The sequence below is a fragment of the Strongylocentrotus purpuratus genome, unplaced genomic scaffold (assembly GCF_000002235.5).
Source record: "Strongylocentrotus purpuratus isolate Spur 01 unplaced genomic scaffold, Spur_5.0 spur5_scaffold_11, whole genome shotgun sequence".
NCBI classification, from domain to species: Eukaryota; Metazoa; Echinodermata; class Echinoidea; order Camarodonta; family Strongylocentrotidae; genus Strongylocentrotus; species Strongylocentrotus purpuratus.
This window is the reverse complement of record NW_022145596.1, coordinates 14851038-14923126: the sequence shown is the minus strand read 5'-3', so window position 1 is coordinate 14923126 and position 72089 is coordinate 14851038. Positions and strand designations below refer to the sequence as shown.

The following is a 72089-nucleotide window of genomic DNA, read 5'->3' as shown; positions in this document are numbered from 1 at the left end:
ATTATTTCATAGGGAGAGTAAGCTAGATAGAGATAGAGAGACAGAACTTAGAATGACAGTGACAGAAGCGAATACAAAAAAAAAGAGGTAGGGATACAAATACAATGTATGGAGAAGGGAGTAGAGATCGAAAGAAATATAAGAATGAGAGGGGGGAAAGAGAGGGGAAAGAGGGGTGAAGGGAAATAGATGTATTGTGCAAAATATGAGTGCACAGAGGATGAAACATAATTAAGACATGGTGATATGTTTATGAATTTATGAATTTATGAATACACGAAAAAACTATGGTGTGACCTATCGGGGAACTTTGTCACAGTCATGCATGACTCAACATCCGAGCTCATGTGCTGCTCTCTAACGGGACCAGCTTCGGTCGTTAAGGTTGATCTCCCGATCTTAAGGGAAAGTTCATGCACCTGTGTCCACTGAATTAAGTCAGTGAGCCGAGGAAAGGCGAGAAGATGTCGGTCAAATTGAATCATGAAACCACCTTGCCTCCCATCAGATGAGACTCGTAGAGGAGCCTAAGAGGGAGTTTGGGTTACGCGTCTAACCGGCTAAGTGCCTATTTGAACAGGCCATTTCGTCTCATCCAATTCGCTTGGTAAAAACGTGAGCGATGGGTATTAATAGTGACGAGGTCGAGGTCGTTTCACACATCAAAGTTAAGACCATCATTTTTTAGAGTGACGATTAAGAGAGCCATAGATTTGAGAAGGTGTTGATAAAGCTTGATAAATGTTGCAATATTATACTGCATATTTTCATTCACCCTTCGTTCCAGAATATTAGAGTGTCTTAAATTAAAAATACTTTTAAAAAAAGGTTGATTTTTATAGCAGGTCTATTTAGAATCTATCGAAACTGATGAAAAATGAATAAACACGAAGAATTTTCAGTAGCCTTGTCCAAATACCTTTTAAAATCTGTGAACAATACAATTACATATAACGTAACAGAACTTGATTTATATTGGCAATGCTATAGGGCATTGACATTTTCCTTAAGTGTATTTCTTGAAAGTCTTTGTGATCGAATTTGCAGAGGAAGTGCGATGGCTTAGTGGTAGAGCAGTGGTCTTATAACTGGGAGGTCTTGGGTTCGAAACCAAGTCGATGCGCTATAGTCCCGTTTGATAAGGCATTAATCCTCATTACCAAGTCCCTCGGAGGTAAATTAAAGCCGTCGGCCCCCTGGTTGCTACATACGAGCATACACCTTTTTTTTTTAAATTAGCAGTCAAGTCAACAACAACAAACACAAAACAAACAAAAAACAAATTCAAACAAAATTTAAACAAATTTAAGTAAAGAGTCAGAAATAGCTATAGTTACCAGTCAGTACCGATGTGAAAGGACCCTAATTCGTGGAGTAACCGAGCGAGGATCAAGCAAGCGCTAAAGGCTTGAGGTCTCGCAATCAATGAATGAACGACATGATACATCAACACTACACGACCAATTGATTAGACCCCTCTTCTCATACACCCTTCCTCCTTCCTCATCGTCATCTCCTCCATCTCAATGGCCCCCTGACCTCCGTCTTATAGGAAGCGCATCCCAAATCAGAAGGAATGGAGGTACTTATATAGATACCACCTCATCGATTGGGGCGTCCATTTCTGAAATTGAAATAGCTTGTAAAGGAACACCATTCCGAATCGATCGGAAAGACATCTTCATATAAACTTTTTGATAAGATTTTCAAGGCTGCTGTTTATAAACCGTTTTCTTACATTTCATTCAAAGGTTGTTTCATGAGAAGTCCATGCCAGTGATGAAGTAAACGACGTCGTTTTTAAAAGAGTGTCCGTTAAGAATATTATCGGGTTTGATTTTAGAGCTACGCTTTTTCCTCTCACTTTCCTGTCATTAATTACACTCATAGCAATAGGACTATATATATATCATTTATTACTCACTTTCTAATTTATTTTCAAGTATTTTGCAAAGCTACCAAGCACCTGTAAGTATTGTGTATTACATCAGACGGATTCTAAGTACAATTGGAGAGATAAATGGGTAGTTTTTAAACACATTACTAAGAGGTACTTGTAATAAAATTAATGAGCGATAAATTAAGGTTCTCTTATTTCATAGGGGAGGAATGATTTTCGATGGTATATAGCTCATGTATAGTTCATATATTATTATGTGAAGAAAACTGTTCTTACCTCATGTTCAGAGATGTGCAAATGAAATGATGAATGATGTAGGAAGTGAATCCTATTCAATCTCCCAAATAGCTCGTCCTATATGACCAGGACAGATCAAACACTAGCAAGAGCTTGAGGGGCTCCCGTTCACTGCTTGCTTTTCTGGTCACGGATTGTATCCACTGCACTGGTTAAATATCCCCCAGAAAGGCCTGAAAACTTCATCCGGCTTTTAGGTCACTCTCAATTTGCTGATCATTTTGTAGGATATGTATTCTGGATCCGTTTTTTTCTTCTTCCGAAAATGAGAGTGTGTTGTTTTCTCCTACTCTTCCTTTCTAATCGTGGCAAGATTTTACCAATACAATTCCGAAAGAGAGATATTTTGTAATTTTGTTCGTGATCTGTGATGCATGCAGCAAGATTCACTTCATTATTTACCAAAGCTTCCATATCTCTACCCTTCTGCGCCCTCACTTCTACCTGTCGTTGCCCCCCCCCCCCCGTTTTTTCTTCTCTCTCTCTCTCTCTCTCTCTCTCTCTCTCTCTCTCTTCTCGCTCCCTCCTCTCTCCCTCATACATGTAATACGACGTAACTGCCCAATTCTATCAACGCGTAAATCGTTTTTTTGAAGAAGACTGACTGATAAAATTGATGTATCGCCTGATCAATAAAACCAGACGTCAAGGACAGCTGATTGCATCAATAAGTGGACAATATACATGGACAGTATACATCAAGTGGGCTCAATACCAATACAGACAAAAATAAGAAAACGGGGGCTCGCCAAAATCAGTAGCCGAGAAAAAGGGGGTTGGGACACTTTCAGATAGGTGTTCCATTTTTCAACTTATATGATAAATAAATTCACTGTCTCTCATGCCTAGTTTTGCAATCGTTTCCCTATCGCAGTGATTTTTCTTATAGTTTCCATATTATGAGCTATAGAGTTTTTTTTCTCCATCCTTTCTTCCCTCCCATTTTCCACTGATCACTTCCTTTATCAAGTTACTTCGAAGCCCTTAATAACTCTGTCAGCTGTCTTTTAAAGAATACTTTCACTGCCCTGCCCTTTTCTCTTATTTCTCTCCTCTCTCTCTCTCTCTCTCTCTCTCTCTCTTTCTCTTAATGTCAGGAATAACAAGAGGAAATATCATGAAGGGGTCCTCGAGAAGAAGAAGAGGAAGAAGAAGAAGAAGAAGAAGAAGAAGAAGAAGAAGAAGAAGAAGAAGAAGAAAAAGAAGAAGGAGAAGAAGAATTAAAAAAAGAAGAACAAGCAGAAGAAGAAATATATCCTGTAATAGATTGATATTTGAGTATCTGGGTCACCCAAGATGCCGTAGACCCACTAAAAACTTTGTTTTTTTGGACGGGGGGGGGGGAATCAGAAAGTAAGAATAACAACAAGTAATGGAAATTAGCTTGAAACTCAGTATCTTGAAATTTCTTGGTAAAAATAAAACGAAACGAATCCAATAAAAAAAAAGTAAGGCATATCCTCTATAGTCTATACAGTACGTTGCATACTGCAAAAAATTGAGAATATACTAAATGAACGAGGTCAGATTTTAAGTGAGAGTGGCAGAGTGAAAGTGAGAGAGAGAGAGAGAGAGAGAGAGAACGCTTATGAAAGTCGCCCCAATATACAATATACAGATAGCCAGCAGAGCAAAACAGGAAAACTGAAATAGATAGGATGCGTTGCCATGGAAACCGATTTTACTCGCTTACGAAAGCTCCATGCCAAACGGAAAGATTTTTTGTTTCCTGTTGGCATGCACGGTTAGAGGGCATTTCGAACACATCTTTCCTTTAAAAGATATGGCTTAATGAAAATGAATTGGCGTTCAATATCTGATTGCGCCCAATGATTTTTCCAAGAAAATTGGAATTAAGGTATCCAGGCCACCTGATCATTGCCGCTATGTTAATGTTAAATTACAATGCCACAAGGTGAAACGTCTTGAACTTTTTTTTTTTCTCTCTCTCTCTCTCTCTCTCTCTCTATATATATATATAAAAGTGCGAGAATTCTCAACTCTGACATGACAACTGGTGTTCCAGAATACGCCTATATATATAGGCGTATTCTGGAACACCAGTTATATATATATATATATATATATATATATATATATATATATATATATATATATCCCCTCCCCCTTCACTCTCCCCTCTCTCTCTCCCTCTCTTCCCCTCCCTCTCCCTGATGAAAGAATGAAGAACGAATCCAAACACGACAACGTTACACCATAACCAAAGCGGTAATTTACCAGTAGAGAAGAAGTTGATAAAAACAAACAGAGTCTTACATTAATTTATGTCTAAATATCATGGCAGGTCGTAAGTCAAAGACAAAGTTTCTTTAAGAGTCTCAGTAGTGATATCAAGAGGGGGTGTGGGGAAATAGCTCCCCCCCCCAAAAAAAAAACAAAAACAAAAACAAAACAAAACAAAACAAAAACAACAAAAAATCCAAACAAATTATTTTTTTAAATCCAAAAAAATCAAGCCGCCCCAAAAAATGTTGATTATAGTATAAACTCTAAATATATTTAAGCTAGGAACAAGACAAAAATTGAATTCAAGAACACCCCCCCCCCCCCCCCCCCCACTGAAAGTTCCCTGCCCATATCCAAAAACAAAACTATTCTAGCATCCTGCCTGATGAGTCTCGGCAAAAACTAGTGGATAGTAATTATGATTAGGAATTAATGAAGCATATAGGCGATAACGCGGGAAGATTATTACCTTTTAATGAAGCATAATACGAGAAGTGACAAATCTTGCCAACTTGTGTCATAGTGCACGCGGCTTAGGTTTAAAGCACTTTCCATACACTATTCTCTGCATGTGGGCATCATTGCGAGAACAAAAATCACCATCAGGGCCTAAAATAATATTTTCTATTATGTTTTGGAATCGTTTAGCAGCTCTTGTCTTAATACGACGCCTGTTATAAAAATCACATTTCATAGACTAAACAAATTAATGTGCTAATTAATTAAATGGAGAAAAAAATGACACTATTCTAACATCAATTACTCAAAAACAATTTTGGGTAATTAAAAGCTGATTATCATGTAGAGCGTTAAGTCAAGAGAAAGAGAATCTCCTTTCCGCCTTCCTCCTTTTATACCTGTTTTGTAAAATGAATTAAAACAACATGCGGATACAATATTCCACAAATGGTCATAAAAGGGGGGGGGAGGGACTCCATTTCGTGCTTTTCTTTCGGTCATTACGCTTTGATATTTTGTATGCATTAAAGGAAATACCAATGACACTCATACAACAGACACAAGTTTGTATTATTCAACTTTATTTGAATACGATTTCTTCACTATATGACAATGCAATTATAAACAGTGGGTTCATAATCGAGGTATAAAAACAGGAGATATAGCTTTTTCCTGTCTTATAAAATTTATGTTTGTATTCGTTGGTTGTGAGATGTTGATGCAAAAGTTAATCAAATATGAGCTTCAATCGAATCCACGCCTTCGGTGCATCACCTGTTTATGAATATAATCATCTCATGATACGTCCTTGACCTTATTTGAGGATTATTATCACACAATAATCAGCTTACCTATATATCTCACCACCAAACTGATCAATTTATTTTCATCCTCTCTAGTCGCGAATAGGAAGGAGTTATGTTTTATAGTATAATAACCGTTATTCTCTCGGGTATGTAATTTGCACCCCTCCCCACACCCCCCCCCCCCCCCTCTACTCACCTCGTCGACGAAGAAAGGGAGCGACAGAATATTTGCAAAACATGGGGGGTTTAGGAAAGCACAAGAAATTGAGAATAAAATGGGGCCAAATAATATGATATTAAAATAAGATCCTTATAATTGTGAGTTCTTTAAAGCTTACTCTTCGAAGCCCCTCCCCACTCCTACCCACCTTCCCTTCTCTCTCTCTCTCTCTCTCTCTCTCTCTCCTCTCTCTCTCTCTCTCTCTCTCTGTCACACTCACACATACACACACGCACACACACATTTTTAATTCTCAAGATTCAAGATTCAAGTTTCAGTTTTCGTTCTAAACGTATTTCAAACATGGTACCATGTATTGAGAGCCAGAGGGGCATTGAATCTTTTGTTCATCAAAGTATTCATAATTATTAATCTTTACCATCATTTTTCTCCGAATGGCGCCATTTTCTAGGTCAGTCCTGCGCATAATATGCTGCTTTTCCGCCAGTTCAGCATAACAAACAAAAATCATGCCGCCTTCATCTCTCTCACTCGATCATCCCTCTCTTACCCAAGCATGAGCGACGGTCCCTGAAATACTGGCCCAAAATAAATGGAAAAACGCTTATCACTAACAACTTGGTCACACGCTAAAAAAAAAATAGCCACTTGGGAAATGAAAACTGCATGGTTAGACAGCATCACCATTCGATATGATGGTGGAACCAGTACGTAAACAGCTGTGATGGCTGTCTTCTCATCATAATTTGAATGTATGATGAGTGTTTTTTACGAGCAGGCGAGGAAAATTATACACACCATGGCGTGTCAACATCTTCAGTTGGTAGAGTCTTTAACTATCTGTTTGACACAATCTTATTTTTCTCAGTTTCGTCGGTTTTAATCTATTATTGTAGAGCCGTTAACCCTTTTGTTACATTTTGTTCCTTATATTTGTTTTGGTAATTATCTCCCATTTCATCTGCGTTCTACTGGTCTGATTATTATCGTCATAATTTTCTTCTTCTTCTTCTTCTTCTTCTTCTTCTTCTTCTCCTTCTCCTTCTCCTCCTCCTCCTCCTCCTTCTCCTCTTTCTTCTTCTTCTTCTTCTACTTCTTCTTCTACTTCTTCTACTTCTTCTTCTTCTTCTTCTTCTTCTTCTTCTTCTTCTTCTTCTTCTTCTTCTTCTTCTTTTTCTTCTTCTTTTACTTCTTCTTCTTTTCCTTCTTCTTCTTCTCCTCCTCCTCCTCCTCCTTTTTCTTTTTCTTCTTCTTCTACTTCTTCTTCTCCTTCATCTTCATCTTCTTCTCCTTCTCCTTCATCTTCATCTTCATCTTGTTCTACTTCATCTCACCCTCCTCCTTCCCCTCCTGCGTGTTCGTGTACAAGTACACCGCTCTCTTGAAATTCTCATGTTGTCATGAGCTTCAAACTTTTCTTTCACTCGTTCCTCTTCTTGTTTTATTTGCAATATCATCATACAAACATTTATCTTAAAAACTCAACCACGCATTTCACATAAGCTTAAATATTGGGCAAAATCGAAACAATATCCTAGTTGATACACATGCAGACAAATTAGGCTATCGGTATGAGATGTGAACATAGCAACGAAGGAGATAGTGCCAGCCTACTTGTAATTATTTACACATCTCAGGCTTTTCATTTCCTCAGTTGGGTCAATTTTACGAGCAATTAGGAGCAAAGCTGATCCTGTGAGTTACTAATCTTACTCAGTAAGTTGATTTAAAGCGATTATTTACGCTGTGACACCAAATATCTGAGCATTGGTACAGATGCTGGGGGCCCACGGATGCGCTTGCTCCCCAACGAATCGCCCAAAAAACAAAAAAACAACAAGGAAAGAAATTTCAAAAATGAGAGGGGAGAGGATCAAATAAAAATGATGCGACCCCTTCCATATATTCTATCCACAGTCGATGTCCTTGTTCTCTTCCAATTTCACCCACCACCCCTGGTGCCCCTTACTTTTTAGACGGCCCCATTCATAGTCCCCGCTGTCTTTATCCAAAGTCGGGTATAAACTGAGAATGCTTACTTACACCGGCGCCACCCTCCTCTAAAACGGATTTAAACGGGAAAAGCCCTAATTTATTATTGAAGGGAGCGACGATCTTGCCTATTCATGAATGGTCCTTAAAGTTAACATAAATGTCACATAATCTAGACATAATCCTACGTAAATAGCAAAAGTGTACTTGATCACTAATGTGTATAGAATACTGCAACATTCTGTCTTCTTTGTCTTCACGTTAGTTATCAGCAACATTTTGCTAAAGACTATAGCTATTTGGGGGAGATGTATTATTTATAATTACTGAAGACGGTTAAAATAAGGATCATCGATTCTGTGTAGAATGTTTGAAAGAGAAAACGAAGACAATCATGTAAAAACAAAAGAAAAGTTATGTGAAGGGATTGATAGACAACCTGAAAACTGTTCGACCTTCGTTTAAACCTCTAAGGGGCCTGATCGTAGATTTAAAAGTAATTTTCAGTTAACGGCTAGCCCCTGGCGCTGCCTTCAATATTATATTAAGTTCATTATGGTGCAATTTTACCCTTTTCCACATCCGTGCCTTTAAAATCCATAGAAAAGATAATTAGCATATATAAAAACCGTTGCAATCTTACCGCCGACAGGTGCGATTGTAATTATGCGATTGTATTATCAACGCATACCTCTGAACCAAAGGATTGCAAATAGCGCATACAGTTTCAGTTTCAGTTTCAGTTTCAGTTTATTTTCATATTTCTCACATGTTGTATAGTACATCATTACATATAGCATGTTACATTTTGAACTCATTTTAGGATGCGTTTATACAAACAACAAAAAAGAATGATACATAAGACTAAGTTGAATAAGGGAAGAAATATGATGGAGCCTAAAGAGAAAGCAATGCTTGTAGGTCATAGGCTCCGAAAGTTACAACAATGACATAGTCTTGTGTATATTAAAAAAAAACGTAATTTGATTAAGTTGAAACTTATTATGAAGAAAAATAAACAATATTCATACACTTAGCAATATTTGTATAACATTTTCACTACCCGTACGCAATGGCAATTCACAGGGTAACAACAGCAAACTAAAAGAAACATTCAGTTTGAACATCGACAGTAATTATTAAAAGTAACATCAAGCTTCTTCTACCATTAAAGCGTAATTGCTTAGGAGATGACATTTCAGCTTGCGCTTGAACGAATATAGTGAGGTTGATTCTGTGAATTCAATGGGGAGGTCATTCCAAAGTTTAGGGCCCGTAAAAGTGATATTTTTTTGAGCAAACAAAGTTCGTGTAAGGGGAAGGTGAAATAGGTTACGTTGACGAGTGGAATAAGAATGGATTGTATTATTTCGTACGAAGAGTGCACAAATAACAGCAGGTAACTCATTTATAGTTAATTGATACATAAACACTCCTACGCTGTACACATACACATCACCAATTCGGAGAACTTTGTTATTAAAAAACAGTTGACTAGTATGGGAAAGGAATCCCGCATGATTTATGTTTCTTATTGCCCGTTTTTGAATAATGAGAAGTTTTTCAAGTTGGGCTTTGGTCCCGTTTCCCCAGGCAAGAATACCGTAGTTAAGGTAAAGTAAAATTAAGGTGTTATACAGAGATAACAAAATATGGGTTGGGAACTCGTGTTTTAGTTTATTTAAAATACCTGTGTTTCTAGAAATCAGCTTGCACAAATAGTTAACGTAACGTACAGTAAAACATAAAGCGAACAAAATGACCACGCTCTATCCGCTGGTTTAGTTAAAATTAATATTTTGTTCCCATTATCATTATAACCAGTATCAAGAGTATTAACATTTTTCATGTCCTCTTCCGTATGGTTGGGGAAGGACATGTTGTTCTCAAACAAGTCATGTACACCTGTCACAAAGATTCTGTTTCATAGTTTGTTGCCTGATATTAATCTTTTTCTTAGATCTTCTCGGTCTATGTATTCTTCACCTATACTCACACACACAAAAACAACAAAATCCTTCGCCTACATACAAAAAGTGTGATCAATTCGAAACGAATAACGTAAAAACAAAGTACAGATGTAGTATAAAAAAGAGACATCTCATGAGGTGTCCTCCTTTTTTTCCAATAAAAACAAAAATTGGAGATGAACGAAGAAAAAAACACAAGCGGACAAGGTAAAGTGGTGATCCGGAATCAAACGAGATCGAAAATTGGTACGTCAAAGTTGATAACAATACACTCCATATCATTTTTATAGATACACCTATGTGTTTATTTTTACCTCGCGTAGAAAGTACATTCATTAAAAACTCATCAGGAAGCAACGTCTACTTTCATACCCTTTTTTTTTCTTCTTTCTTTTACCTTTTTTATAAATGGCAAAATTACATCTATCGCTCAAGATAAACATTTTAAAAAAGAAAGAGGCGTCGTAATCTAGCGGTTTAAACATTTGAGATGAGACGAGAGGAAAACCACGTTTAACTATCAACTATTAGATATTTTTTTTAACCCTAATGCACTTCTAATGGAATTTTTCTATGGAGTTAAACGGGTGTATAATTGCACTGAATAAGTGGAGAGTACACCAATAGCAAGTAAACCGCAATGGATCAACATCACTTTATTAAGATTAGACGGTTGATATACTGTATATCGCTGTTGACTGGAGTTGAAAAAGAGGATCATTACGTTTCAAATATTTTCCAGCTTATTAAGCAAGACTGGTGTGATTATTATACCAGACACAAGTTATCGCAAAAAACATGAATACACACACATTATCCACGCACCTCAATCCACACACACAACACAATGTCAGTGTATTATGAATGGTATTGTGTTACGCTTTCATCAGTGGATACGACACAATGGCAAAGAAGGGGTAATTTGAAGAGAAAGAAGAAGGAAATGAGCGAGATGGAAGCAAGAAGTCTCCCGGAAAAACCAAGATATTGCTGCAATTAAAACCTTTTTGACGTGCTTCGATCTTTCATGAATAATAAGGCAATACGAATACAATCTCGCAAGCAGGTATCAACAAGAATCGGAGATGGCATTTGGAATAATCTTGTGAGATATAATACATTCTCTAATCGTGTCTTTTGAGAAAGCATGTAAAGCATTGAATTATTCGACACGTTCTTGCTAAAAATTTGCCGGACAATGGATATTGGCTGAGGGGGAGCGGATTGAGAAGAATAAAGGCATCGGATTGATAAAATTCATCGTCCCTTTTATCTTGATTTTAGGGGCTCTCATGATTATGGTCTATCGAGTTTTGCAAGAGACAACTTTATGTTTACTGACCGAAAAGGCTAGACTTCATCTCCACAACTATGACCTCTAAAATGTATTTAGGATAGGTATTTAAACCTGGTTTATTAATTTATTTCAGACACGTACACCTTTTCCCCTCTCACTCTAACAATAACATCATTATCTCGCTCACACATACACACCCGCACACACCCACACATACTCTACCACCCATCGCGTATATCTTTTCTCTTTTCTCTTTCTCATTTTCTCTCCCCATCAGTCCCCTTTTTTTGTGTTCACTCTATCTCTCTCTTTTGGTGCGTTTAAGCTTAAATTTTGAAGGCAGAATGAGCGATTTGTAACGCTCATCGTAAACGCTCGTCGTAATCGCAGTTCCATGGTGTACTGTTTATGCTCACTTCTCAGGCTCCTCCAGGCAATTCTCCCTGTGTGGCCTTAATAGGTCTTCCAGCTGGATTCGCAAACCTTCACTGTGCATGCTACGTAAACCCACTAGAGGTCAGTGCGTTGACCCCATTTAAACGCGTTTACAAATTGTAAACGCATCTTTTTGTGAGTTTACGATCGGCTATCGTGATCGCCGTTTTTCGGTGATTCTACAAAAGTGAGCATGGACGCAACCGTGTTTTAAACTAAACGCGTAACAGATGCCTGATTCTGGCCAGAAAAAGTTGAGCATAAACACGCCCTATGTCCCTACATTTCTCACCTCCTTTTTTCTTCTCTATGCAACATCATTCCTCAATAAGCGATTTCTGAAGCTGATCATGCCGTATAGTTCCACTTTCCAACATTGATACGGTATGACATTTCATATATTTCCAAGGAACTATATGTCTGCCTGTATTATAGAGATAGAGGTATAAATATAATTTCGTATTCTCTGAGGCCTTTTGATGATGACCCGGTTCTGTCACTGTACTCCATCAAAAAAAGTCACGATCCTATTAAAAAATTGCATGCATGCAATTTAGATGATGCGCCCACAAGCACATAGTCATTCAGTCTGATACATTATGAGGTAATGTGTTATGGTTTTCCCGCGCGATGCACATTATTTTGCCACTAACCGTTCGATTATTTTTGTAAATGTCATGATTCTCAATCACCTGATTAACGCTTTGAAGTTTAATTAAGTAATTGTATTAGCCTATGATGAAGCTTGATATTTCTTTCGTATACGGCCAAACCAACACTTAATATTTTGGTTTTTTTCTTTTATTTTCTAACTCCCTGTCTATCTACCTCATCTATCTATCTATCTACTTTTTTTTTGTTATGTATCTATCTATCCATCTGTATAGCTATTTAGTTATCTATCTACCTATTCGTCTATCTATCTATCTATCCATCTATCTATCTACATATTTATTTATCTGTCTATCCATCAGTCTACCTATTTATTTTTCTATCTAGATCTATTTATCTATCTATATATATCCTCATTTAGCTCTTTCTCTTCCATTATTCATAAGTTTTCAGTTTCTCTATTTTACCCTTTTCCACTATTTTCAATTTGTATTACCTTCCTCTCTTTTGTTTTCTCTTTGTCTCTCCCTCTATTTCTTTCTCTCTCTCTCATTTTTTCTTCTCTCTCTCCCTCTCTCTCTCTCTCTCTCTGTTCTTTCTCCCATTCCCTCATACCCCTCCCTTCCCCCTTTCCCTTTTCATACGCATCATTCATAACGTAATAATACAGAGTGCGATTTGATTGTTCCACTGCATGTTCTTATCCTCTCGTTTTCCAGTTTGAAAGCGATCATGAGACCTTGATTGGTTTTTGTTACCCCTATTCTAGAACCCTCCAATATTACTTGGCTCCCAGTCTTCCCCTTGTAATAAGGACTTTTAGATTTTCCGAACGACAACGTGGATTGCTGCGATCGCCGTCCTTTTAATGCACTGCCTTGAATGGACGTCACACGTATCAGTCCACGCAAATCTAAAAGTCCCTAATACCCCAGTCACACCAACGAGACCGACACCAGGGACCCGTTTCACAAAGCCTTTTTTCAATGACAAATGACACAAACCAGTGACAAATCTCCTGATAACCAATCAGAAGCAAGGATTTCGGTAGCTTATAAAAAACTGTCATCTGTCACTGATGACCAGTTTTGTGAATCGGGTCCCAGGGCGCTGTTTCACGAGACCGTCCTAAGTACAAGTTCTCCAAAATCCCATTGAATGGCGTGTCAATTTGTTTATAAATACACGTGGTTATGATTTGATGTCCGCGAACTTGTACTTACGGCGGTTTTGTGAAACGATGCCCAGAACAAGACACTGCACAGAAAAAAGACGTGACACCGAATGGCCGAAAAGACGGTCATTTTTTAGGCGATTTGGGGGTCAGTGTAGCTGTGTGGCTGAGGAATAGCGGATAAAGTGCATGTCCCTATAGGTCAGAATACTTTTGAAGAGTGTGAAATCCACGATATTCTACCTCGTTTGGCTTGTTTTAAATTGAATTTCAGCTGGCAGATGAGATATTCTAGGAGCAGTGTCATAGCACAGTGAACATTCATCTACATTTACGCCGTATATTGGATTTCAAAACTGGCATGGATTTCGAGTTCCTTGACAATTTAGGACAACTGTTAGAATGTAAATAAGAGTCTAAATCAATTATGGGGAACCGAAGTTTAACAGGGAGGAAGATATTGCTTGATTGAAGTAAACTTTGATACGGAAGACGGATTATAGGTGAATTGGGCAATCAATTTCGAATTTTATGTGGAAGAGATGTCACTTAACAGATATATTCATTACATGCTTCTTCTTTTTTTTTCGAGGGGGGGGGGGGGGGGGGGGGGGAGGGCAGCCTCAGTAGATATGAAAATGCACTCACGTTGCAAATGTTCAAGATAAAATCCAAGCCATATATAGATAGATGGAGATATGGAGAAGGGTCAGACGGAGAGGGAAGAAAGGGGAAATATAGAATAAGCCATTCTCGAAATTCAACCAAATTAATGCATATGCCTTTGCGAAGCGCCTCGATACGCATTATTTAATTCCCCTGTTACGAATAAATGTATATCCATTGTCAGAATTCAAACTGCACACCTTAGCTGTTGCTAGGTAGAAAATGGCCTTTCGGAGAGGTTTTTTAGCAATTCATTAAGGCTATTCACCCATAGCCTACTGAAACTATGTGAAGCCTGTACTAAGCCTATGGCAATGAGAGCATTCAACAGTCAGTGGGTTAACTTGATGAAATGCAATGATCAGCCCTACTCGAATCTGAGTTTATGGGCCCGTATAAAGTATGGGACAAATAGCACGAACCTGCCCGTGCATAAACACAAATACCACATTACATTCACTCAAGGTTGCATAAAGTAATATAAAAAAAAACCCGCATATCTATACAGTGATAATCAATGTGGGTGAATCAATCGTCCCAGGTGTATTATCTAGATGATGACGATATGACTTGATACATGCTTGTAAAGATCACGACACGTTTCTATTTAACCTCTCACCCGCGGGCTCTATACTACGTGATCTCCACACCTCGAAGACGTGAGAAGGTGACATTTTGTTTAAACATGAAACATTAAGGCCCGAATTCACAAAGGAGGTTTGTCGAAAAGCGTCATAATGACGCACGAAAACCAAGGTTTGTCGACAAACCTCCTTTGTGAATTCGGGCCTAAAGGTATGACAAATAGTACAAGTGTAAAGGTAAGGTTTAATCCTGGTAAAGGCGAAAAATAATTTTGCAAGCATTCTCATTCTTTAAAACATGTCATTCTGTAGGAATATCCCAGTAGAAATGTTCTTTGATAAGCTCGCTCTTAAAATGCCATCATATTCGGAAAATGACGAGATATAGCAGAAAAGTTTCGATATGAATGCATGGGCATAAATGAAGCCAGACTTGCGTAGAGATTTATGTAAATACTATGCCCATCTTTCAGCAAATATAATAATTGTTGAGGTACATTTCAAATTTCGAATCCTGCAAGCTTCTGATATAATACAGTGGGTGGTATTCTCATAAGTTAAGCCGGGACTAAGTCCAGACTAAACAAGAATTTTAGTTCACACTTCTATGGAATGCTTGGTTTTATATTTCTCCTTCAATATTCATGACAAAGATAATCTATCAAAGACTTTGTTGAAATTCAGTTCATACTCATAATATCTTTTTCTTCCCATTTTATTGCAAAATTAATTTTTTGGACACTTTTCATTGCAGGATTAAAATAATCTGTACAGGGTAAATGAATTGGCAACTGGCACTCCATAAAAGTGTGAACTAACTTAGTGCGCGCTAACGTAGTACGCGCTACCGGAATACCACCCAGTGTGTTTACATTCCACGTGACTATTATTGCAAAAGCCAGAAGCATGCATTGGATAGAACGATGTATCCGCCCCCTCCCCATAAAAAAGAGTTGACGCCCCTGGTGATACATGTGGTGCATACAGTATGACATACACGAGTTACAGTGTGATATCAGATGTTCAGATGAGTGATATAAAATATCACAACGAGGAGGTTAAAATATACCGGTGGTTGTTTCAGGGTCGTGCATTGAATCCATTCATCATACTTTGACATAAACAAGTCGATCTATTCATTCTTTTTATGTTCAATTAATGATCTTTTAGATCGAAATATGAGCTATCAGATTTATCATTTGAGATACTCACTGTAAAATCCACCTTTATTTTAAATGAGTATTATGAAAATATCAATAAAACATTTTGATTACATTTTATGTCGTTAGAAAAATAGAAAAAATAATGAGGATCTTGGTTATTTTATATATTAACATTGCAGTTAGGGAACAGGTGGGATTAAACAATCTTCTTGGAAGAAAACCTTGGATTCGCTGTGTTTCTACGCACACCAACACCGGGACCACAGCGTGGTGTTTCTATATTAATTTCTAATTAAATGGATCCAGAGACGGGTATAAAGTACCACGCTGCTACCCCTCCATCACCACCACCTGTCTCTCAATATTGTGGTAGTCAGCTACAAACATCCAATTCTCTTGATATGAGATGTTTTAAGTCATTAAATTTGCATCTTTATGTTATACCTGAATTGAATGGTTTATCGGGACTACTGAAAATGGCAGCCCGAATGCTGAATTTTATTCAGTTTACAATATACAATTATATACCAGTCTTCTTCTTGTTCTTCAGTACGTGTTGACCGACTTGCCAGCCAAAGGCTGCTTTTAATGGTTAGGTGGTTACGGTTGAGTATTTTCCTTTAAATACGAAAAAGAGGGGTATACAATTACGATAAAACTTTATCTTGCTTTATCACATAATACCAACTTTGTTTCCATAAAAGCAACGTGGACTTCCTGTCCATTCCTGTGCATTCTTGGTATATAATAAAAACAGTTTAAATAAATAAAGATTGAATCTCAATTCATAATGCTACTTGAATATTCTATTGAACAAAACATCTCTTCAAGATCATCTGTATATGAAGTGCAAATGAATGTCTCCTTCTTCTGCTTAAGTACGTGTCGACAGACTTGCCAGTCCATGTGGAAACTGGAGTGGAACAAAGTCCGGCATGATAATATTGCGCTTCATTAATATGCGATCACCAGAGATAATCCTCTGTGTACGTGGACAATCATGCCATGTTGTAAATTCACATAAGTTAGGAATTGTGACTATCCATTGGTATCACAGATACACCTGTGAAATAAAAGGCCTATATAGATCATCATAATGAGTTCTCTATACTTGACCGCAACCCATGTAATCTGAATTCCATGCACGTGTTATGACACCGCTCTATGATAACATACTGTGTGTATATCATGTGAGAGGAGAGAGGTGATAGATGATAATCAAGCGTTATGACAAATATTGACGTGATCTTTTAAAACACAACGCCGATAAATCATTATGCCCGAAGTGCTTCATGATTAAAACACCTGAAGTGCGTGTAAGGTACCCGTGATTACAAAAAACCGCGACAAGATTATGATTGGAAGGCTGACACATAGTAACTGTTTCAGAACTTTTTTGGGTGGAGGGGGAGGGGATGGGGGAGGGGGGAGGGGGCCTTAATATCGCTCCCTTAAAAAGGCTAATGTAAAAAATGAACGGAACAGAATCCCAAATCTAAAGCCCCCAGCTATTCTTCTAGCCACTCCTGCTGACCCATGTGTAAGTGTTTTGGCTGGTGATGGCATTATCTAAAAATAACAGTTTGTTTGTTTGTTACAAGCCAATGTCGAATTAAGGATTAAACATGAAATAGACGTATTAATGAGGGGTGAAATTTCATAACTTTATGCTAACACAATTAATGTAAAAAAGATTACATGAAATCTATATCAACATGGTTCCACCCGTTTCTCCTAAAATTCAGCAAATCACTAAGTCCTCCGTTCAAAATGGATGAGGAAGGAAATTAATTTTTAATCAGATATTCATGATCAGCTTCCGAACACAACGAAACCCAAACCGGATTGATTTTTCTTTAAATTAACAAGATATTCTTTTTCTAAAAATATCCCGTGCTCCACGATTTGAACAGAAGGAAGGCATGCTGCCAGGAAGGATTCTGAATAAACATGACCCATTTTTGCTCCTATCATCTTCATCCTCAAGTCTCAGACCATCGCTAGGAGAACCTTACAAGGAAACAATATACCCCGTTACCATGGATACTACAGATCGATAATCATAATTCGATCGATATTACATGAGGGTTTAAGCATCGTCTGATTTGTATACGTACATCAATCATGAGGAGTATTGAAATGATTTTTCAATTTCCCAACAATCTCGACTCCATATTTTAATTATTTTGTCACAGGTACCAGTAAGACCCAGCGAGAATTCTGAGAAATGTTATGTTAGAAACAGAAATAAAATTGAATAAAATTGAATTAAAATGACCTTGAATTGCGTCGTTCATGATGCTATACAAGTCATATTCATATCAACAATTTTTTTTGGAAATCAGAAGCCAAGTCAAATTAATACGAAAACGTGGATGATCTAATGACAAAAAAAAAGATCATGGACCCACGAACAGATAAAGATTATATTGACTGCTCAGACGTAACTAATTAAAATGGATCGTTCAGTGTCTGTAAATATCCAATTCAAACATGATATATAAGTTTTATAAAAGAAATGTTCAACCTAGTGATTGTATAAAGCTTCATTGATAACGGAATATACATCACTTTCTGTTATATTTTCGGATGGTATTCCCATGTGAAATTAAAAATCTGCTTCGATTAAAGTGATTTAACTGTTCAAATCGCCAAAATGCGCACAGGATGTGTATACAAGTGTCGAATTTTGTAGGATATAGAGATTATTATTTTTATTTTTTTAAAGAACTGTAAACAAATTTGCTTTAAATAGTTTCAGGGCATGTCACGTATAGATATTTGATGACTTCTTTCTCACAGTATCAGTGCTGTTTATTCCTCCTATACATTTATTGTCACTACATATTTTTGATCGTTTTCCCCCTTTTTTTTTAGACATTAACTTTCTAAATTGAATAACAATTTTTTTTTAGCATTAGATACATTTTCATTTCCCTCATTTCCGTTGTAAAAATTGGCATGGTTTTACCGGATGTTTGTTTTTGATTTTTTTTCCCAATCACTTTTACTTTCTAGAATGATGACGCAATAGTCACTGGCATTGATAACTGCATGTGTAGGCTATGTAAGATGTGCTAATTAGAATGTTGTTTATTATACCGATCCTTGACATATTTTGTAAAAAGGAACTGATACCAAGATATTCTACAGCTATTCAATATTAAAGCAAATAAATGGTTGCTACTTCAAAAATTCAGCTGACAGCAAGAAAGATGTGAGAGTTGTGTATATTGTCATATCAGGACAATTACCCCCTCCCCGGAAAATAACCCACCAGAAAAATACCACCCCCCAGGACAATTACCCCCGAGGACAGTTACCCCCAGCAAATTAAACCTGTGGACAATTATTCCACGAGGACAATTATACCTCCACCCCTGAAATGAACCCCTAGGACAATTAGCCCCCCCCCCCCCCATGACAACCAAGGACAACCACCCCGCTAACCTGAATGGAATGCAAATCGATTGGCAGACCATTTTAGGGTGGTGGAAAAAGGGTCATCTTTTTTCTCATCACCATACCCCCTCCCCCTCTCTCTCCCTCTCTCTTTTCTTTTTCTTTTTTGTTTTAGAATTATGACCCTATTCATGTTATTACCCTTTTTTAATGCAGGGACCCCGAATTCTGACTTGCGACCATCCCCGCACGCACCCCTTACACAATCATAACAATTATATCTAACCTAATATGATTTCATTTAATATCATTGCTTTAATTACAGCAGCTGTATGTTGGCCAGATGGATGAATAATTTCATTATACTTGCCAAGAAGTATAATTATACTGAGAGAGTCTGATCCACAGTCATAATGACAATCAACAATATATTCCACGAGTGATAATCATAATCCTTGAATAAATGAACATTGGATTCATCCATGAATCATGTAGGAGTCAATGCCCTCTGCACGAGCTGTCAAATTACATTACATGATTATCCCAATAATCTATTTAATCCACTCTTAATCCACACTTATCAAGGTTGATTTATGACTACGACTGCGTTATTAGTATTTGTTGTTCTAGAGAGTGCATGTCATACGCCAAAACTCGATGTGACTGTTATTCAGATAGAATACGAATTACTGATAGTTACCAATAAATCAGTGCATTTGAGTTTATCTTTATCATGTTTGAGGGCACATGTTATTAGCACTAATCCATCAGTGAATGTCATATTGATAACATTTTTTTTTTGGTGGAAATCTCCATGTTGACTTAGTTCTAAGTGCAGCCTTTATAAAAAAAAAATTATCACTGATGAGACCAATAAAACATAAAAAAAGACAGAAAGTGTTTAAGTAAGTGATGTTTAAACACTTTAACATAAACACCAGTCACATCATGAAATTATTTTTTGGCCTGCGTTTAAAAAAAGGAGACGCAATTGTCTGATTGCAATCTTTAATCGGCATGGATGATAAAATATACTGAAAATTATGTTACGATTACAGAGGTTCATCTCGTCTTTTGTTGATGCTTTCGGATAGAGATAAAATATTAATCATTTTTGCATATTATATTGATATAAACTGAATGTTCAATTCATTTGGGTGTAAAGTCAATTGATATAAAACAGGTTGATTGATCGTTGTGCCGTTGTTAATGCGAAACTGAAACTAAGAATCCATTTAAAAGACAATTGACTCGATGCATTGGCTGAATGCAAATAGCTGTAGGATCACAAGCCTGTACATGTGGCTGAGTTGGCATATTATCACAGCGTAATGGTTCAGTATATCTAACAATTTATTTGGTTGTGAATTAAATTAATATAAAACAGGTATATTGATATTTCTGCCGTTGTTATTGCGAAACTAAAACTAACAATCCATTTAAAAGACAATAATATTTATTCGATGCAGTAGCTGAATGCAAATAGTTGTACGATCATAAGCCAATACAGTTATGTGAGTTGGCATATCACAGCGTATATGGTTCAGGAAATCTATCATATAAATTATCCATGCCAAGAAAAGGCGCAAAAAAGCGATAAAACTACAGCACAAAATACCGTTGCTCACAATAGTCACTCGAACAGTATATTTCTGTTAGAAATTGTCTTTATAAATGAAGAACGGTTACATGATTATGCTAAACTGTAACAGCATGGTTGCTTTGAAGCCTTTGATGTCTCGTTGGAAACATTAACGCAGAACTGGATTCAAATAATATTTTTAATTGATACAAGAATGTGATAACAAAATAATTTCAGAAAAAACGAGGAATCCATGAAATCAATAACTAACCCAAGAAGTTAACAACATCTTTGAGCATGTGTTTGTTGTACAGAAGAAAGAAAGGAATATGAGTAAAAAATAACAAGAAGAAGGCAATGGAAAAGGGGAAAGAGAAGACTCGACGTATGAATAAAGAGAGAAATAAATCACTTACGAAAGCATCCAGGAAACGAGACGTGGAAGCCACCTCCAATTCATTTAAAATTGTCTTCCCTTTCTGAAAACTCGATCCCCTGGCAAATCTTCCACCGGTAGGCACCGTTACGATATCCAATGGTTACATGCGAACAAGACACTTCTACCCTTGGCAATGTACAGAGCACAAAACGATGCCACCATGCATCTAACTATAGTATTGTGAAATGACAGGCATCCGTTCGCGTTTGGCTGGTGGTTGAGGAGCGCGCGAAGAGTCGAGAAAAGCACTGCGTTTCGAGGCACGGTGTGTGGCACGCCGTGTTAAAGCCCCACTGCACTACTTATAGCTACTTGTGCCCTCTATGTATAGCAAACGATGCCTAATCGGTGGCCATTGGTCCCCCATGATCCTCTTTTTCTTATGTTAATTGAGAGCTGATTTGACGAGATAACCACCTGTCAGTGACCATGCAGGGAGGTCTAATCCCTCCTGGCCAAACTAGTGCAGTGGGGCTTTAATGAGCACTGCATTTATAACCTTGTTTCTAAATATGTATGGATAGCTGTGGTATTCTAATACAGCATGACGATAATTTTTAATGTAATACATTAATCGTGCTTATTCTTGAAAAATGGGTGATTTTTGTTGGTGTATCAAGGAAACAAACGGATAAAGTGAAAGCAACTCTCTAAAATTAGGAACTTATCATGCGAATGTTATTTTAAAATTCGTTGAAAAGTATTGGGGACTGGGGACTCCTAATATAGTTCTCGGCTAAAATAAACGCACTTTTCTTTGACACTGTAATGAGTAGTATGATATCGATTTTTTAATTCCATGAGCCTTTTTTTTCTGACATGAATACATATTTTGGAACTCCAATTTTTGTTTATTAGAATCATTGTATAAAATATGTGTTATGTCATCGGCTGATGTTTGGATACCATCTTTCTCAAATCTCAAGATCTGATGGGGATCTATCTTTTCTATGGTTGTTGTTTGCCATTCAATCAGGAAGGGGGCACGCCCTCATGCCCCCCCCCCCCCTCCCTCCTCCTCCGCACTACGCCATCCATCATCTGCACTTGAAACTGAGCTACACCCATGGCGGTTTGATTGCGGTGTCACCGTGTGTATGCACAGACGTGGAGAGCTGACCACACATTTGCGTGGTACTGATATTCTTACCACAAAGCTTTGCATAAAACAGAGATCAACCTTATATTCTACTCCATCGTGATAATAGACAGACAGAAAGCAAAGAGAAAGCGTCTTTAGTGATATCCATCTGTTTTTACCAACTTGTCTCATTAAACAATTGTTGACACAAGACGTGTATAGGGTACATTTTGTATTGAAGCGCAAATACTTATATTATTTCAAAAGTGATTTTTGTTCATATATGAAAAGGGTAAATTGCGTCTTTATTTTTTCAACATCTGTTACTCTGCGTTTGCAAACAATGCGAAGAAAAGTTATCTCCGAACTGAGTCATAACCTTATCCAGGAGTGCAGTATACAATTATTGCATGCAAGATGAAATTCACATTTAATGAAAAAGATTATTCTATTCTATTTAATACCTATTTGACAAATTTCATTTGTACAGACCTTCAATGTGTCGTACTAATTTAACCGAAGTGTCAAATGTGGAAAATTAACCGAGGATGATCATACAGATGACAGTCTATATTGTGGCGTAATCAGCGATGTTCCTGCAGGTTAAAAAAAAACTTTAAAAACACCTTCAAAATGTTTGCGTTGGTGGGGTGATGGGGTTGGCATAGCAACCAAGCATAATTTTATCTGCCTAGACAGTACGTAATATTTCATGAAAAGTTGTTGAAAGCTAGGGAAGCATTTTGAAGGGAAGCAGGGTGATAATGTCCCAAAGAGGAGATGATGAGCGTTTGGTGTATATACACCAAGAAATAAGGGTCCAATTGGCGTGCGGAAAATCGATTTCACTTTTCATAATATAATTATACAAAAAAGCAATGAGCTCAATATCATTTGAAACAAATTTAAGTCAGTACATCTTCTATACAGACTATTAATCGCTCTCAATGAGCGGACTGCCTCTTTTTTTAAAGTTAGACTAACTATAAGAGCTTTCACCAACCCATCCCTGGCTCAATGGGTAAGGTCATCGTACGATAATCCTACAATAGTGGGTTCGAACCCTAGTAATTAATCCTTCCTATGTTTGCCTTTATAAATAGCGAGGCAAAGCGAAATATAGTCAAATTCTAATTGGTTGTGACCTCTTTCCAAGCCGCTTCGATTAATTAATAGGATGGCTCACCTAGGTTGAAAAAATCGCAAGCGGTCTCACCGTCTACACCGAAAGAAAGCACGTCTGCTCCCTCGGGGGGGGGGGGGGGGGGGGGGGGGGGGGGGGGGGGGGCAAGTTTGCACCCCAGGTAGGGTGCAGAATTGCCCCCCTCCCCAATAGAATTGCACCCAAATAGAATTGACCGTAGGGGTGCTGCTATTGTAGAAAATGTCTGCACCCCTAAGGGTAAACTTTAACACTTTATAGGGTTAAACTTTGCACCCTATAGGGTCTGCACCTCTAAGGGTGCAAATTGGTACCGTTATGTCTTAGTGTGTAGTAATTATTTCACGATTCACCGACGATAATGGTCTGACGGGGGCGTAAATGGTTTTCAAGATTGGGGTTTCATGGACGCGTATCACATACGTTTTCAACAAAAAATCTAATATGTGAAATGCTCCACCCCCTGGGGGGGGGGGGGGCGAGGGTTGGGGTACTCACATATTAAGAGTGTGCAGCTCTAATGGGTCACTTTTTCGCACAAAAAATCCCTGAACATGGGTCCTATTTTTAAGAAAAATATCCCTAAGCATGTGTCCGTTTTTTTAATTTAAAATTTCACCCGAAAATTGTAAAAAAAAAAAAAAAAGGGCTTTACTTCGAGAAAAATTCCCCCAAATAACCCTTAAAAATGGGAAGGGGTTTCGACGAGGCTAAAGCGGCACACCCCCGTCCAAACCAAATCTGAGTACCTCCTCCCTCCGGGAGTGCTCCTAGCATCGTTGTAGATACAGTACAATAGAGAGGACATAACATTAAACAAGATGTAATCAACTTCCGTCCGTATGAATATAATTATAAGTATAATTATAGATCTACTTGGAGATAAAAATCATCAATCATGTGTGTTATTTATATTATTGTTGTTTGATTTTCTCATAAGTAAGTTATATGATTATGTAAAATTACCTTTGATTGCATTCTAACCGGGATTATATTGTAGACAAAGGCAATGACACATTCCAATTAGAGCCTGACTGGAAGCGAAAAGCATGTTCAAGTGAGAAATAGGAGTTGGCAAACTATCAAATGGGCATTACATGGCGTGGGTCCAGCCATTGAGGGGGAACCGGTGTCATTAACCCTATTTTAACTGGGCTATTTCAGACCAGGTTTTTACTGGGGGGGGGGGGGGGGTCAATTTGACCCCCCCCCCTAAGATCTCGGCCGTTTCACCGCCGATCGCCGCGAAAATTTGCATGCATGTCAAGTGAAGTGTATAGAATAATATGGTAATTTCAAATTTTTGAAAAATTCACTCATTTGCATATTTATGGTAATTTATGCAAATAAGGTCATACAATTCACATTTCTGCCCATAAATCATAGATTATTCATATCTAAGTATTCTTTTTCACTACATATATTTATTAGACCATTTGGAATAATAATACAACACAAACAATTGGAAGAGCCAGGTTATTCCTTATGTTATCTCTTGGTTTTATAATTTCTTATGTATTTCATTGTTTTTTTAACTTATGTATTTTATTGTTTTTGTTGTTTTATTTCATTTATAACTACAATTCAACTATTTTGACTCCTAAACAAACATCTGAACTTTAAACAAGACTGAATAACCAATGTTTTATCTATTTTTAGGAAAAATGACTTTTACATATGTTTTGTACACAAATCACGAAAATGAGCGATTTTCGGGCTGACATGCAAAGACAAAAGGTCTCATGACCTTGTAACCGTAGGTCCGATTTTCGAAAAAATTGTTTTAAAAGATGCGTAAGACTCGAAAGTAAAAAGTCATGAAAGGAAAATTCTATATCTGCCGCGGTTTTGGAGTAGTCGCGAAATTTCTACAGGGGGGGGGGTCAAATTGACCCCCCCCCCCAGTTAACATAGGGTTAAAGGGGAGGGGGCACCGGAAATATTAGGTGATGAAATTCTTCTTCTCCTTCCTCTTCTCCTTTCTTTCCCCCTTCTTTTTTTTTCTCGTTGTCTTCTTCTTCTTCCTTTCCTCTTCCTCCTCCTTCTAATTTCCTTTCACCTTTCTCTCCTTATTTTCTGTTGTGGGGGATATGCCTCTTTTCGCTGGAAGAGACCAGATACCTTCTCACATTCTCTTTCTCTTTATATACGCCATTCCACTGGGGGGGGGGGGGGTGATATCGTATTACTCTTCACGTTACCACCCCTCCCCCACTATCTCTCTTTCAAGATTCAAGATTTCAAATTTATTCTTTACGCCATTCGATTAGAAGGGGAGGGGGGGGGCACGTGACCCCATATCCTAGTAGCTACACCACTGAAAACAGGATAACATACATTTTGTTTAATGCCATAATTATGTTTTCGTATATTCCAGGAATTCCCAAAAGTAGGGGAACGAGAAGGCTTATAGCATTGAAATGTTGGATCGGAAATTGATACAAAAACAAGGAATTCCCACTTCCTCCCTAACCCATTGCTAGTCCCAAACATTTATATTTAGGAATGACGACAATCCTCTCAAAGTTGCAGTCCTGCTAAACTAATATTGATGGGAACTTATCTATCTCTGCAGATCCTACCTTGCATAGAGGTGCCATGTACAGAGAAACCTGTCTACAAAGACCACACAAGGGAGACAAGAATGCGGTCTTTGTAGACGGGTGGTCTTTATGTTGACTGTATTTACTGTACATGGACTATAGTGGTAAGGTACATGGTATATACAACACACTGCATCAAGATACTATGTATTTCACATTCACCACCTCAATCAGGAAACTCGTGGATTTCTGTTACAATCCTACTTCAATTTGTTATCATTTTTTCTTTAATGTATAGTCGTGTCGCAAGGTTTGCGTTGTGGTGGCCCTAATAGCAACTGTGTCTTGTCACAACATGAGATCTAATTTTAGCTTTCTTCTTATAATGTAGTTCGCCCAAGTTACACTTCATTGCAAAGTTAGACTTTTCTGTTCAACGTTCAAGAATCGTATCTATGTTTCTGTCAACCTACTTCCCTTCCTTCCTTGAAATGAAAATTTTCAGTATGTCAATAAGGAAAAAACAGCTTTTCTTTAAATAAAGGATTTTTAAAATGAGGTGGAAAATTGGGATTTAAAAAAAAAGGCTTATCATTATTACACAATGGCTTTTATTAAGTACGTGTTTTGTCAACGTTCAATCTACACACATCAACCCCCCCCCCCCCCATACACATCCAACACCCATCCCAGCCCCCTCCCCACATATATAAATTTTCTTCTAAGGTGGCAAATTTTGGGAAGCTTATCAAAATGTTTTATTACACACTGCCCTTTATCATATCAAGTACATATTTTTTCATCTTTCACCACACACACAAACATCCCCCCCAAAAAAAAAATTGTGTAATTATTTGTTTTAATGGGTTTTTATTGATTCCAAAACAATACAAATCATTCTTAGAACTAGTTGTTTTTCATCTTGACATAATTCAAAGATAGATTGTATGATTGATGAAAAGAAATGATCGCACAATCACCACACACATATCCCATTGCCATCCCCTCCCGACCACACACACACAATTAATACAATGTACTGTAAACAGATGAATTTTTGATGTTGTTTTGCTTTATTTTGGGAAACATTCAGATTACAATCTGATATATAGTTAATCAGTGTCAGTCGGCAACACAAACACGTATACGGTACTTGTTTTTGTGTTACCCATAACAATTAAATTGCTAGTTAACAAAAAAAAATATTAAAAAAAAGAAGAAGATATTTCACCTGAGAAAAACAAAGCCTTGAATACCAACAGTGACCTAGTGTAGTCTACCCCCAAACATTACAAATTTGAGACAGAAATAGGCCTACAGCAAAGCTGTTTTGGCACATAAACATGATGTAACAGCTTAGAGTTATTACATGCTACAATACTCTATAAGAGCAACATATTTAATAAAAACAAGTATATGATTAATTTCACTCCTTACATCACCTTCAAGGGATTTATACTAACAAAAATATTCTGAAATGAATATGTCCATGTCTCAGGATGCAGTATTTCTATTTCATCTTTGAACAAAAATTGTTTAATATTTGATATCTGGATGGAAAAATAAATATATTTCTAACCTAGCATGTGTCATATGTTATATAGGACTGTACCGTATTCTTAAACTATTGAAAATGTGGAGACAGTCCTTTCACTAAAATTTAAGTAGCACAAAATATCAAAAGATGCACTAATATGAGTCAATTGGAGACACATTCTACAACAGCATTTCAAATGGCATGTCATGAAAAAACATGATTTGAAAGAAATTATCTTTGGTTTGGGCTTTGTGAGTAGTAATACTTGTTTTACACAAGTTTTATTTCTGCTGATCATGCACAGTACATGAATAATATTTCCCTTTTTGGGGTGAGAAAATGATATAAGTGGCGCTATCAGTTTCATGTGCCACATATATAATTAAGATTTCAATCACTATATTAATCTTAACTACTACTAAACAGAAAGCCAACAAAGTAGCAAATAAAACACAGACGTACAAGAAAGCTTTAAAACATTTCTTCAACAAACGAAAGTAACAATTAGAAATGCTATATATATTCTTTAAGATGAAAGAAAGCAGAACGAGGATAGTGGGAGTTTTTCTCTAAATACCCTTTAGCACCAATGTATTCCAAACCTGAATAGAAAGTAAATATCTGTTAGAAGCTAAAATGGCATTCACTGGTATCATCCTCTAACACTTTACTTATACCCTTCTTGTTCTACAATGATGATATATTATATTTATCTTAATTTTGTTACCTGTTTCAACCTGATGGAATATCGGTATCTCTCCAACGGTACATGCATATAGAAAACATGAAAATGCAAACAACGCTCCGCAGCACTAGATGGTATTTTAAAGAATACAGTAATGAATTATGCAGCAAGAGTTTGGACAGATAAAGGGTATTACACAGGTGCTTGCAGTTGAAAAATTCTTGAAATAAAATTTCCAGCAGGATATATAGTGAGAGATATAAACAAAGAACAAACAAATTACTAGTATATGACTAACTAGTACCAAGTCTTGTACCAGTAGAACGACATTCCAATAATATACACTAAGCGACCATAATCATGTGAACAAAAGTCCAAGCTCTATCTTTATAAGTTTGTATTCCTCACTTTAAGTAGTCTATATATTAGATGCATTTGATACCAAAAGAAACAATCTCTTCATGTATTTTATGTAAGGTCATCCTATTATTCTCAATCAGCTGCAATTTCTTTCTCAAATCATTTTAGCTTTAAAGTGTTATCTCATCAATCATTATATCTGTAATGATCTTCATCAAATTTCAGCTTTAAAGTCTTATCCTATTAATCAAAATGCTTTTCATGGTATTAGGTGGATGTACAAACATTGGTATATTGTCAATAATTCATATATTTATGCATGTCATTCTTCTAGAGCCACTTCTACACATATAAAATATAAAACTTAAAGCAGACGGTTAGCTCCAAGGCTTCCCACAAGAAAAATAAACACTGAGAATGGTAATATATAAGGGTGGTATTCTCGAAAGCGGCCTAAGTTAAACCTGGCCTAAGTTAAACCGTGGTTTAGTTAGGCCAGGCTTAACTTAGTCCGCTGACCTAAGTCATTTTCATTTCTCGAAAGGTGGCCTAACTGATCCATGGTTTAAACCTGGCCTAACTTAGTCCATGGATTATTCACCATGGTTACGGTTTCTGCACATGCTCAGTACCGAAGCTGCGACGTCACAATGCACTAAGACAATGGATGCGCGCAGTGTGGAGAGGATGCATCACCTCGACAACTTGAGCAATATGACGTCACAATGCACTAAGACAATGGGCTAAGACAATGGATGCGCGCAGTGTGGAGAGGATGCATCACCTCGACAACTTGAGCAATATGACGTCCAGGGACGGCGGAGCGACTTCCAAAGCGGGGGGCAGCACCAAGAAAAAGGGCACTTGCTGGAATTGTATCATTGTTAAAAGGGAAATTATCAGAGGTGAAAAGGGTCACATATCGCACCTGAAAAGGGGCATTGAACATATTTTAAAAGGGGCACTTATGAGAATGAAAAAGAGGCACTTATAATAAAGGAAATGTGCATTTGTTGAAAGAAAAGGGGCACCGATAATTTTGTTAATAGGGGCACCTCTCAGATTTAAATAGGGCAATTATCAGAGGTGAAGGGGCACTTCTCAAAAGTGAAAAGGGGCACTTATTGCAAAGGAAATGGAAACTTGTCAAAGGAAAAGGGGCCCCGTGTCAAAATTAAAGGAGCACTTATCAGAGGTGAAAAGGGGAAGGGGCACTTTACCTATGGAAAGAGGGGCACTTCTTGCACAGTTAAAAGGGAACTTTCCTATATAAAAAGGGGCATTTGAAAAAGGGGGCACTGTACCCCCCCCCCCAACTCTTTCTTCCTATCTCCATCTCTCTCTCTCACACACACACACACTATCTCACATCATTATTTCTCTCACCATTAAATTGTTCTTTCTCATTTGGTTCCCTTTCTCTTTTACTCTATCTCTCTCTCTCGCTCGCTCTCTGTTCTCTCACTGTTCAATTTTAAGACTTTTTCCATGTATAATTCAATGAACCCAACAGTATGCATACTTAAAATCAAAAGATATGAAAGGAGTATTGTATATAACATATCAACAATTATGTTCAATTTATTTAATTTTCTTAAAACAGAAAAGATTGTAATTCACGATGAATACGATTATAAAATTGAAGGTCAAATATTAAGCTCCAATAGCCTCATAATCTGCTACTTGAAACTATTAGAATTAAATGTTATGTATTTGTTACACTAATTTCTCCCATTTTTTAAAAACAAAGCTTAGTCTACTTTTGAGCCATGTTTCTTTTGCAGGGAATCTGTTAGATCATGACTTGCACTATATTATAAAACGCATTATAAAACATAATTTCTTAAATGATTCAAAATCACAATTTTTCCAGTGAAACAATGAACATCTGATGTACATAAAAACATCCTTATGAGTGATGGTTGCTTTGTGGTTCACACACACAACAAGAACATATCAGGCTTTTTATCAATGGTTGCTTGTTTGTTACCATAGCTTCATGTTATGAGGATTATAATACACAGGTTTTGATCCCCATGCAGTCACAGTTACAGCAGATGGAGTCTGGTTCATTGAAGAGGCTAAGTAGAACTTCATAGTCCTTGCAAGTATGTCTGTTGAATGAAAAGAGAAAAGAATGAAAGGAAGCACATTGAAACCTATTTCTGTTAAACATTAAAAAGGTCTTGCATGTACATTGTGGTAAAAGTGGAGTGCATATTAATCAATTACATGAAAGTATTGATGGAAAAATGTGAATGAACAAATGCCATCCTTGAAGTACCTGGGCATACAAACAACAACTTATTCGTACAGCCTACCTGTCAGAAATTCAGCAGCTCAGTAGTTCTCCTTCCTCTCTCTGAATTTGTCTCAGTTATCAGGGAATTTGCCTTCATTTATTTTACTGAAGAAAAACATCATCCTGAAACAAAAATAAAAAGGTTTAGACCTCATTAAAATATCAAAGATCTACTCCATTGATAATTGGTCTTAGTTATAGTGTCAATAATATTCTAACTTAAAAAAAAAAACTTAAGGCGCCTTTCATGTAGGCAGTGACTAGGCACCCCCTCCCCACTCAGTTACTAGTAATCATTGATTTACAGAATGACTACCGGTATCTCTTTTAAAGTCAAGAACAAACATACACATTCTTGCAGTACTATCTCATAAATGTGCTTGCACCAAGTTGTACTTGCCATGTCATGGCCTAAGAAAGCCCTAAGTAGTTAAAGTCTATAGCGAAGTTAGTCCCTTTCCTGAAATCAAGTCTACATCTTACTTAGATAACGAGCCGACAGTTGGCCTAACCTAGATGTAAACGCAGCCTGGAATGGAAATTTTACAAGGCCCTAATCGTTAGAGCCCAACTTTTCCATTTCAGTTCAATCTAACATTAGACCAAAGATTGTCTTTGTTTATGTTATCTCCCAAAATGAGCTTCGTGAAAGGGGAAAAAGTAAAAGTAAAATTTACTGCACTGTACTGTAGTCTGTAGGTCTCTTAGTCTTATTTGTTCCTTAGTGGTAGGTTTGAATTTTCTTCTGACCCAAATTTGAAAGTAGTTAATCAACTGTTGATTATTTGTGTCTTATTTTCAGATAGTTCCGCCCAAAAGTCTAGGCCAAGCTGTCACTGTCAGGAATGACTGGTAGCCATGGCAATCGAGCTGAAATATTAGCTCGTGCCCATGTAAAATGAATAAAAGTTTGAGTGTAGATTGCACCTACACTTATCAGACAAAACAATTTTAAATCACTTCATAATGTACCTGTAGACACATCTGCAGATTCATAAATTCAGCAGATCTTTTTAATACAAATTGTATAAACATGATTTAGTTTACAAAATTTAGGCGTAATTACAGCTTTACTCACCAGCAGACTTTCCAAGAAAAATGGAGTATCTATTTTTTCCTGTTCAGGAAATAACTGGTGTTGGGCCAACTGGCTTGGAGATGCCTATGTGGGTGCAATCAATAGCACCGACCATACTAACGCCAGGGAAATGGCAGTAATTATACAATTCATGTTGGGTCTGCACTCTGCAGGACTGCCTCTCTTGCTGAAGGAATTGTGATGTATTGCTCCCATCTCCTGGCAATGGCTATTGAGATGGACTTCACAAGGCGGGACACCATAGCTTGGGAGAGGCCTTTTTTTCTCCATCCCCATGCATCAATTGAAAAGAACCTGAAATAGCAGAAAATCAAGATGAAAAAATATGTTGATATTTGATAAGAAATTACAATTTCTCTGTAGACGTCTAGTTTACTAACAAGTACTATTATAAGCCTAAACTACTGTAACATTATCAGCAAATGTAGACCTATGTCAAAAAAAGGAAGCTTCTGTCCATTTCCTTTCAAATTGTATTAGACCTGTCTAGACTAGACTCTTATTGATGAAATTAAGATCTAGTCTAGAGCCGGCTAGAGGTCTATGTCTAGTAGGCCTAACATTGTTTTTTTAAATGTTTTCTTGTAGTCCGGCAGCCATCTCGGTATACCTTGTTTTAGGGTCTATAGTTTTTTTTTCTTCAGATTATAGTTCCTTAGACCATCAATTTGAAGAATTCGATTGCTGACACTCTGTCAGCATTGAGCAATTTGAGATATGTGACGTCATACAAAATGGCCGCCAAAATCCCCTTTTTAACCAAAATTAATGATATAAAAAGTTTTAACAGCATTTTACTACATTAAATGGCAGTCAAATATCTTGATTTTTTTCTAGAATCATCACTAAATAAAAATTGCGATGCTGTATGATCACAAATGATATGCAAATTTGCATAATACGGAATAGCGCCCTCTATAGACACATTAACTTGCATAGTTCAAAATGATGGCCAAATACCAATTTCTAACATGAGATTATCATATGTCATGAGTCAGATGAACTGGATACAGTGAGTAAAAATTGTGCTGCACATTTATTTTTATTTTGTAATTTGATACTCGAAGAAAACACGGTTGAATTTTATGCTCTCTGTCCCATAGATATGAGGTGGCATATGGTGATAAATGCCCATTTTCAGTGACAGCGTTAAGAAACTAGATTTGTATTCTAAGGTACTAGATTCTTTTAAATTAACCTAAAATTACGAACTACCAATACGATACAGGACTATATCCGTTTATAAGTTTGCTTCAAAATCTTGAAATTTGTTTAAAAGCCCTCTAAAGTGTTGGGAACCCTAAAATATTCCATGCGGAAGAGGGTGTCATTTAACACTTAATTCTGCAAAGTGAGGTCGTGACTGTAATGCGTGCTTCCACACGCATGTTTGCAAATGAGCTCTCTTAACATTTTCTACAAACGCTTCAGTAGTTTGAGGTAGTGAGGCAAGGTTTGGGGGTATTTGGAGCTCCTAGTCTTCGGACCCTTGATAGCCACACGTTGATACGAGCCTCTGACATTCAGTTGGTTGTTGACTGTCCATAACATGAAGCAAAGCATTGAGTAGGTTGAGTGATGACATATGACCATGCTGCATCAACATTGCCAACTGAGTCCTAAGGGAGTCGAATCTTCTGCTTCATCACTTTCAGCATTGTACACTATCCAATGCCAAAGTATGCCCCAAGAGTGTCGCATCCCGTCAACGCATGTCCTGCCAACATCAATGGAATGATATCTCCTAAGTTGTCTACATTAGCAGGAACATCAATAACAGTTCGATTTGTGAAGGGGCGTCTCCATGGTCATTGGCGTTTTATATTAAGTCCGTCATGTAGATAATGATGCAAAAGTAGTACGTATACGTCTGTGTCATCCACTAGGACCCTAACATACATCTTCTCATTAGCATCAATTCAAATCGCTTGCTGTACTTTGATGTTGCCTGCTTCATCATAACTATGTTGTGGACAGACCTTTCCTTGGCATGACATCACTGCCTGGAATCACTTCAACAGAAACCTCATCTTGACGGTAAAGGCCTGCTTGTGCTTTTACCTATTTCTGAGCACCCAATCATCCTGCAGACTCGCGCATATACTTATGATGTCGATCAACTGTAGTTTGTTGTCATGAAAAGATAGTGAAGTTAGCAACACTAGAGACACGTTTCAACAACTTCTCTCCCTAGCTTTATTGATCTTTCCAAAGCTTTTGACTGCATACAGCATAAACACCTATGGAAGATTATGAGCTAGATGGGCTTTCCTGCACATATAATTCAACTCATCCAGTCGCTCTACCAATACCAAGAAGCAACAGTAAGAACAGAGAATGGCTACACCGAAAGGTTCACTATTGGTCAAGTTGTCCGTCAAGGCTGCATCCTATCACCATAACTTTTCAACATCTATGCTGAATTCATCATGAGAAAGGCATTTTATGGTCAAGTTTCTGTTGGTGGACGAACGATCACCAACCTAAGATACGCCGACAATACAACACTCTCTGGCGTGTTGATGGGGAAGGGTTGGAGGGGGGGGGGGGGGTTGGGGACACTTGAACCCCCAAACAAAATTCAAACTGTTTTTTCTATATATTCGATACCAGTGATTTACAAATGTTGCTGAAATGACATGATTTTCCTGGATTTTTTCTCACTTTTTAGTAAATTATTATTTGTTAAGCGTATGTTGGAAAATGACAAATCCTGAATTCACAGTCAAGCAAAAAGTATGCTTATTTAAAAGCCTACATGTCAGGGTCCGCAGAACAGCGGGGCTCAGGGGACTCGAGCCCCCCTCACTTTTTGTATAAAGTATGTTAAAGAGAACTAGAAAGAAAGAAAGTGACCCGAGGTGAAATGAGGTATCAAAATATGTTCATCTTAAATGCCTGAAACCCTTGAGCTTCCGGGGGCTGTGCCCCTTGAACACCACAACAATTTGCGCTCCCCTCTTCCTGATCGTAAATACTTCACCCCCCCCCCCACCCCGCTTTAAAAAAAGTTCCGCGGGGCCTGCATGTAACATGTATGAGTGGTGGTGATGCAGATTGCTTTTCTGCCCCTCTAAGTGTTTTTGCTCAGTATGCCACTGACAACACTTATAACAAGAACATCAGAAGAACTACTAGAACTCCTTAAAAAAAGAGTGAAGGATGCAAGTGAATAATTTGGACCCTACCTCAATGTGAAAAAGACCAAGATCATGATTGGTGGAAATTAACTACATGCAACAGAGCATGGTGGTTGATGGAGAAGAAGTTGATCAAGTGGACAAGTTTATATAATGTTCTTAGGTCAATGATTGTCAAGGAGGGTGGAACCTCGGCAATATCTGCCTTCGAAATGTGGTGTTGGAGGAAGCTACTTGGGATATCATGAAGAGATTACAACACCAATGGACACAATAATTAATGTCCATCATCAGAGATCAACCTCCACTTGCTACCAGGATTGACAAGTACAAGCTACAATAGTTTGGTCACGTTAGCAGAAGATTAGGAGACAACCTTGACAAATTTTCATTCAAGGTACCTTTGAAGGAACACGTAACAAAGAAAGACTCAAGCTCAGATGGACTGACGACCTTAGGGAAATCACTAGCCACCCTCTAAATACTAAAGACACTCTACCGGATTGCAGGAGACAGATGCCGATCAAAAGGTCTTATCAAACGGGTCACAAGGGTGAGCCATGATCTATATGACAACGACGACGACGACGACGAACAGTAAGAGATAGTTTCTTGGAGGGCAGCAGTGACGCGGGACTCAGTTGGAAGACTCTCGACCCGTTATGACCTCTAGATACTCTCGGATCTGTCAAACACCAAGCAAACATCATCAGATTTTCATCCACAGCAGAGCACAACCATCAATGACTGTACAAGGTTGTTCCAGTGTCTCATGCCTGGCTGACATCTCAACTTTTGTCAAATTCTATAAGTCCGTCTTTGACATGGGAGTGCTTGTTTCCAGAATGATCAAAAAGTGCTGTTGGGACTGGTGAAAGCTCTTATGACAAAATGTCCTTGACATTGACCTCTCTTGTACTTGTCTGCAGTCCTATTACTCTGGAGTAGATCAACTTTTCATAGACTTTCGTACCCTAACATTGACTTCTTCATGGCTGCCACGGTTTGAACTTTCTTGGAAATTGTGTCATAGAATCCACCAGGTAATTTCTTTTGAAAATCATGCATCTGTCTAGTATAGATGTCAACTGCTTTATCCACATTCACTGACGTTGGAGCAATGCTGGTCTAAATAAAGCCTATCAATTGAATAATAATGTGTGCCGTAAAACCACTTCTCACCGATTTGATGAAAAATGAATTCTTTCATAGCCATTTTTTTTCTTGACATGTAGGGTAGGTGTAGGGAATTGGAGACCACCAAGCTTGAACCCATCACTGTCTGTCCGTGTTGGCTCCAATATTGATATAGCGACATATGTGGCCTTCAACAACACTACTGCATATATCCAATTCATTTCGAAGACTACAATGCGTTCTCTCTCCGAGAAAATTGGCAAAATTGACCAAGATGAGCAATTTTAATCGTAAAATTTTGCTGTGATATAAAAACACAATTTTCACTGAATGTTGTGGTGTATGCAGATATTTAGGGGTGGCTCTTGAAAATTAGTTTCAAAAGGAAGTTTATGAAATGTGCCAACCATCACAGAAAGCTTATGGCCATTGTGTGTTGTGAATGGGTGTTGCAATTCACATTATGAATGGTGTTTGATCAGAAATGTGTGTAGGTAATGGGGGACACCAGGTCCAAGATGGGGGCCTACTTCTCCCCAGTTGTCCATTTCATGTTGAAAGGCACTATCATGAAACATATTTGGTTGTACGTGTCACCATTCTAATTTGAATGCATTTAATTTTAAGAAGTTGTTTCTATGCTGTGAGTTTGATCAATGTAAAAGTCATAATGCCAGAACATTATTCTGAAAGTATTTTAACATAATTGAGAGCACCTTTATTACTGTAAACAAAAAAACTACAGAAATATTTTGGGCCACATTGTTTTAAAATCGTTTCAAAATTACAGTAAGTTTATTGGTTGCATGTATCTCTTTCAACAAGTGTTTGAACTAACTATAACAATCCCATTTTCATTCAAATTGTATTTAAAATGTCTTGATTTGTAACTGTCCCTTATTACCTACACATGTAGGTAATGAGAGACCTTTGATGACGTCATTAATCATTGTTATCTTATTAATCAGTTACATCATGACCACAATTTCGTTACCAAATAAAGAGAAAAAATACTAAAGAGAATACAAAAATGTCTGTATGTGTAACATTGTTCATGTTTATGTAAATTATGCAAATGTGCTTAAAGGGTCTTCCATTCCCCATACCTACCCTATCTAAATTTGTACCAAACATTATGAAAGATTAATGCAGCACAACTGCAATTGTTGCCCCAAAAAAGCATTTAATATGATTTCAACGTGACATAGATTTAAGAAATTGGCATTTGGCTGGCACACATATTTTATTCAAATTAATATGTTTATAGAGGGCGCAATTTCAAAATATGCAAATAAGCTGGTCATCTATGGCCACGCAACATCACAAAACATTTTTTTAGTGATGGTCCTAGAGAGATACAGACATTTGGCTGGCCAAAATTGTAGAAAAAATCCTTATTATATATTTATTATTCATTTTTAAAGGAAAATCATGTACTTTGGCGGCCATTTTGTATGACGTCATATATCTTAAATTGCTCAAGGCTGACAGAGTGTCAGCAATCGGATTCTTGAAATAGAAGGTCTAGGCAATCAAAATCCGTTGAAAAAAAAACTATAGACCCTAAAACAAGGTTAGGCCAATAATCTGGATTTGGCTGCCGGACTATTGGGGGTGGTTATGAAAATCATCATCATCATCCTGTAGGAAATGATCGCACCAACAGCCACAACTAGCACTGCAGCTCAGGCAGAGGTGATACCAGACCGAAATTTCTGTCTCTTTCGTTCGTTAGCCTCTGATTTGGGTAGGGTCGGCTCCTGAAAGAGAGGAGCCGACCAAATCAGAGGCTAACGAACGAAAGAGACAGCTAACAAGTTAGACCTAGATTTAGGCCTAGTGCTAGTCCACTTTTAGGCAACAGCGTCTCGAAAATCCACTATAAAAGTAGTTTCTACGTCTAGCAAGGATATTTTTAAGGTGATGTTAAGGTGGTATAAGCGTACGAAAGTACAATAGTGCCAAGAAAAAAATTACCCGGTAAGAAATTGCTCAATCTCAGGAAATGAAAATGTTAACCGACAATTATTTGCACGTATGGGACTGCTCTGCGAACACTGTGAACATTTACAAAGTTTCCCCCAAATTTATTCAGTTAAAAGCATTTTAGATTATCACCAGTACAGCAACATGAAAGTTACAAAAATACTTTATTAGCTGGCGTAACTTTCATGAGCGCTTTTCCATACAAAAGAGTGTAAATTGTTATCAAATATAGAAATTCAAATGCAAAACTTACCGTTCACTCTCCGCGGACAGTCGATGTAACTAAAAAGTGACGTCACGCGAAGTTAGGCCGAACTATGACGTATTTAAACCTGCCCTCTGAGCGGCCTAAAGTTAGGCCGAACTATGACGTATTTAAGCCTGGCTTATCTTTAGGCAACCTTCGAGAATAGCAAAAAAGATAGTCCGTGGTTTAAACCAGGTTTAGGCCACTGATTTAACTTAGGCCGCTTTCGAGAATACCACCCTAAGTATTTATGTCTATATATTTCTTCAGATAAAAACAAAATATTACAATGTTTTTCACATTAATACATAGAATACTCTAGTAATGAACATTCTTTTTAAATGATGCTGTCGGTATAGTTCTATAATATATGCTTTAGCTCCACGGTCAATATCCTACACCATCCCAAATCCTCACTTTAACACTGGACCAAACATTATACCTAAACCTAATCCTAAATCTTAGCATTAATACCAAAAAGCCATACTAACTGTTACCCTAAATCTTTGGTGAAATAAAGGTGGGAGCAATTGTTGCTGGAGTACAAGTCTGGTCACCAAATTTTTACATAGGTTTACATGAGTAAATAGGCACGTAACTATAAAACATATTTATTACATTAACGTCCCTCTTAAAGAGAAAGAAATGTGACATTGACATGATGAACAAGTTCCTCTACTGTCATAATTTATGAAAAGTGAGTCGTCTTTGTTTGGTACTCACAAAAGTCTATTGATGAGGACAGATGTGAATCTTCTTGATTAAGAACATCACTTTTTGGCTTTACACTCGTGTTTCTTGTATCAATCTTTTGATTCATCAATTCCAAACTGGGGAAGAGAACATGAATGACTGCAATGTGAGGGCATGTCTCAATTCAAGCCGAAAGTAGCACAAAGGTTCCGAGCTGTTAGCTATCAGCCCAGATAGCACCGTTTCGGTCTGTTCCAGTTACGTATTGTTTTGTGCAGTGCATGTGTATTTGTACAGGATGGAACAGGATAAGGTGCGCAATAGGATATTCTTCAACTGAAAGTGAAAGTGTTCTGCTTTTTTTGGTTCACACTGCATCATTTGATGAATGTAAGACAGCTTCAGTAAGGACATTACCCAAACACATGAATGTACAAATGGACGGTGCAAATATCGCAATGAATTACTGACGTTTTGTCATTCGCTTATTGCCTTCATAGGCTTTCTCAGCACAGGTAATAAAGTAATAAATAACTTCTCATGTGCAACAGGCATTCAAGCAGCATATGGATATATGTTGATTATGAAATTGACATTTAACACTCTATGAAATCAGTGTACCAGTTGAACAACTCTGGGTTCGAAACTGGCCTAGTGTTCACTTTTATGAATACAGCCTGTTCTTTCCCTAATGAACAAGGAGAAAAAAATATATATGTTGATACAGTCGAACCAGTCTATAGCAACCTTGGGCGGTTGCCATTACACAAAATCTATTTAGTTTCTCACAGAGAAAAAAAGTCAAATAGATCAAAGAATGCTATGTGATGCTCTATGATTCATCCCTCGATCGTCAATGTCATCTTTATTTCAGATTGTAAGATTACTTTTCAGCTCGCCCTTTGTTGAGGCACCACTTCAACACTTCACACATTCCATTTCTAATTTCTGTTAGATGCGTCGTATCGTACATGCTCATTTCTCAACCAATGTTCTTACGTCATCAGCCTTTTCAAGTATAGAGCCCTGTTTCACAAAACTTGTTATCAATAACAAGTTGCAATAACTGTTATAAGCTACTGAGATCGTGGCATTTGATTGGCTAAGAGCAAATTTGTCATTGAAATTTGGCATTTGTTATTGTTAACAAGTTTTGTGAAACAGGGTCCAGATTTGGACTGCTCTCTATACTTTATACCATACTGTTGATTAAATCCCCATCAAACAATTAGTGATTGGAATACATTTGACACCCTTGGCAACAACATCGTTGGTGGCTGCATAATTTAAGGTGAAATTCGTCTTTTTGTGTAAGGGTTACAGCGCCCTCAATCGCCTTTGGGAATCAGTTTGTTCATCTCAGGCTGGAGTAATTCCTCCACTAAGGTGTTAACAAACTTACTCAGCTCATTGGAAATTTCCTCCTTACTTCTGCAAAGTGAACACAGACAGACAGAAAGGAATATACATGTACTATTATTCTTGATTTTTCAAAGAAGCAAGACAGAGAGGTAGAATATAAACAAAGCACAAACTACATTAAACAAAGACATACAGGCCCGAATTTACAAAGGAGGTTTGTTGACAAACCTAGGTTTATGTGCATCATATGACACGTTTCGTAACGCAGGTCTGTACAAACCTAGGTTTGAAACGCGTCGAAATGCATCATATGACGCACATAAACCTAGGTCTGTCGACAAACCTTCTTTGTGAATTCGGGCCATAGTATCTGTATTGAATTTTTATTTTTTTAATTCATTTCTTATCTTTTGCAGGTGCTTTGTGTCTATATTAAGAAAAGGCACTATATAAATACCCAGTCTTGTTGTTTGTAGTTGTTGATGAATAAAATAAAATAAATACAAATATATATTGTGAAACTTTTGCAATTCTCTGTAATAAGAAAAAATGTAAGCATTTTAATATAAATTTCCAAAGAAGCGAAATACACGTGTATCAAATCTAGCAATATATTCATGAAAGCAAATTACCTTTGTGTAGCATCTGCACATATCTCGGTATAGTATTTGATCTTGGGTTCTGTTCCACTGGTTCTTAGGGTTGCTATCACACCGTTATCAAACGTGAAGGTGATCATCTGACTTGATTTACTGACAGGGAGGATCTGGAAAAAGAGATTAAAACAATAAATAATGATAACAATAACAAAATAAATACAAAATAGATGGTGTCAATTAAAGAGCACTTGTTTAAAGGGTTCGAACGAAAAATGTTCAAAAAGATTACAGACGTCAAAGTCTTCTCTTATATAATTAATCCCACCAATTTAAAAATTAATATAAAAAAAATTATATGTAAGGAATGCTAGCAGAATTTTAAACAAGGCCTTCCTTAAATATAATTTGATTGAAAGTTATCTTTCAAACTGCGCCGCATGACCTGGTGATGGCTCGTGCTACAGTGTAAAGACGCCATGTGCCATTCTCAAAACAAACAAATTTTAAAAAAACATGACAAATAATTACTTATACTGAACTGAAGTAGTCATGAGATGACTTGGAAAGGAATTTCATGGCCCTCTTAGAGGAACTGTGTGAAGAAGTACAGTGAAACCTGTATAATAGCCACCCAAGGGAGACAAGAAAAGTGGTCTTTATAGGCAGGTGGTCACCAAAGCAGGTTTGACTGTACTTGGCTTGCCTGCTAAACTACGTTGGTATGAGCTTAAACTAACATGTTACGGTTACTCCAACCAATGAAAGTTTTCAGACTTACAGCTCGTTTGTCAGGTTGAGAACTATCATAGCCCGTGGTCAGATCTCTGACTGATGTCACCTTACTGCCACCTATTGAATCAGGATACTGGAAGACAGAAAACAAAACTGGATTATTTCTTATATCCAGTACATGATATAAACATCTGTGGTCATGTGCACAAGTATCCTAACATAGCATCTGCAAATTTGTCTAGGACATGTAGAAAGGCATAACAGTTTGTTTATCTTTGTCCCAACAAAAATTGTTGAGGAGGGGGAGTGTTTCACAAAAAATAAGGTCGACTTTAAGTTGGCAGGCCACTCTTGCCACTGGTTGCTCTCACCATTAATCTCTCAAATATGACCCTTTAGATAATATTTTAATCAAAAAATGTAAATTCTGTAGATTTGTGACCATCATTTGTACGTCCCTTGAGAGACCAATGCCAGTAAATGGTGAGAGTAAACAGTGGCATGAATGGCCTGCATGGCCTGCCATAGTTAAGTCAAACTTAAAGTCAATCTTAGTCTTTGTGAAACACTCCCCAGGAAGGAAACACTGTACAGCTTCCCTAGGTGATTTCTTTGCTGAATGTGGTGGGTTGGTAGGCAGAGATGACAGAACCTGTGCTCATGCAGAGCCTTTGCTGTGGAACCCTCTTCCTTGAGAGATTTGTAGGTGGCAAACCAACTTGAATTTTGAAAAGAATCTACAGCATGTCTCTTTGATATAGCATACAATTGGTCTCTCTCATTTTTGAATGTTCCATCTTACTACACTTATTCTTTTGACTATAATGCAGATGTTTTTAAGTGAATTTATCTTTTGCACTAATGTATCTTGAGCATTTGATTTCAAGTGGGTTTTGCGCCTTGCAAATATTAGACATGCATATCATTATCATAATCATTATAATCATTATTATTATTACAGAACAGAAGACTATTTGGACAGATTACTTCTGATCCTGCCATCCTTAGGAATAAAATGAATTGTGTATTTGAAAATACTGTTGCAACTGAAAATATATAACACCTAATTTAACATGCTAATACAGTTTTGAGCCCAAGTAATCTTGAGCTCAGTAGTCATTTATTTCATTCATGGAGATATTGTACTCACCGAGCCTTGGTTCAAAGTTCGTATTCTCTCAAACATGGCTTGCATTGTTGCAGGTTGGAGACAGATGTAATAGGAATTCTTCGAGACATGGTAACCATACCTGAAAGAGAGAGAGAGAAAAGCGAGAGAGAGAGAGAGAGAGGGAGAGAGAGAAAGAAAGAGATAGAGGGAGGAAGGGAGAGAGAGAAGAGAGAAAGAGGGGAGGGAAGAAGAGACACAGACAGAGGAAAGAGAGAGGAGAAGAGAGAGAAAGAGGAAGAGAGAGAAAGTTGGGGGGGGGGGAGAGAGAAAGAGGGGGGGGGGAGAGAGAATGGGGGAGAGAGAGAAGAAAGAGAGAAAAGAAGGAGAGAGAAGAAGGAGAGAGTTATTGCAACAATTTACAATCCCGCTGTATTCCTTTCAAAAAAGGTAGATCCCTAAACTAACTATGAGACATCTAGGGAATATTGTAAACTTAAAATTTTGTAATTCTTTTCAGAAAAATGATTCAGTGCTAACAAAATTGACAGTTATTTAGAAATATTCTGAACCTTAAAATGTTATCAGAATAATGGCTTAATTATCAAAGTTACTTTCCAAAGCCCTGTGAAAGCACCTAGACGTGTAATCATTGTGGGATATGTTCTAATATAAAACAATTGTATGTTATTATTTATTATATCATTAATTTTATGGTCCAGTGATTATTATATAGGAAGGGCATACTGAAACATGAAAATGAAACATACTTAATCTTCTTAAACCCCCTTTTCATTTGTTTTTCTTTCTATTTATAATTTTTTTGTTTTGATAGGTTGTCAACTTGTACATCATAAAGACACAATATACTCACTTTTCATAGATTTCGTCCAGTTTTTCTGTGCATGTGAGGTTGATAGAGTTGAGATATGCCGCCATTTCACAAGCCATTGCCCCTGCACTGATGCCATCCTTGTCCATAACCATAGTCCCACACATAAACCCTGAATGCAGGTAAAGATATAGTAACAAATATGAATACAGTCCCATACATAAACAATGAATGTTGGTAATGGTAATAAATATGAATACAGTCCCATACATAAACAATGAATGTTGGTAAAGATATGGTAATAAATATGAATACAGTCCCATACATAAACAATGAATGTTGGTAAAGATATGGTAATAAATATGAATACAGTCCCATACATAAACCCTGAATGCAGGTAAAGAGATGGTAATAAATATGAATACAGTCCCATACATAAACCCTGAATGCAGGTAAAGATATGGTAACAATTATGAATACAGTCCCATACATAAACAATGAGTGCAGGATGGGATGCAACAGTAAAGAGGGACAAATAAGCTAAGCTTCCAGTCTCTACACCCAAGTATACCCAAGTAAGTATAGTAATACCAATTACTACAGTCCTACATATAAACTATAGGTTAACATACAAGAGTGTCATGCTGCATAGTAGAAAGATCTACCACTACAGTTCCACATACTTTGGAGGCAGACCAAGATTTAGGAATATAGGCTAAAATAGCCCCACAAATGCATTCTTGATTCAAGTAAATATATGTCATTAATAAGCAAATCATTGGGCCGTATGCATAAAAATTAGCAATTCTTCTCACGCAACTCAAGCAGTTGCTTAAATGTGCACGCATAATCTTTTGCTTATGCTCAAAGCTTTTGCTTGACGTGCTTGACTATTGCTTACGGTTTAAAAATAGTGATGTCACTACGCTGCAAACACCATCCATGGATGAACAAAGGCGGGTTTTGTATGGTGTCGGAGTGTAGCCTCCATGCTCTACACTGGTGTCGAGAGAGACAACTTAATATAAAATGCCTTGTTCAACATTTTTCCTGTTCATCGTGACTGTGCCATGGACCAGTGATGGCCTGGTGGTAGAGTCACTGACCGTCAAGCAGTAGATTGCAAGTTCACATCCCACTGGTTTCAAGACTTTTTTTTTTACTTGTTGTCAATTACAAGATCAAGCACACAATCTTCAGTTACTGGGTGCAAACAAATTCTTTACACTCAACATTTTGTTTGAGAGTCTGGTGAATGTACTCCGTTAGCCATGGGTAAAGTGACACATGTGTACTGCATATTTCTCCAAAGTACCCAATCATTCATTAAGCTTACCTATTGCCTCTTCAAAAGCAAAGACAACATTCTTTCCTTCTTTGATCAGATCGACAGCTTTGTTTCCCATCCATTTGAAGCCAGTCAACGTTTCCTACAGTACAAGAAGGAAATAATAAAGGTACTTTTGGATTAAATCATGGGTAATCTCCAAAACTCTTGACAGGAAGAAATCATCAAGATTTGTGCATGTGCACAATATAGTATAGAGGTATCTACATTGAAGTAAAAACTGTCAATACTGAGTTTTACTCCCATGCAATTTTCACAAAACAGTGTCCGTTACAATGGAAACACTTTATTGTGCTTGGCTTGCATTTATGATCAAAGGGCATATACCAGTACACTGTTGTCAACTGAGGCTCTTCTTTCTAATGTACATATTTACAGAGTTGAATTTCTAAAAACAGTGAGTCTACTTGCTTATGCGAGGTACTGTACATGATCTATAATTGCTGTCTATCTCTGGAGTATTCCTCTCATACAGTTGCCATATGACATTGCATCATAATGGTTTCAGCTTTTTCTTCTCCAGGGTACAGGATGACAAATGTAGCTGGAAGTCCTGTCACAGGACATACAGAGCCACTGCCACCACAGACCTGGGCCCAGTTTCATCAAACTTGTTATCAATAACAATTTACAATTACTGTTATAAGCTCCTGAAATCATGGCATCCGATTGGCTGGGGGTAAATTTTTCATAGAAATTTAGCATTTGTTATTGATAACAAGTTTTATGAAACAGGCCCCTGGAACTCGCTGTTGTTGAAATGTCAGGGGGCGTAAATATCCTTTGTGCCCTCTTAGATATTAGGATTAATAATCAGCTTAGAAAAATGAAATTCATTCTTCTCCCCATTTTTCAAAATCAATGTAACAAGAGAATGTGAATCTGCAACAGTTGGCTTTGAATAGTTTGTGCTTTGATATTTTCAAGAACGATTTCTCCACAAACAATATCGAACCACAGTATGCAAGTTATTATTATGCCGACTTACCATAAATTGAAAGCCCTCCTTTTCTGCCATTTTCTGCAATAACTTTGATGAGACGGTACTGGCAAGCATGTACAAATCACTATCTGTTGATAAACATTGAAAAAATATGGTATGATCCACACAGTACAAAGAATGCCACATTGGCCGCGAAATAACCATATCTCTTTTTAAAAGGCTATATGAGGGTACACCATTTAGATATAGATCTTAATTTAGCAATTACCATCTACATCAGCACAGCATACAGATCGTCTGTAACTCTGTGTTTAACTATATAATTTCCAGCCCTTCTGGCTGAATAGATGAAATGTACATTCTTCTGCACAGTTCCTACACAAATTTTACAATAAAAGCTTCACACCTTGCCTGATATAGCCTGCCATAGCATCAGTGAGTGTAGATTTTTTAAAAATGTATTTAAAGATAGATGTTATCATCTACAACAGGTGAATTATATACTTTCTCAAAAAAATGTTCTTGAAGGAAGCATATGTAAATGACAAAATAGGAAAAGAAGTCTATCATAACGATAGCAATGATACACAATTACTTATGATAAACCTACCTGTTGATTCCAATCCATTCTGTTGCTTAGCGCAGGAGTAGCACCACCACCCTAAGAGTGCCCCAAGCTCGTTTCCTGTGAATATCTTCCACTGTCCGTCCCCCTGCTTCTCTGCCACCGCCAGCCTGTCCGCGTCAGGATCGTTGGCGATGATGACGGAGCTGCCGTTGGCTTCGGCCGTACTCATGGACAGATCGAGGGCGCTCTTTCCTTCTTCGGGATTGGGATACTTGACGGTGGGGAATTCAGGGTCAGGTTCAACCTAAGGGTTTCAAAACAATATTTATGTTCCAATAAGAAAAGATTGCTTAATTTTAAATTTTGGGAAATGCTGTTTCTCAAGCTTTTAAATGTCCCCATCACAAATCCATTCAGAAATAATACAGATATCATTAGGCATCGTTTGCTATATAGAGGGCGTAAGTAGCTAGTGCAGTGGGTTTTTAACTTTCAATTTTTAGGGAAGTGCTCTTTCTCAACTAATGAGAAAATGTATGAAAAAAACAATTATAAACATTACATTCACATGTATTGGTTGTAAGAAACTAGTTGTCCTTTAATTTAATCTAATGAATTGTTCCCCCTAAATCCTTCACCAATTCCATTAACAATGATATTGACATTGATATAATGCAGCTACTATATGAATATACACTACAGCGCTTAAAGGTAAAGACCAGTTTTGGAAACGCCCCAATTTCAAAAATGAAATGGAAGCTCTCATTACCAATCATGTGAAAGAATATGTTTTGACTAATACATGATGATAAAAAATTTGCCGGGAAACCGCCTACTAATTCATATATTTGGTAAATTTGTTTCTCTCATGGTCTGTGAGAGATATAGGGTAGTCCCATATACATCTTTCTGTGTATAGTGCTTGTAACTTTACAAAGAATGGGCCAAATTTCTTATCATTTTGATGATTCCAGAACCTTGCAGATGCTAGATGCTAGATGATCAACCTTTTCTGATCGATTCCACAACGTTCCTTTCACAATGCAATCGCATGACCATAACTGGTCTTTACCTTTAATATAAAATATCATATTATTACTCCGGCTGTACCTGAGAAGCCATTATAAGGCTCTAAAGCATCCAAGGAAATTGTTATCTTTGGAGTACCCATTAACTTCACCTGGGCGAATAGTGGCAAATGTAGATTAATGTCTTGCCGTGGCGGGACTTGTGCCGCAAACCATGTGATCCATAGTTCGGTAACGCATCCACTAAACCACAACACCATCATGAATATTTTTGTTTAACACCCCTCTAGCAAATCAGAAATGCTTCTAATATGATGCAAATAAACTGTATCTGCAGATGAATTATACTATATAAGTCACAAGGATTGGTAATTTCCCAAATGAGGGGGGGGGGGGAAAAGGGGTGACCAGTGCCATGCAAGCTCTGCCTTACCTGTTCTTTCACCATTACCAAAGGTTGGAATCCAAAGGATTTGGCTGCAGCACAGATGAACTTGGTACCTACGCCATGCATGGCAGAGTATGTGAACCTCAGTGGTGTCTTCTCATTGATTTCTCTGAAAAAAAAGAAGGAAATAATGAGGTACTGTAACCTAGCATCATCTCATCGTTATCATCATCACATAATAATTACCGGTATCATTATAAGATAGTAGGCCACTCACCTTTATCACAGAAAAAGATTACCTTAAAAATCCAGTAACAGTGCATCTGAATTATAGATTTTATGAAGTAAAGACAGTGAATTTGGGAGATAAATATCCAACATCAAATACATTCAATGGCTAAAGAGTCTTTGATAATTGAATAGCCTTAAATCAATGTAAATACCCATACTTCTTAATATGGAATTTACCCCATGAATTTGGGATTGCATGTTTTAAGATCATTCAGTGTCTAACGCACACAACAACAAAAAACAATAGATAATCATGTTACCTATAGTAGATATAGAATAGGAAATTGTTATTTCATATGATATTCAAATCGATATTTCTATCCAAGTACACATAATGTATGATATTCTTATAGAACATTAGACATTTTATTCACTGAGACCATTTTAAAATCAGTACTTGTTATACAAATCCATTAGCTTTCTTTTCTTTCCACAAACAGATATTTTGCTACCCCAAAAATCAAATCTTCATACCTATGTAGACACTTTTGTTGTAGGTCTTGGATATAAGCATCTAGTACATCATCATAAGGATCCGTCAATAGTTTGCTTCTTGTTAAGATGGATGTATCCCAGGAATCCGACCATGGCTCCAAGTTTTCATCAATGTTTTTGGCGATTCCTTTGTCAATAGGGCTGATGATCTAGGCAAAGATAAATCATTACAAAAATAACAAGTTAGTCTTTTTCACTCAGGTAAACCACTTAAGTTTTAGCATCGCTCTTCCTCAGTGCCATGCAATTATTACCCCAGCATTGCCTGTTATTCATTTAAAGGCCCACTGCACTACTTGTAGCTACTTGTGCCCTCTATATAACAAACAATGCCTAATCGGTGACCATTGGTCCCCCATGATCCTATTTTTCTTATGTTAACTGAGAGCTGAGTTGATGAGATAACCACCTGTCCAGTGACCTTGCAGGGCAGTCTAATCCCTCCTATAAACTACGGCAGATAAGCTTTAATACACCTTCGTTCAGTTCAGTTTAAAATTTTCATATAAACAAGGATGTTAATATATAATGACACATATCAGATTACAGTAACAAATAAAAAATAAATATTAATAACAACTTAGAATGAAGCATTGGAAGATTAGGGAGAAGACAAGAGTCTTATTAAAATGCTAATCCCCTCAATCATAAGAAAACAAAACAAACTAATTCACAATCAATATCCCGTTTGGCCTGGGTCACCCGGAGAAATGTGAGCAAAATACCTTGTCGAAGGATTAAGCACCAAGGCTCCTATACAGGGCTTTTGTATAGGAGCCAAGAGCCTTCACTAATATACCACAGCACTACCACAAGAAGTTCATAGGTCACAGTTATTTATTGATTTCATTCTTTAAATATAAAACAATATAAATACAGTTGACTTCAATTTGAAGTATGCAAAAGTGAAAATGATCTTCATCAACATATCATATACTATATCATGCAGACATGACAGTAACAAGAGATCATTACATAATTATCTTGATACCCCTGCCAAGGTACTGGTACATGAAACACGCTGATAGATATATTATGAAATCAATCTGGGATACATTTCAAAAGGCATGTAAATTATGTCATGAGAGATGAATGAAACTTTATTCTTTAGACTGGTAGTACCGTACTTATATGTATTATGTGAGAGTCTAAATTGTACTGGTATACTAAACATTAGTTATTAAGCCAATGATTAAGCAAGAACAACCTTGTAAAACAAGAACAAATTACATTTAGAGTTATTTGTGAATTAATACATACAGATATGAATAAGAGAGAGGTGTACCTGAGCACTATTGTTCCAGTAAACCTTGTACCCGTTGTCTCCCTTGGGATTGTGGGAAGGTGTTACCATGACACCAGCAGCACAGCCATACTTTCGAATCGCATACGGCTGTAAGGAAAGGGATCAGTTTATATATGTAAGGCTAGAACATACACAGACAAATGCAACTGTGTCTCCTAGATGCCACCACCCTAAATTCAGTATAGGAAATGGATGAATTTATTCTTGATATATATCACAATGAAAACAAAAAGCTTATGATCAAATGTTCACTGACCACTATGATCTTGACCTACAAGCCCCAAAATGTAATTGGATCATCTTCCTATAGTAATGCTGTCACCATGTTTGAAGCTCATACCTCAAGAAGTTCTTGACATATTGTGATAACAAGGGTAATATCTCTTATTTCAAAAACTGACCTCTATGACCTTTGACATTTGTTCTATTTATAAAATCTAATTAGGTCATCTTCCTATTGTGATAACGAGAAAGTGGCACGAACGGACAGACGCACAACCACAAAACATAATGGCTCCAGCATCACCTTCAGTGGGCGGAGGCATGGAAAGATATAAAATATACTATACTTTGTAGAGTAGATGGCTGTCAAGATATCTTGTGTTTAAATTTGTCAGTGCCATAGGAAGTTCAGACTACCCAAACTTTGATACGACACATCATGCACATACAATGTAATATATGTTTGAATTATTATTAGGTATAACAACTGTATTTATTGTATACATACCACAAAAGGTGTTGGCACTATGCCTGAGAAGAGATAGACGGGTATACCTGCCCGTAGCATAATAGAAGCAGTTAAGTGAGCATACCTGAAAGAAATACAAAACATTAAAAAAATCATATCAGCATCCAAAGTTAATTTAAAGCCCCACTGCACTACTTATAGCTACTATTGCGCCCTCTATATAGCAAACAATGCCTAAGCGGTACCTGTTGGTCCCCCATGATCTCCTTTTTCTTATGTTAATAATGGAGAGCTGATTTGATGAGATAACCACCTGTCAGTGACCATGCAGGGAGGTCTAATCCCTCCTGGCCAAACTAGTGCAGGCTTTAAAAGAGAAACTACCATATTTTATATGATGTACAATTATTCAAATATTGTGAATATACAACTTTTAATAAGTGTTTATCATGATCAAGTGAAAATATCAGTAGACTAGGGACTTTTAAGTATAGCTTGAGCAAGAAGGATCTGTATTGCACTATAACCTGGTGCTAGGTTAAGCCTTGGTTCAAAGTTGATAATAACAAAATTATTTAGACAATAGACCAATCTCCTATTTCTCCAATAGTGACTAGTTTTGTTTGATCCACTTCAAATAGTGAAGATCACTTTTATGGATGTCTACTTTCAAAAGAGTGCAATATACACATACCGTGTGAGTCAAAAAAAAGTTTACACCTAGAAAATTGCTAATTATTTTTAAAATCATCTATGAACAGTAAGAGTGTTTTATCCCAAATCTTTTGGTACCATTTGTGTGTGGTATGTGTTCACGCTGGGATGAACAGGTGGCATTATTTGCGAGAGTGCAAAAATCAACTTGTGCCAAAGTGATGCCTTCAGTATGTATTATGTTGGGATTAGCGGAGTGAGAGAATGGATTAAATGTATCAAATGAAATGCATTGCATATGTTTTTTGCAAAGGGCAAAGTCACACACACCCACACACACACACGCACAAATGTTAGTTGATATTTGATATTCAATATTTGATATGTGTGGCATGATTAATTTTGTTAGGGGTGTTATTTGGATCTGCAAAGACTGAATTAATACCCAAATTCCAATTGTTTTATTCAAACATCACATAGACAACTTTGGCGCAATTCGATTTTTGCACTCTCGCAAACAATGTCTCCTGTTCATCCAAGCGTGAACAGATACCGCACAAAAATGGTACCAAATGATTTGGGATAAAACACTCTTTCATAAGACATATAACAGTTTAATGTTCATCGATGATTTTTTAAATAATTAGCAATTTTCTAGGTGTAAACTTTTTTTTGACTCACACTGTAGTGTACATTAACACATATGTCAAGTACCCATATACAAAATTTGAAAAACATCATTATAACTCAGAAACAAGACAATATAACAAATAATTTGAAGATATTTTCAGTGATTTAAGGTTAGAGAGGGAAAAGTTTCCCCTTTGTATATGTATATATTGCAATCCCTATATTCTTGTAAATTGTATAATTGTATTTTTCCTAAGCATAAGAGGTTCAAAATAAATTTAGTCATATCAGGATGTCAATCCATAATCTTTGCATTGACAGATGAGATTTCCTGTTACTTGAGTATTTTTCAACCATTGAGCTAAAATTTAATGTAGCTCAATAAAGCTCTGCTATACTGTCCTGAGTCTTTGACAGCATTACACAATATGCACCAAAAACAAACTGCACATCTGGCAGCAGGGTGATTTTATCTGAACCCCCCCCCCCCCCCCCCCCCCCCCCCCCCCCCCGAAAAAAAATCCTGGTCAGGGAAATGTTTTGGTTTGAAAAGAGCCCCATGAATAATTATGCACGTTGAGCAATTATATAGGAAGAAACTGCTTTAAAATATGAAATGCTCAACAAGGATTCAGTAGTATGTATTCAGGTGTATTTGTGCACCTTTCTAAGGTAAGCAGATCAGTTTCCATAAGTGGTTTACATACAATGTACATGCATGCACAAGATAAACTCTTGTGGGCAAAGGTCAAATGGTATGTAATGGAAAATTTCTGATAGTTGTCCATGTAGGGGCAATACGTGCAGGATATTAATATCATATGGTCAACATAATTGACAGCACTGTCCATTTATGAGTGCCAGGATTTGGTTGTAATATCCTAATTGGTCATCTTCAGAAACTCAAAAGAAGAGCTACCGGTATATATTTTTATGGCTGTTGATTAATAGCTTTTCTGATTTTTCTAAAAAGTTGCCCATGAAGCCTACATGTACTTTAGATAAAGCTGAATCTAAAACTAAAGCTCTTGAACTTTCTTACAATCATTCTCCAATGGAAAGATTAATGTAATTAAGTCTTTCATATAACAAGAAATTGAAGACTTGATGCAACACAAAATGGCATATAATTAAGTCTTTGTTAATTCCAAATTTAGCTTGAGGCACTAAAAATCTTTAATTAAGCTGTACATAAGCAATATCATCACCCTTCACAATAGATATTGTGAAATTGAAAGGCATTTTTAATAGTTATTTTCAATAGTTCTGAAATTTATAAACCAACACCTTTTGGTTTGTTTGACCTGACTGCTAAGAAAGCATTTGTATGCTTGAAGTAAGCAACCAGGAACTGACAGCTTTAAGTCCTCTCGGAGGGACTTAGCGATGAGGATTAATGCCTTACCACATGGTACTAGCGTATCGACTTGGTTTCAAACCCGGGACCTCCCGGTAACGAGACCTCTGCTCTACCACTAAGCTATCGATATCAATTTTTACTCTTGAACAGAAAAGAAGTACATCCTACCTATCACTGGAGTATCTTGCATCGTATGCGACAACGACACCTTGTGATTTGCATTCTGGATTGGTGGATTCCATGTATCTTAGGAGACCCTAGAAGATTAGAAGGATGGATTTAAAGAAACTTAAAGTAGATATTCATTGAGTTTAAAAACTAACTTTATTTTCATTATTGCAAAGTTGAAACTTTGATTCGACATGGTTATCAAAATTCAATGCTTGGAAACATTCGAAGTAATGATTATTATAAATTACAAAACGCTTAAATACAGCCCTGGCATAGCACCTGAAGAGCTCTCTGAACGCTGCTAAAATGTGTGAGATCACAGGATGGACATGATTTCCAAAAGCAGATGATGTCCCATGGCATCTCACACATTCTCAGTGCCTGTTTTTTTCATCTTCTCTTGAGTTCTTTCTCTTACTTCATTTCCGTCAGTCTCAATGTATAATCTATTGCCTCACTCTAAACCCGGGCATGGTTTTATTTTGATGACAAATGCAGCGATACAAAAATAAAGGAATCTGCCACTTGTTAACAAAATAAGACTCCATTGTATATTCAGCTGCACATACCGCAGTATGTTCGACGTTTAAGAGGGAACAAATGCCGTCCTTAATATCATTCGGGTTTTTTTTTTCAATTTGAAAGTCTAATTTCTTTGATTGTTAATTAACCCCTATCCTGTGCATTTACAAACAAAAGAATCTAGTTATCAGAATCGGTTTCATATCCCCTTTTGAATGGTGTGAAATGCCATCACATTTATATACACTAAACTCATTATAATTTGAGAAATAATAGCTTTGCAATTACATGTATGTTCATTCTTTATGGGATATTGTCTGCTTGGGCATTATTGGTCCATTATGTGACGTCATTAAAACATCGTAATTTTTCTGGCGAATCTGGCAAATTACAGATATACCATGCTTAAAGATATATTATTACCTGGTCATCAGATATCAATATTATTAATAGAGTAATGAATTTACCTGAGCTGTTTGAATGATGATAAGGTCATTGATTCTTGCTGTACCAGCCTCCATAGCAGCTCTCAAACCTATAAACAAAATCGTTACATTTTATTATCCTGACCATGCAATACAACAGTTACAACTTTTATTACAACTTCATTACAATGACTGGGTATTTGGTGCTAATGCATTATTTTGTATTCAAGTGTTCTTATTTCATTGTGTTTTAAATTCTCTCCTCTAAATTACGTCTTTCTCTACTGCTACTGTTTTTCATCTACATTACTTATTTTTTTCAGGAACCTGTGTAATACAAGCATTGCTTTTTAATAGGTTCCTCACATTCTACTTAATCTATTATATGAATTGAGAATCATTGAGATGTACTCATTTATACTACAATTGTAGTGTATAATTTTTTACTTTATATGTATGTCTATATTTTCTGTATAATGTGGAACAATAAAACTTCAAACTTCAATGACAATGTCCCAAATGCAATCCAAAATAAACAGGGGTTTAGACTCTGGAATTACTAACAAGATTACAAATTGTATTAGTTTTTAAATTTTACAGTTTTTAAATTACAGTCGTATCATTATTATGATGATCATTATTATACCCATGTACTATGAAAAGAAATTATGTTTGCGGGTAAGCCCAAGGGGACCAATAACTTTAATTTTAATCCGACTTATTGATGCTTGACTCTTACTCCCGGGCACTAGCTCACTGACTTTCTTATACAGAAGACACCATGATGTCTTCATCTCGACTTCAAATCAGTTGCCAGTTTTATGCCTTCATACCACAGGGACCCTGACAGGGACACCAGAAACACATCAATAATTCAGATTGTGCCTGCGTGTATTGCATGGGCAGGGGAGCATAAAGTAAGGCACTGAATAGGTACTACTATCATACACGTACACTGTAATATGTAATACATAATATCTTTTCATTCTACTAAATTTAAAGTATCAATAGAGTTCCCAAGGGCTACATACAAATTTCCCTGGTAAACTGTAATTATGCAATACAGTTCAAAAGAACTCTAATCTTCATGAAGGCTATACAATATAACACAAATAAACTCTATCTTTGAAGATCATAATTTGCAATCACAAAATACATCTCATCATATCCTTGCTGTGCAGCATTTATCATCATTAGTATTTAAAAACACATACACATTATAAGCTCTCAGTTTCATTACTCCTTTCAATACCATGGACGGCAAAATCTGCCCAAGAATTTGAAAATAGTCCTGTTTGAGTATTGCATGACGTTGCACTCTACTTCTTGAAACGGTTTATTCAAATGGAACATGCATTTATGCCCCAATTTAAAATGAAATAAAACAAGCACTTGAAGCTAAAAATGAATCCATAGAAGTTTATTAATAATATTTGTTTAAAGCTTCAAGGACAAGGGTAGACCGAAAGACTCAGGCTCTGATATCTACGGTTGTTCCGCTGAGATTACATCCGGCTCCACTGGTTGCCTCTATGTGTATGGAGAAGGTTGACAAATGTCAGTTTGACCTAAGTTTGACCCATACCAGACGGTTATTTCTGTCTAGGGCAAGGGTTGATGTCTGGGATTTACTGTCCGAGACAAGCTCCTCCCTCCACAAATAGCAGTAATCATGGAAGAATCCTGACTCGGTGAACAGGCTTAGACCTACAACATCGTGTATAAAAGTAAAGTAAGTACCGTAATTAATGGTGTATTAACCGCACCTTTTTGCCGCCGAAAAAACTTCAAAGTAGGGGGTGCGGTTAATACACGAGGGCGGTTTATACACCGTTAATTACGGTAAGTAAAGTAAGCTCACCTGCTGTTCCAAACTGGATCCTGGTTCCAAATCTCTCCTGCAGCTCTGCGACATTGTGGTCATTCAGAAGCTCTGTGACCTCTTGTCTGGTTGCCATATTCTGAGAAAACAAACAAAAAATGTTTGTTTATTTTTCCCTTCATACCAACAGTGTCAGAGTGCAAGAACTGTAGGATGATTGTAATACTGTTTTCACACTGGCAATATTTTGCTTAACCCCGTACTATAGGTGGGGTTAAAGGGTATCTTAACCCCACCTATAGTCCGGGGTTAAGCTTATTCCACTTTCTTTTCACACTGGCAAAATGTTGCTTAACCCCGTACTATAGGTGGGGTTAAAGGGGGGGGGGGGGGTTTTAGCCCCACCTATAGTACGGGGTTAAGCTTATTCCACTTTCTTTTCACACTGGCAAAAATTTGCTTAACCCCGTACTATAGGTGGGGTTAAAGGGGGGGGGGGGGTCTTAGCCCTACCTATAGTCCGGGGTTAAGCCTATTCCACTTTCTGTTCAGACTCGTTTTTACCAAAGTGGGCTAACCCCACCTATAGTACGGGGTTAACTAACCCTGCAAAATAGCAGGGCTAACCTCGCAATTGCGTTAACTCGTTAACTCGTTAACTCCTGCTAACTCCGCAATTGCGGTGCCAAGCAAATGAATGAGAACAGAAATGCTAGTACGGGGCTAAGGAATTGCAGTGAGAAAAGCCAAAAAAAATAGTCCGGGGTTAAGGATAGTACGGGGCTAAGCAAAGTACGGGATTAAGCAAAACCAGTGTGAAAAGAGTATAAGAGTTCTTATTGAGCAATTGCTCCATCCAGCCTAGATTTACCTAAACCAGCTCCCCTTGAGTAAAAAAAATAAAGAAGAGGATTCATCAGTTTCATCTAACAACATTTCCCCCTTTTGAGTAAGAAAACTAGGAAAATAGGGTAGAATAGAGAAAATAAGGAGAAAATAAGGTGAAAATAAGGGGAAAATAAGGATAAAATTGGGAATAAGGATAAAATTGGGAAGAAAAAAAAATGGGTAACCAAAAAAAAAAAAAAAAAAAATTAAAATCAGAAAACCGATTTAAATCGGGTAATTATCAGGCCTGGATACAACACCAGAGAGATCAAAACCTGCACAGCACTAGCCAAGAAGGCACTCTCTAACACAGTAGGGTCCTCTCAAATTTGCACTGTAGATCTACAGAAATTTAATAAACTTTATAGACCTCTATTCTTAGTTATTGAGTAATGACAGAATAGATTTGTTTCATCATGATCCAGCCTACAGGGGTTGTAATTCTTGTAATTTTGTTGTATAGACTAGGCCTATAGCCAGTATAGGAACATATTTGCAAAAATTATAGGGTGCATGTAGCCACGTATGTACCATATTGAAAACTTTCAAGGAAAATAGATACTCCTGATATTATTTCCTTATAGATCTAGAAGTCTAGTGCAGAACATATCGGAGGGAGATAGATCTACCTCGCATGATTTACATATCTGTCACCGAGTTGCCAATTTGTGTTTTATTGATTGCAACTTAATATTATTATTAAAACCTAGATTGTCTTATAATATAGACTCTAGTACGTGTAGGCTCTACTGTAACTTGAGGTGAAACATGATTAAGCCCCTAGTCTCTCCAAGCATCCGGCGAATGTCACTATGCTACTGCTCGCCGGTTAGTCCGGCGTTTGGCCGGTAACAACTCTCTACTACAGACCTCATCGTCGCATCCTCAGCAGCACGTAGTACGCCGCTCTTCTCGTGCATTAACGTCGAGGATGTGAACAACCTTTTTAAAAAAATACCACAGAAATCAAATGACAAGTAGGCCCTAAAGCATTTTGTTTTTGGACCACTTACCTTATCCCATTCCAGCCATTGTTTTATAGCCTTGTCCAGGTCAGCATTGCCAGTATCAACGTGCTCTGCCATTGTCAAGTGAGTGAAGCAACAAATCTAGAAACAAAATACTCTGACAATCAATCGTAGCTACAAAGATTTACATCCAGAGTCTATAATTATATACACTGTGATCCTGTAGGATTGTGTAGGCCTATGTAGGTACAGTACGCGGTACGCTTACCGTACACGTGTACGATATGATGCAAATGTTCATGTGCATTGCCATTGCATTTGGCCTATACTAGAGCTGTTTCAGTGTGTATTCAAAAGTTCGTATGATCGAGGCGAGGTCAAAATGAATCCCTGGATACGGGGGTCGACACGGATTGGGTAGGGGGCTGGGGGCAGAGGCGGATCCAGGGGTGGGGGGGGGGGGGGGCCTCCCCTGTATTTTTACATTTTTTAACGTTAAATTTCCCTTTTTTTTGGAGATGGCCCCCCCCCCTGATGCTCAAGGGGGGGGGGGGGTGCAATATTTCAAATTTTCGAGGGCAAAAAAAAAAAAATTGTGCTCACTACACCCCCCCCCCCCCAACTGAGCGAATTTTCGGCGCGGCGTGGGGGTGGGGGGGGGGCCTCCCCTGTATTTTTACATTTTTTAACGTTAAATTTCCCTTTTTTTTGGAGATGGCCCCCCCCCCCCTGATGCTCAAGGGGGGGGGGGGGTGCAATATTTCAAATTTTCGAGGGCAAAAAAAAAAAAATTGTGCTCACTACACCCCCCCCCCCCCCCCCCACTGAGCGAATTTTCGGCCGGCGCAATTTTCGGGAGGAAAAAAAAAAGTTGGGCCCACTCCCTAAGAAATTCTGTATCCGCGCCTGGCTGAGGGAGGGGGATGGGGGGGGAGTGGGCTGGGGAGGGGCTGGGGAAGGGGCTGGGGAGTGGGCTGGGGAGGGGGCTGGGGGAGGATGCTGGGGGAGTGGGCTAGGGGAGTGGGCTGGGGAGGGGGCTGGGGGAGTGGTCTGGGGAGGAGGATGGAGGGAGTGTTTCTGGAGATCGAGGGGGCTGGGCTGGGGAGGGGGATCTTTTTTATGCAACTGCTTACTGCACCTGCACCCACTTGATCACTGAGTTTTCCCAAGGGAATTATGTTGCCAATTCTTTTTTTTTTTTATGAGGCCGCCGGACTCTCTCTCTCTCTCTCCCTTTTTTTTCTTTGCCAGATCTTTCTTATCCTCTTTCCTTTAGGCAAAATGTTTCTTACGCCTCCCCCCCCCCCCATCCCCCGATCTCCCCTCTCCCTTACCCTATTTCTACTTATATTTTCCTCTTCAATCCCCTTCAATCATGTGATTCTAAAGCATAGCACTGTTTCAAAATATTGAAAGACTCTCGGATTAATATGGCGCAATATCAGGAAAATGCGAAGGGTATACACCACCAGCACATCTTTAACTACATTTGCTGATGACATATCACCGGTGGAAATGATATATAGAAAGGGGGAAAAGGAGAGAGAGAGAGAGAGAAAGGAAAAGAGCCAATTAATGCAGCTGCTCTACTGGAGAAAGAAAATAAGAAGAAACAAATATTGAGCCATTTTTCATTCTTGAGCTAGTACCGGTAACGCATAATGTTGGATTTTAGCATAATTAGCAAACGATATGAACATGCAAACATCATTGATGCTTGACTTTTGAATTATAACTATAATTCTGAATTATACATAATATATAATAAATTGGCATCTGCTAATACATATATTTTACAGCCTTCATATCATAGTATTTCCTTTGAACAAAGTTGACCTCACCAGGTTTCGGATCTGTTTCGGGCTCAGGCAGGCGCGTACCGGGGGGGGGGGGGGGGGGGGGGGGGGGTGGTTTGGGGGGTTAAACCCCCCTTTGGTATTTTTCTGTGTGTAAACTCCCCCTAAACCCCCCTAAACCCCCCCCCTTTGGATTTTTGTTTTTGTTTTTTGTTTTTTTTATTTAAAAAAAAAAAAAAATTCCCATGGCTGACCTAAAAAAGCTGACCTCCCCCCCCCCCAACGGAGCAAAACGTCAAATTTTCAAATTTCGAGACCCCCCCCCCCCAAAAAAAAGTGTCCTCTTACCCCCCCCCCCCCCCCCCCCCCCCCCCCGCTTATTCAGCGGCTGGCTGAGTCGTTGCGAAATTTTCGGCCCGATTTATAAATGTTAAACCCCCCCCCCCCCCCTTGAAAAAATCCTGCGTACGCGCCTGGGCTCAGGGATATAATTATATGGGAGGTGATGGGAACGAGGGGGCGGCTAATATTTCAGCATTAGGCTAGCTAGCTTTATAATGATAGAAACAAACATTGACCCATTGTCTGCACCCCTGTGAAAGTGTGACTATTGCTCTGGTTCAGTATCATTAAATTCACAACTGAAATTCAAACCCTGCCCAGACGGGCCAGACCCACTGCCAGGCCCCCCCCCCCTTGGTTTTTTTTAATGTGTGTATTGGGTGACCTTAAAATGGTGACCTTACCCGGTTACCCCCCCCCCCCCCCCCCCAACGGAACGAAAAGTTGACCCGGCAAATTTTCAAATTTTGAGGGCCAAAAAAAAAAAAATATATGTCCTCTTCCCCCCCCCCCCCCCCCTCCCGCTTATTCAGCGGCTGGCATAGTCGATGCAAAAATTTCAGCCCGATTTAAAAATGTTAACCCCCCCCCCCCCCCCCCGCCCCTTTGAAAAATCCTGCGTACGCTACTGCCCACTGCACACCACGCCCCCCGCCCTCGCCTCTCATATCAGTTCCCCCCTCAGCCTCATGCATGTGTGTGTGTTATAACTGTTATTCAATTCTTGTTTCACACATGCGCAGAGCTCAGCATGTGACCCACACCATGTTTACATAATTGTGAGATCGGCATAGACTCTATAAACGATTTTGCTGAAATCTTACACTAGAATGACACCAAGATAGTGTAACAACATCCTACAACATGGCCGACAATTTACCGCAAGAGGTAAGTTTATACATTATTCACATGTCCTCCCATTTAACTGTTAATTATTGATGATTTTATTGCAGCAGGATTTCAGCGGTGCCACAGTGAAGGTTACGCCGAAGCCATGGGGCTAAATCGTTCCGTTCATGGGCATGACTATTCAGTAGTCGTGGACCGATAGATCTACATTTGTATGATGATTGAAGGATTATATTTACAACTAATCATGTAATGTTTGTAAAGATTTAATGTTTTGATGGAGTTGATGTACGAACTAAATTACCTGAAATAGCAAGACAGATCCAAATTTGGAGTAACACACCCATGTTATAAATTGTTCAATTTAACTCGACGACGACTTGCTAGATCAAACTCAAAGTTCAATAATTTGTATTAACTTAATAAAATTAATAGCTTTATCAGCTTTGCACATATTTATATGGGAGCTGAGCTGGGCCAGGGTCAATATTTATAACAGAAATTAAAAAGGAAGAACAAATATTTATTACATGCTTTTGGTGACTGATTGAGTTTACATGATCATTTTTGTATTTTGTTTTGTTTTGTTATTACAAATCCTTTTTGTTCAAATTTAATCTTGTTATTTCATGTAGAAAATGTTTCACTGAAGAGATCTTACCAAAAAACCTTTTTAATTTGTAACTACACTTTGTATAGTTACTACGTACTTAGTACATGTAAGTCAACAATTCTGTCAGTTTGTTCCTCATCTGGGCTCTTTTTCTTTTTCATTTTCTGAATTTTGGGGATATGGGATAACAAATTTAGAAAGATTAAAAGGAGGACCAAAAAATATGAATGTAATGCATACTTAATGCATTCTCGGTCACAAGGTTATGATTTTTGCTGGTCCTATTTTATGTAATCAATAATCTTTATTAACGTACCGGTACAACTATAAGTATGGTAGGACATCTTACCAATTTTCCTATTTCAGTTGAAATACTCCTATTTCAAACAAAGATCCTTGCCAGAATAAACTTAACACTCACCACCACCACCACCCATTTCATTACTGATAAGTTTAAAGAGAAAGATGAAGTTGAGTACTGACAAAATTATTGAAGTAATTTATTATCTTTATTACAATATGGTAGAACATCTTTAACAGTGATTTCTCTTACATTTTGAATAAAGGCTCTCAAGTCTCAAAGGAGAAATGAATTATCTTTTAACAAATTGACAGGCTTAGAGCCTTTTGGGTCAAATGCTTATGATTTGCTGATCCTATAACTTGGAAATCCAAAATAATAATAATCCGGATTTATATAGCGCTTAATACGGAATACCGTCTCTAAGAGCTTTACAGATATTATTACCCCAGTCATCGGATTCATGCATGCACAATGTGCACCATCTTCACTCCCTGGAGAGTATTCCTACCATATATGGTCACCATGAGGGCATAGGCAATTACTAACACAAATGCTTTCGTCATCCTACCGGTCCCCCATCCCCAAAATCAATCTTATTTCCCCCTTAACCAAATCTTCAGAACAGCTTCTAGTAATAGAGGTGTCGTAGTCGAGTGGCTTTTAAGCACTTGACTTGAAATTGAAAAGGTTGTGGATTTGATCCCCACCACTGCACTAACGTCTTTTGGCAAGGCATTAATCTACACTTGCCACTCCATCCCCAGGAGAGAAATAAGGATCTGGTAGAATGATGAAAGCCTTTGTGTTAGTAATTGCCATATGCCCTCACGGTGACCATATGGAAAGTATACTCCCCAGGGAGTGGAGATGGTGCACATTGTGCATGAATGATGAATGAATCTGATGACCGATTGACCTGGGTAATAATATCTGTAAAGCATTTAGAGACAGTATTTCGTATCAAGCGCTTTATGAAACTAGATTGTTATTAGAACAGCTTCTAGACAGTACATTTCAAAATTCTACAAATTTATTCTTTTTAATGTTGAGATAATAATAATATAGTTAGACATACTATCAAGACTTCTTAAAGGAGACAAGAAATGCTGTCATAGGCCAGTGATCTTTATTAGGAGGTTGCTGGAGTACATGTACATGAATAAACAGAATTCTGATTAAGAGACATTTAACAAAAATTATTTGTTTCACTGTATTGTACAATAACACACAGAAATTGGTCAATGCCAAAATGACTCATTTTGAAATGATGCAAGTCTCAACTAACTTCAGGATATGACACTACTTACGGTATAGCTTCTAAAGGGACAAAACTACCTCCATACTCATTTGTGATAATGCTGATATTTGTGTACAGTCATTGTGGTCAAGAAAATGTCAGTATAAAGATGGCTTCAGAAAAAGTCCATGTCATGTATATTTGGAATGAATTTGTGGCAGTACCATCACCAAAGTGATAAATAGTAACCAACACTGATAACAATTTTGATTCCATTGATGGCAACAATACACCAGTTTACGGTTGTATCAGTGCGCATGCGCAGACAGTTGACCTCGGGTCATTGGCCCTGAAACAAAGCCAATGACCTGAGGTCAGTGGTATTTATGCGTAAATTAAGATTGCGCCCATGCAAATGATGATGTGCGCGCACAATGCAGCACGTAGGTAGTGATATCATCATAATTTGCATGGGCGCAATCTTAATTTACGCATAAATACATGACCTCTAGATCATTGGCTTTGTTTAAAATGGCTCACACAACCGTAAACTGGTGTATACTGTTTCTAATTCCAACACTGACATCAGTACTTAACCCTTTCAGGACAGGATTTGTTTGAACTTGGGCTAAATTGATCACACTTTCTTCTTCAAATTGGCAACAATCCTTATTTTTTTCTTTTATTGCTATTATGCTAAATGTGCATTAAAATCAAATTTAATATCTCTGACAACAATGTAACAAGAATGTTGTCAACAAGTTGAAAAATTGCCAATTTTGATAGAAATAATGATTCTTAATCTCTGAACATGTTTCCAATTTAAGCAATTGAAGCTTATTTTCCTTTAGGCAAAAAAAGTGCTCTCATCAAAGGCAACATAGTCATGAAACTAAAATGGATGCAGTATGTGCAAGAACTTTTTCTTCTCATGCATCTGTCATATTTTGTTCCAAACCACAAAATGTGGAATTATTGTTGAGGAAATTTTAAATATTCATACGTACTGACTACTGACTTCAATATTGACACCATTATAATATTGATACTATTGGACAAGTATGAATATTGATACAGAGGACCTATAGTCCTATACTAATACCATTTCTGATTCAAAGTCCTGATACCAATGCTGATTTTTAGTATCTACATCTATGTACATACCTGTACCATTACCAATACCTCCTTATACCTATACTGCCACCATACTGACACTAATATACTAGTGGTTACAGATCAATGATATAAGGAAATCAAGTTGTGAATCGGAACTGAAATGTATCAATTTGAAACAATGCCTGCTTGTAAGATAATGGACTCTATTTCTTTGTGAGAGTTTACCCTCATGCTGTAATTTCAGCAAAGTTTAAACATAAATGTACATCTTTATTGTGGATCTGTTAATGTACTTCTCACAGTATTTGTACAGTTTTTAAAAAGGTGAAACGTTAACGACATTTTTTTCTTAAGATCGCTGTTAAATCTGCTTTGATATCAGATGATAGAAAATTAAGTTCTGTTTTATTCTTTATTTTGTCTTTTCAGCTTATAGCTCACATCTTTAACTTCCTCTGCTATGCTGATCGGGAGGAGGCTTCTGTGGTCTGTCAAGACTGGTTCCAAGCCTCCTTAGATCCTGCACTCCACAGGAACACGCAGATCACCCTGAGAGCATCATCTTCAGCGGGAAAACATCTTCAGGACCTTGGACAAAGAAAGAGTCCAAAGCTAGTCATCACCTATGTGGAAGGATCCAATGCAGACTTTCTCCTGAAAGAAGTTGGTCGGCACCTTGGTCCGCATCTCCAGTATCTATGCCTCAAAGGATGTGACCTTACACAGAAGATGTTCCTAGGCATCCTTGCCCACTGCGACAACCTGGTGTCACTTGATCTGAGCTGCTGCAACAGTATGTTCATGTCTGGTACCCTTCTGCAGAAGGAGGAAGATAAACGGGTGGCCCTCCAGGCTTTCAGGAAGTTAAAGAAGTTGTCTTTAGGATCAATCAGGTACTTGTCTGATGCACTTTTCAACCTGTTTGTAGCCACTACTCCTCAACTAGAAGACTTGTCTCTTGCGGGATGCAACATAGCATTTCAGACGGACCCCTACCGCAACAGAGATATGGGAAAGGACTCGGTCACTGTACTTACTTTCTCCAATCTCCTAGCATTTGTGAAGAGGTCCGCATCAACTCTGACCTCTTTGGACCTTAGTCTGACTACAGTAACCAGTGAGGCGTTGACATCCCTAGCCAACGTACCAAATCTCAAACTGAAGCGAATTGTTTTGGTGAGGTGTACCCATCTGACAGATGAGGGTGTGAAGAATCTTGCACATCTTCAGCCAAGCTTAAAGGAAGTAATCCTGGCATCATGTCCATCTGTAGGAAACGTTGCTATCAACGCCATCACGCAGAATCTCGGGAGCTTGGAGAAACTGAATCTAAACAAACTCAAGTCCATTCCTCAGGATACCTTTGAGCAGCTGACGTCAAACCTGACCAAGTTGACCCATCTAAGCTTGGCAAGTAACCTCAATCTAAAAGGCGCTCAGATGCTGAAGGGATTAAAGGGTGCTTCCTTCTCACATTTGAGATCTCTGAATCTTCAAGGTTGTCCTCAGGTGGATGATGATGTGGTCTTCTGCATCTGTGATGCTACACCAGATCTTGAGGAACTCAATCTCAGCTCATCTCATGCCATGACAGACCTCAGCGTTCATCGCATCTCGGCCAAGCTCCACTGCCTGAGACGGCTCAACCTCAGCTGGTGTCAGCGAATCACCGACTTTGGTCTCCTTGGACTGGACAAAGATTGTCCAGTTATCTCTCCTCCTGATGAATCCTCTAAGCACAGCAGTGACCGCTACACTCGCAGTCACAGCAACATGGGCTTCTTCAGGCCAGCAAAATTCGAAGAGGTCATCTTGACCGTGCCAGAAGATGAGATGCAGGAATACCTCAAATCTACATCAAGAGTAGCAATCAACGCCATCAAGACTCTGGAGTATCTCAACCTGGCAGCTTGCCATCATCTGACAGACCTATGCATTCAGGAGAGCATATCCTTCCCTCGCTTGCAAACCCTGGATCTGCGCATGTGCCGGAATGTCACCGACAAAAGCCTCGAGTCCATCGCAAAGAAGAACCCCCACCTACGGGATCTGACGATCAGTGAATGCAACCAGATTACAGATGTAGGTGTGATAGCCATAGCTGAGGGGTCGTCTCGTCTCTCATCTCTCACCATTCCTCGATGTCTCATCACTGAGAAGAGCTTGGATGCCCTCGCCATGCACTGTAGGCACCTCAAGTTCTTGGACGTATCTCAGTGTAATGTTCCCATCGCTGCTGTAGATAAGATGTCTAGCAAGCTGCCTTGTCTCCAAACCGTCATCACATCGTACTTAGACGGCAACCTATCTACAATGTACCAACCAGAATTCTTCTGAGAAAATCACAATGTATTCTAAGAAATATGTGTGTTACATGCAATCTACAATATTCTCTATCGTGGCATCTCTTTTTCTATTATTTTGTAGTATGATGTACAGTATGCCTCATTTGGAGCCAGACAGAACTTGTACATGAATACAGTTCAACATGTTTTGGGGGAATTTCTTTAAAAAAAATAAAACCAAAATGTGATATCAGTAAGATGATCAAGAGAAGCAATTACCAAGGAAAGTATTTGTTTGCCAATTGGACATTAACAAAAACATAAAGAAGCAACTCATTCCAATCCAGTTTTGTATCATTCCATTTTCAATCTGACTTTGAATTCTGCACAGTGTAATAACCTCGAAACAAGTGCCATAGTCTTTGGTGTTATATCAGTGATATAACCATTTTGGCAGTTTGTGTGATATGACACAGTTACATACCAGTACTGGTTGCGTGTACCTGTTGACTACTGAATTCTCGCATTGCCATAGGCTTAATACAGGGGCCACACAGTTCCATAAGACAATGGGTTAACAAAGCAACGTGTGGTAATAAACAGTGGCTCAGCTCAATAGCCTATGGAATTAATGGTTTGTAAATGAATTAAACGCATTCTATCAGAGTTGCCCTGTGTAAACGGGGCAAGAAGTTTCTAGAAAAAGAGCTTTTAAACTGCATCTCTGAATGATGGGAAACTAAGAAAATAGATTTAAAATATTTTTGGTTTGTTGTAAAATTTGAGAAAACATATTTCATGATTTTTTGGAGAGTGTGTGATAGCTTTAACTCATTCGTGATAATGGTTCTCAAAATATGATCGCTCAGGACGCTCTTCAAAAAGGCAATCCAGCTGTTAATAGTGTAGAGTCCCTTGAATTCATCCGTAGAATACTATAGAGGGCCTCCTAATCTGCAGTCTCCTTCAATACTCAGGGGTTTATGCCGTCTGGTCCAGGAGATTCTGATGGGTTTAACTTTTTAAATTTCTTCTCCACTTCATTACAACTCATTTCATATCCTTCGAGGGGTGCACCATCAAACTTTGTATCTGGATCAGGGATACTTTCCAAATCTTCTCTTGTGAAGACACTAGCGAAGAAGTTTGCTTTCTCCACATCATTCTTGGTCTGTGTGCCATCATCTTTATCTAGGTAACTTATACCTTTTTTTACTTTGGTTTTCGATCTTACGCAACTCCAGAAACTCTTTTGGTTCTCCTTTATTTCATCTGCCAGTTTCTCTATCTTTGCACTCCTTACCTCGTGTGTAGCAGCATTGCGCAGTTTGACATACACCTGGTAGTCACCATACTGTTTGGTAGTCGTGTAGCGTTTCCAGGTATGATATTTCTTTTTCACTTTTCTCAACACGTTACCACTCATCCACAGAGGCTTCTGTCTTTGTTTCTCTGATTTCTTACTTGGCTTGGATTTTGGAATGTGTTTCATCATACGAGCATGGAGTATATCAGAAAGAAAGAAAACATGCAGAAGTAACATCTAATTCATCTAAATCTAAATTGTATTGGAGTTCATTTCTTGGTAAAGGTAGTTATCTTGAAGACAGTTCACCAGCTTGCTGCTACCATGTGCCTCACTTGCTGATGATGCCCATGTCTCCCAGTCAACTTCAGAATAGTTGAAATCACCCACTATCAAGAGGTGTGAATCTTCTCTTTCCCAAGCTTTGTTGACGAGGTTTAGCAGCTGTTCATTATTCTCACTTGTGCCAATTGGACTACAGCATACACATCCAACAAAAAGACTATCTGTGTCTTGAAGACTGATCTCACACCACACACTTTCTCTGAAAACCATATCTGATAGGTCATTATTTTTGGTAGCTTTAAGCTCTTTTTTTGTGTAAACACATACACCTCTCCCATCATTTCCATTGGTGAGGCAGACATAGCCATCTATTTCAAGTTCAGCTGCTTGGACTTTATCTCCTCCAAATTTCGGTAACACCTCTGTGATGGCAATGATGTCAGGTTCGCTCTCTTCAATGCTGATTAGAAGCTCGCTTCTTTTATTCATAAGGGAGTCTGCATTTGTATACAGACAGTGCAACTTATGATCAGACTTATTCTTTGCATCATTTCTCTGGTATCCCTAACATCACTTGTTGGTCTTGGACAATTGAATCCTTCACTCTGTTGACTAGACGATACCCTTCCACTTCTCTGACTTTTAGGAACATCAATCTTTTCCCCTTTATTCGTCTCTGTACTTTTCTTGTAAGACTGGTGTGGATTGCTTGCTCCACGTTTCTGTTGACAGTGAGTTTCTTTATTATCTATCTTAGAAATAACTTTCCTCTCAGGGGCAGCTTGCTTTCCTGGAAACTCATCTTTCAAGGCTGGATTACTTGATCCGTTCTTGCTCTGTAAATTAATTCCTCAATCTTAAGCATCTCCTGGCTGGATGATTTAATTCATCTGAATAGTGCTGTTGTTGTGGACTACCTGTTCCACTGCTTCTCTGTTTCTCAAATATAGCTTCCATTCCTGGAGTCTGAGCTAAATCTGGATTACTTGATCCTTCTATCTGCTTCTGTGGATTACTTGATCCTTCTATCTGCTTCTGTGGATTACTTGTTCCACTGCTTCTCTGTTTCCCAAATATAACTTCCTTTCCTGGAGTCTGAGCTAAATCTGGATTACTTAATCCTTCTATCTGCTGTTGTGGATTACTTGTTCCACTGCTTCTCTGTTTCCCAAATATAGCTTCCATTCCTGGAGTCTGAACTAAATCTGGATTACTTAATCCTTCTATCTGCTGCTGTGAATTACTTGTTCCACTGCTAATTTGCTTCTCAAATATAGCTTCCTTTCCTTGAGTCTGAACTAAATCTGGATACTCATCTTTCAAGGCTGGATTACTTGATCCGTTCTTGCTCTGTAAATTAATTCCTCAATCTTAAGCATCTCCTGGCTGGATGATTTAATTCATCTGAATAGTGCTGTTGTTGTGGACTACCTGTTCCACTGCTTCTCTGTTTCTCAAATATAGCTTCCATTCCTGGAGTCTGAGCTAAATCTGGATTACTTGATCCTTCTATCTGCTTCTGTGGATTACTTGATCCTTCTATCTGCTTCTGTGGATTACTTGTTCCACTGCTTCTCTGTTTCCCAAATATAACTTCCTTTCCTGGAGTCTGAGCTAAATCTGGATTACTTGATCCTTCTATCTGCTGTTGTGGATTACTTATTCCACTGCTTCCTTGTTTCTCAATTATAACTTCCTTTCCTGGAGTCTGAACTAATTCTGGATTACTTAATCCTTCTGTCTGCTGCTGTGAATTACTGTGTAATAGAAAATAGGAACTTTAAATCATGGGATCTCAAAGAGAAAGAGAGAAAAAGGTAGAGGTAAGCAACACAAAGCTGAGTGGGGAACGGGTCTCAGTATCTGTATGAGTAAAAGCGCAGAGGTGCCCATTCCAAAAATTAAGAGGCCCACTATAGTAGTCTACAAATGAATTCAAGGGACTCTACAAAAGCAAGTAACTTTACTATTCATCTGTAATACAATACTGTATAGAAATACAAATTTAAGATCAAGTACTCCTTGGAACTATAACATCCCTTGATAACTACTCCCAGTCCCCTCCCCCCTCCTGACCTCCTCCCACCCCCTCCCTCCTCCTCCTCCCCTCCCCCTCCCATTTCAATTACCTCTGGATTTCCACTTCTCCAGGCCGGCCGGGCCTCTACCCACATTTTACTTTACCTCGATCGGTAGGTAAATATCTGTGGATAATTTGAAGATTCGTTCAGGGTTATTTGTAGGGGGTGAGGGGGGCAAATTGTCCATAGAGCATATTATACCAATCATGAAAAGTATCTACGCAATCGATTTTTTTTCATTAAAAACATGTCACATGAGCCTTATCAAAATGAGCAAATTACCATCAGGGGTAATTAAATATGTTGTCATGATCTATGTACAGAAGTACCATTCATGGTAGGCAGATACTGTACACAGTGTTTTAGGCATCGGCGTGTGATGATGTCATTGTTATATTCATTTGTTTTTCGCACAAGTTAATAATTTCTTCAAAATGGTTTGTGAGTGTGTGATCAGTACAGTACAGATGATGATCGGTATATATCTAGTCTTGAAATAAAGATGATGGATGTAAATTGAATATATACCATCTATATTTAACTCTCTGGTTAAACTATGGTACCCTTGGTGACGTGAGGTCAGCTATAGCCGGGGTAATAACGTGATATTTTGCATGAAGCGCAGTAGAGTACTATATACATATAGTAGCTGCAGTAATAAATGGACATATTATTATTATTATACGTTTCTACAGAGAAAATTTCCCTTCATCAACAATTTTAAAAAATGTCATGTCGCAAAATTCTTATTTAGCAGTTGTTGGAACACGTTTTTTTAAATCGAGGAATGGGTAACATAAGGGGGGCATGTGGCGTCTCCCTATTTTCATCCTAATTGTTGGCAAATTGAACTGTGAGAAATCTTGCAATGCATGTTAGAATTATTTAAACCTATGTTTATGCAAACTATGTTTTAAAAAATGCAGAACCCATCCACTGACAAGAAAGTGAACAAATTTAATGAATTGTTTTTTACCAGTTTGTAATTTTCACTTTAATTTGTCAAATACTCTGGTACCCCCCCCCCCCCCCCCCCCCCATTTAATGTATAGTAGTAGAAGCAAGGATAACTTTCTTTGTTGTGGCACAAATTCATTTTTGATTACATGTAGAGTATGTAATGTTTCTTTAAGGTGTAATTTAAATTGTTTTTGAGATGAGGATAAAATTAATGTTATACATGTCATCATTAATGAATCACATTATGTTAATAATCATGTTAATGAATCACATTATGAGTGAATGTAATACATGTACATTGTAGAGACATAATATATATATATATATATTTTTAAGTATATGACATACCATATTTTATGTTATGTATTTTAAACCACTACAAAAATTATAAGCAATATGTGGAATATCAAATAATGACAATGAAAATCTTTCACGCTGCACATAAAGTATGATTTTTGTTTCTTACCCCTATTCATGAAGTGATTTTGAGAATATGATTTATTTTTAATAGATAAAAATTATATCTTCTTAGAAGTTTACTGATGAATCTAAAGAGTCCTAGAGATCAATGATCAATTAAGTTCCGAGTAGATGCAAACTAACTCT

The 72089-nt window shown here is 37.8% G+C and overlaps 2 protein-coding genes and 1 long non-coding RNA gene across 4 annotated transcripts; 1 reads left to right on the top strand and 2 right to left on the bottom strand.

The window, feature by feature from the left end:
• Positions 1-30531: 30531 nt before the first annotated feature.
• LOC115922248 lies at positions 30532-38791 on the bottom strand. Of its 2 annotated transcripts, none has more exons than XR_004063380.1 (3): positions 38492-38791; positions 30896-32269; positions 30532-30688 (listed from the first exon to the last, which is right to left on the bottom strand). It is a non-coding gene; the product is annotated as an uncharacterized LOC115922248 (long non-coding RNA). The 2 variants fall into 2 exon arrangements; XR_004063379.1 differs by lacking the exon at positions 38492-38791 and having other exon boundaries at positions 30896-30999; positions 31955-32312.
• A 1539-nt stretch (positions 38792-40330) lies between these two features.
• On the bottom strand, positions 40331-58615 carry LOC763027 (phosphoglucomutase-2). Its single transcript, XM_030980752.1, has 16 exons — positions 58355-58615; positions 56493-56592; positions 54674-54741; positions 53682-53770; positions 50909-50993; positions 50158-50265; positions 48852-49021; positions 48132-48255; positions 46713-46974; positions 46148-46230; positions 45148-45241; positions 43854-43983; positions 43022-43121; positions 41918-42004; positions 41173-41306; positions 40331-40609 (listed from the first exon to the last, which is right to left on the bottom strand). The coding sequence occupies exons 1-16, from the start codon at positions 58424-58426 to the stop codon at positions 40507-40509; spliced, it is 1809 nt and encodes a 602-aa protein (XP_030836612.1). The 5' UTR covers positions 58427-58615; the 3' UTR covers positions 40331-40506.
• A 2560-nt stretch (positions 58616-61175) lies between these two features.
• On the top strand, positions 61176-67451 carry LOC754350 (EIN3-binding F-box protein 1). Its single transcript, XM_001185285.4, has 2 exons — positions 61176-61335; positions 64996-67451. The coding sequence occupies exons 1-2, from the start codon at positions 61312-61314 to the stop codon at positions 66901-66903; spliced, it is 1932 nt and encodes a 643-aa protein (XP_001185285.2). The 5' UTR covers positions 61176-61311; the 3' UTR covers positions 66904-67451.
• Positions 67452-72089: the final 4638 nt, after the last annotated feature.

Bases quoted from the DNA above. Each gene is read 5' to 3' on its own strand.
- LOC763027 (XM_030980752.1), bottom strand. From the start codon at position 58,426: ATGGCAGAGCACGTTGATACTGGCAATGCTGACCTGGACAAGGCTATA. The intron at 50,994-53,681 runs GTAGGATGTACT...TATTTCTTTCAG, and splicing joins GCAAGATACTCCAGTGATAG to GTATGCTCACTTAACTGCTT. The intron at 43,122-43,853 runs GTGAGTATATTG...TCTCTCTTTCAG, and splicing joins CTGGACGAAATCTATGAAAA to GTATGGTTACCATGTCTCGA.
- LOC754350 (XM_001185285.4), top strand. From the start codon at position 61,312: ATGGCCGACAATTTACCGCAAGAG. The intron at 61,336-64,995 runs GTAAGTTTATAC...TTGTCTTTTCAG, and splicing joins CCGACAATTTACCGCAAGAG to CTTATAGCTCACATCTTTAA.